General features: G+C 34.4%; 3 protein-coding genes and 1 pseudogene across 3 annotated transcripts; 3 read left to right on the forward strand and 1 right to left on the reverse strand.

Annotated features, from left to right (window-relative positions):
* The first annotated feature begins 2,444 nt into the window (after positions 1–2,444).
* On the forward strand, positions 2,445–3,078 carry LOC120153724 (zinc finger protein ZAT11-like). Its single transcript, XM_039165626.1, has one exon. It carries the CDS (start codon positions 2,500–2,502, stop codon positions 3,016–3,018), a length of 519 nt encoding a protein of 172 aa, XP_039021557.1. The 5' UTR covers positions 2,445–2,499; the 3' UTR covers positions 3,019–3,078.
* A 3,945-nt stretch (positions 3,079–7,023) lies between these two features.
* Positions 7,024–41,370, forward strand: LOC120153740 (annotated as a pseudogene).
* Positions 41,371–45,897: 4,527 nt separating this feature from the next.
* LOC120153840 (ras-related protein RABE1c-like) lies at positions 45,898–48,870 on the reverse strand. The gene is made up of 9 exons (XM_039165711.1): positions 48,779–48,870; positions 48,535–48,672; positions 47,684–47,756; positions 47,136–47,236; positions 46,965–47,030; positions 46,594–46,691; positions 46,278–46,340; positions 46,092–46,184; positions 45,898–45,988 (listed from the first exon to the last, which is right to left on the reverse strand). The coding sequence occupies exons 2-9, from the start codon at positions 48,599–48,601 to the stop codon at positions 45,908–45,910; spliced, it is 642 nt and encodes a 213-aa protein (XP_039021642.1). The 5' UTR covers positions 48,602–48,672; positions 48,779–48,870; the 3' UTR covers positions 45,898–45,907.
* A 2,495-nt stretch (positions 48,871–51,365) lies between these two features.
* LOC120153741 (protein CHLORORESPIRATORY REDUCTION 6, chloroplastic-like) lies at positions 51,366–54,209 on the forward strand (the record flags this gene model as incomplete). The annotated part of the gene is made up of 4 exons (XM_039165641.1): positions 51,366–51,621; positions 51,836–51,967; positions 52,057–52,109; positions 54,024–54,209. Coding segments are annotated over 4 exons (627 nt in total), but the record flags the coding sequence as incomplete, so codon positions are not given.
* Positions 54,210–72,089: the final 17,880 nt, after the last annotated feature.

A 72,089-nucleotide genomic window follows, 5' to 3' on the forward strand; every position in this document is an offset into this window, starting at 1 on the left:
TTCCACATAATAAATGTTAGCTGATTAGGGAGTTTCTAAGAAAGGGAATTGTTTCATTTGACTTCTAATACCTTTTTCTTTTTGCATTACAACTGAATTTTGTATTCTTTAGCTTCTAGTTGTTAAATTAATTTAGTTTTGTTTATTTTAAAAATTATCAATTTAAGTCATTTAATATTCTTGAATTCTTTAAACAAAATATTTTTTCAGTGGGAAAATTCTGTTACTTTATTGTATACTAATATTTTAAGCTCAATTTTTGTGTACATAAATCAAAAAAAATTGATCTTATAAGTTTAATTGCATATAATGACACTTGTAAATAGAAGTCTCAAGATTTCTATAAAAATGTGAGATTTTTTTAAATATTTCTATTTTTACAATATATTATGCATACTAACAATATGTCATAATAAGAGTTAGGTAAAAATAAAAATATTGGATTTGAAGTAGTTGTGATTATTGTAAAAATAATTAATTAAGTTGATTTAAAAAATGCATCAAATACTCAATAAAATGTTTGGTTGATCAAGTATATGATGTTTTTTTAAAGGTGCACGTTTAATCACATATATTTTAATTTTATATAATTTTAAAAAAAAATTATATTTCAATAACTTACATTATTAAAACAATAAAAATAACTCCTATTACTATTTAATTCAAAGTAATACAAAAAGTATATATTTAATTTTTTTTTTAAAAATATGCACGAATTAAACGATCACAATTATTAAATAATTTGTTGTAATCTCTTGAGGTTGTGGGTTCAAACCCAACATATACATGACTATGAGTGTTCATTGTTAAATGATAAAAAAATGGAGCTTAATTCAAAGTAATTAATTAACAACCAAGACATGGAAATTTAAAACCAACAAAACATTTGCTCGTTCCTTCACTTGTTTCCATAATTTTATTTAACGGTTTTCCTTGAAAAAAGGTTTGATTTCATTTTGTTTCACATCTTCAGGTTCAATGTGGAAAACGCAACGAGAAATACGCAAACAAATACATGGAAGTCAAAGCAAAGCAACCCATTAGATAAGCATTGCCTTGTATGCACACTTCAATGCTTAAGAAACTTCATTTCATGTATTAAAAAAATCATTGCATGTGTATTCTAAGAATTGTTAGAATTTTAACTCGAGATTTTAAGTAAATAATACGACTAATGATGAATTGATATGATTTATAGTATAATTTTAATTCAATCTTACGAATCTCCAAAACTAGAAATGACCATCCAACTCAGTTGGTAGAACGCAAGGTTTTTAAACTTAAGGTCGTGAGATCGAGTCCCATGGAGAGTATTTTATAATTTAGAAGTCTCTCACGGAAGCTGCTCTCAACCTGACGTTGGGACAACCTACTATCCTACCTCCCCTTACCCCATTACATATAGAAATAAGGATCAACTAATTTTTTTTACGAATCTCCAAAACTACATGCATGAATTGCATTTGATTTTGTAAAATGGAAGAAAACGAAAAAAGAAGGAAGGGTAGGTACAAATGCAAGTACGTAAAGTAAATTAGTGGTGTACGGAACAGTCAGACAAAGAGATTTCTTTTGGACACGTCGGAACTCGTACGTTTAACCTAAATAATAGTAATGCCCAGGAATTCAAGCTAACGTCGTCGCTAATACAAGCACAAACAGTAAATCGTTTGACACGACAGCTGTTAGGTACAGAGGAGAAGATTCACGTGAAGGTCTTACAATTTCATTGGTGGAGATCTTATTATAAGCCGTGACGAAAGAATAGGCAACAACTTGATGTACTTGACAAGTTGTATTGCATATTGTTTACTATGATGCATATTAATTATGTTGACTCTGTTATAATCTTATCTTTAGATGAAATTTCCACCTAAGTACTGAATAAGATAAACATTTCAATATTACTTTATTAATTAACGAGATATGGTGTGAAATTTTGAATAAGGGAAACATTACTTTCCAACATCAAGTCAGCAAACATGTTTTTAACTCTCTTGGCTTATGTTCACATGGAAACGAACGCAGTATGAGTAGAATATTGGACCAACTATTAACCGCCACGTGGGAGACGTCATTCGGTGTGACCAGTCACCATGTTTTTGCCGAGAAAGTTAGAATCATCTAGACGATTGAATATCCAAGAGTCCTTCCAACTCGCTTCAACTCACGACTCTTGCTTGGCTCAGCTACTCGGTCATGCTGACATGTACACGAGTCGAGCTGATTTCACACTCAAACCCTCCAGACGCCAGTCCTTTTTTGTTATTCCTGAAATCCCCGGTTACTTCATTGCCTTATAGGACAAGTAAGTAAGGGCACAAACGTCATTCCGAAAGGTCAAACATAAAAGGTCAAAACTTCCCATCTCCCCTCAAAACCAACCTATAAATATAAACCAAACCTCACGCTAACCTAAAGTCCCATTTCACTTTCTTTTATCTGACAAAAAAACCAAATACCAGAACAAACTTATATTTTCACACCATACCCAAAAGAATGAAGCGAAGTTTTCCCAATAGAGAACTGGAGAACAATATAGCTTTGGCAAATTGTTTGATGCTCCTTTCACATGGAGGAACCGAGTTCGAGCACGCCGAGATCGATAATATCCCGACTCGGGTTTTCGAGTGCAAAACATGTAACCGGCAGTTTCAGTCGTTCCAAGCTCTAGGAGGTCATCGAGCGAGCCATAAAAGGCCCAAGTTGGCGGAAGCAGACGGCGAGGCTTCGGATAATCAAACGTCACCGGCTAAACCTAAGACGCATGAGTGCTCAATTTGTGGGCTCGATTTTGCCATTGGACAAGCGTTGGGAGGACATATGAGGAGGCATAGGGCTGTTTTGAGTGAAAATCGGCATGGTTCTTTGAATTCGTCTAATGAAGAAGTGATGGCACCGATTGTGAAGAAATCTAATAGCAGAAGAGTTTTGTGTTTAGATTTAAACTTGACTCCATTGGAGAATGATTTGGAATTGCTTGGCAAGGCACCTCCAACAATAAATTTTTTCTTATAAACTGTATTATTAATTATTATTTTATATTTGTTCATTAATTTACATATAAAAATACAGTAATATACATCATTATACTTGGCTTTCATCTTTTTGTGTGTATGATTTCTTGCACCGATACGATTTAAATAGGATGATGCTGCGTAGTAACTTTACGGTAAACTTTAAACTTATCAATTCTTCAAGATTCAAATTTACGTTATTTTTTTCGAGTTTTGCTTATCAATGAGCTAAAATTAATTATTATGGTATATAGAAATAACAAATGAGAAAGATTATAAAAGGTAAATCATTAATATTAAGATTTAATCAGATTTTTTTTATGGCTGAGATATTATATATATATATATATATATAAAATAAAAATACAACTAATTCCCATATATTTATTGTATCTCTATTAATAATTTTATGCGTTGTGGTTGTATATAAATATTATATATTTATGTAACCTTTTATCTGCCTGTAAGTATATTTAATGTTATATTAGTATAAATATTATATTTTATGATTTTTATCTTACATTTTATTTTAAAAAAACTCTATTTGAATCTTATAATAATATTATGTTTTAACTAATAATCACCGGGTAAACTACTAACAAGGGGTCGAGGGCTGATGTATTGCTTTTTCTTTTTTCTCTCTAACGAAAAGAAAATTTGGTATTTATGTGAAGATTTTAGTATGTTATTATAGATTACTTGCGATATTAACTAATGTAAGATCATATTTTATAAGTGTTATTATTAATTTAATTCTTAAATCATATCAAAACGGTGAAATTTATTTCATTCTTTTACTTTTTAATTCTTATGCATGAATCAACCGATCTCAATGGTAAATGAGTTGTTGTTATTTATTAAGATCCTATATTCGAACACCATGAACGTCAATGTTATGAACGTTCAATGTTAAGTGGTTGAGAGTGTAACGCCCCAAATCCCGGGTTAGAAGTATTGGGCTAACCCGAGATGGGCCTTGGTTTAATTCCTTAGCTTGTAGGAAGCCTTGACCCAAATTAAAGAGGATTTGGGCTTGAGGTAAGCCCAATAGTGATTAAAAAGGGTGTTTTTAATCTGCAGTCAGAATTGGAGGGACCAAAGAAGCAATTTTACCCTTGTTCAAAAATAAGGCTGAAATCCTTAATTGCTTGGTGATATCACGTCTGATACACTATCTTTTTCTCAACTCTCTATTATATCTTCTTCCTCTTCAAATCTTCATCTTCATAGCTCATTCCTCCTCTCCAAGAACCAAGTAAAGGTAGAAACTTGATAGTCTTAAAGGTACGAATTAGCGAGGCACTAATTCAGCGAGACATTAAGTCCAAGTCAACGAGGCCATCATAGGCCTCAGTCAAGAGGTCTAGAGATTGTCAGGGTTCGTTGAGACACCTGGTAACACAATCTTGGAAGATTGGGTAGAGTTTGAGTCGTGGAGGCAAGTCCAATTCGAGGAGGAGGACATTGAACTTAGTTTCTGGGGTGTTCCTAGTGAGCCTACTAGAGGGTTCACCTTTACCCCATGTTCTAGGTGCGGAAAAAGGCATCCAAGGACATATTGGCTGAGGTATAGAGGTTGTTATAGTAGCGATTCCATGGGTCATTCGCCAGAGACTATCCAAGAGCTCAAGGCGCAACATCAGTGGCAACTCAACGATCGACACCATCAGTGCAGAGAGGCCGAGGGCCAGTTAGAGGAGGTGGTGTTGCGTCTGGGCAGCAGAGTTATGAGATGGTTAGATCATAGACTGGACCCAAGCCGAGAGTGGTATCCCGATAGTATACAGTACAATCTATTGATAATTGTGATATGTTAAATATCATATCAGATACCTTTACGGTATTTTCTTTATCAGTTACTACATTGATAGACCCCGGTTCCACCCATTCTTACATCTACTCCAATTTAGTTCAAGAAATAAAAATCCTGATAGAGAACCTAGAGATAGATGTTTGAGTTTCTAACCCATTAGGCTTAGACATCTTAGTGGATAAAATTTTCAGATGATGGCCAGTGAGGATTCAGGATTAGAACTTTCCAAGAGACTTGATGGAGTTATCCTTTAGGGAGTTCGACTTAATCTCAGGGATGGATTGGTTAACCGGGTATGATGCCACTTTGAGGTACAAAGTCAGGAGTTTAAGCTCAGAGTCGTCGATGGAATCAAGTTGGTGATGACCAGTGAGAGATCTCGTCAGATAGGGATTGTATCAGTTATGCAAACCCAAAAGATGATTGTCAGTTGGTGTGAGGCCTTATTGGCTAACATAGTCGACCCCCAAATTTCAATACCCATACTTGAGGATGTCTGAACAGTGCAAGATTTCCTCGATATGTACCTAGAGGAGTTGTCGAGTGCCATGTCAGGTTCAGCCCCAGTGTCTATTACACCTTATTGCATGGCACCGACTAAACTCAAGGAGTTAAAATCTCATATTCAAGAGTTAATAGAGAAGGGTTTCATTTGACCGAGCATCTCTCATTGGAGAGCTTTGGTCCTATTTGTTAGGAAGAAAGATAGGTTGATGAGGTTGTGCATCGACTACCGGTAGTTAAATAAGTTGACCATCAAGAACCGTTACCCATTCCCCGGGATAGACAACCTCTTCGACCAGCTCAGAGGGGCATGTGTCTTTTCAAAAATTGATCTGTGATCAGACTACTATCACTTGAAAGTCAAGGACGATGATGTGGCAAAAAAGACTTTATGAACGAGGTACGATTATTATGAGTTCTTAGTAATGCCGTTTGGACTCACCAACGCCAATCCTAGTGTACTCCCGATTGGAGGATGAGCACAATCAACATCTTTGTATTGTTCTCTAGACCCTCAGATATAGATAGTTGTATGCCAAATTTGGGAAGTGTAAATTTTGGCTATTGGATGTGACATTCTTGGGTCATGTCATTTCAGCTGACGACATCAAATTCGACCCTCAGAAATTCAAGCTATAGTTGAGTGGGAGCCCACTAAGAATATTTCAGAGGTACGTAGTTTTCTCGGGTTAGTCGGGTACTATCTTCGATTTGTTATGAGTTTCTTGATGATAGCAGCCCCGTTAACCAAATTACTTCAGAAGGGAGTTTCTTTTTTTTGGGATGAAAGGCGACAGGAGAGCTTCGAGCAGTTAAAGGTCATCTTGACCCAAGCCTTAGTGTTGACCCAACCAGAGTCGGGTAAGGACTTCATAGTTTTCAGTGATGCTTCTTTGAATAAACTTGGATGCGTCTTGATGTAAAAGATTAAAGTTGTAGCTTACGCATCCCATCAGCTTAAGCCTCATGAGAGAATTACCCTACCCATGAATTTGAACTAGTAATAATAATGATCGCTTTGAAGATTTGATGACACTATCCTTTTGGTGAAAATTGTTATATCTTCACCGATCACAAAAGCCTTAAGTATATTCTCATTGAGAAGGAGTTGAACCTTAGACATCGTAGATGGGTTGAGTTGCTTAAGAAATATTATTGCGTGATAGATTATCATCCGAGAAAGGCGAATATGGTAGCAGACGCCTTGAGCAGAAAATCAATGAATGAGTTGCTAGCCCTCATAGCATGTTTGAGTTTATCCAATGGTGATGGTTTGCTAGTCGAGTTACAAGTCGAGCCAGAGTTGGTAGGTAAAGTTAAAATGCTACAAAGTTTAGATGACCGATTGAGAATTAGGATCAAGCAGGTTCACCATGGTGAGGCCTTAGGTTTTGATCTTCGAGATGGAGATATGTTATACTTTAGGGGTCAATTGTGTGTACCCGCAGACGCTCAGTTGCGCAATAAGATTATCCATGAATCATATTGCATTCCACTCTTCATTTACCCGTGCAGTAACAAGATGCACTAGGAGTTTCACAGATATTCTATTGGTCGGGCATAAAAAAGGAAGTATCAGAGTTTATCGCTAGATGTTTAGTGTGTCAGCAGGTTAAGGTGAGACACTAGGTTCCCTTAGATTTGCTTCAGCCCATTCAGATGCCTCAGTGGAAATGAGACAAGGTGACCATGGACTTTGTGATCGAGTTACCAATGACCAGACAGAGACATGACGCAGTTTGGGTCAAAGTAAATCGCTTAACCAAATCAGCTCACTTCCTTCCAGTTTGGATGTACTATACCTTAGAGTGGTTAACTCAGTTGTATATTCGTGAGATAGTGAGGTTGCACGGTATACCGACTTTTATCATTTTAGACAATGATCCTTGTTTCACTTCTCGTTCCTGGAAAGCTCTTCATGAGTCCATAGGTACCCGACTACACTTCAGCACATATTTTCATCCTAAAACAGATGGTCAGTCAGAACGAGTTATCCAGATCCTCAAGGACATGATCAGGTGTATTATCATCAATCTAGAGGGTAGTTGGGAGGACCAATTGTCATTAGTGGAGTTTTCCTACAACAACAATTTTCAGTTGAACATTCAGATGGCTCTGTACGAGGCCCTATATGGGCGTAAGTGTAGGACTCCACTTTGTTGGATTGAGCTCAATGAGGGTAAGATTGTAGGCTCAGACTTAATCAGAGAGATCGAGGAGGATGTTCGATTAATTTATAACCAACTCAATGAAGCTTAAGACAGATAGAGGTCTTACGCAGATTTGAAGTGTAAAGATATCGAGTTCGAATTTGGGGACAAGATATTCCTTAAGGTTTCCCTTTGGAAGAATATGTTTCGCTTTGGGCGCAAGTTCAAGTTGACTCCTCGTTTCATAAGACCTTATAAGGTGCTTGAGATAATTGGACCAGTGGCTTACAGACTTGTTTTACCACCAGAGTTAGAGCGCATTCACAATGTGTTCCATGTATCTATTATCAGAAGATATTGCTCATATCATTCGAACATCATACCTTTAGAACGGAATGAGTTCAACTCATATATGACTTATATAAAGGAACCAGTCAAAACCCTAAATAGCAAAATAAAGGAGTTAAGGAACAAGAGTGGAAAACAGAGGAGGATATGAAGCTTCAATATCCTCACCTCTTCTACCCGATTAAATTTTGAGGATGAAATTTTATTTAGGAGGGGAGATTTGTAACTCCTCAAATCCAAGGTTAGAAGTATTGGGCTAACCTGATATGGGCCTTGGTTTAATTCCTTAGCTGGTAGGAAGCCTTGACCCAAATTAAAGATGATTTGGGTTTGAGGTAAGCCCAATAGTGAATAAAAATGGTGTTTTTAATTTGCATTCAGAATTGGAGGAACCAAAGAAACAATTTTACCCTTGTTCAAAAATAAGGTTGAAATCCTTAATTGTTTGATGATATCAGTCTGATACACCCTCATTTTCTCAACTCTCCTTTGTCTCTTTTTCCTCTTCAAATCTTCATCTTCATATCTCTTTATTTCTCTCCAAGAACCAAACAAAGGTAGAAACTTGGTAGTCTTGAAACCCTATTTCAACAAACTAAAAGTATGGATAATGATCTTTGTATCTAAATCTTTGTTTCAAGCTCTCAAAACACCCATTTCACCATAGTTGCAAAAAATGAGTTTAGAAGGGTTTTGGAACTAGATGGTTCCAACCTATTTTTTAGATATTTCTACCCTTAGGAAGTATTTTAAAACCCTCCTTAATCCATAGCAGCAGTTAGTAACCCTTGCATTTGGTTTTGTTTATTAAAAGAGGCTAGTGAAGGCTCCAAAGCTAAGGGGAAGGAAAATCTTACTTTGGGTTGAGCCTTTGACGTTTCCAGCAGTATAACATCAAGTGTAACTCACTATTGACTCAACTATACCATATGTAAGTCATTTAGATGAAATGTAGAGGTTGCATAAGCATGAAGCATTCCCATGGTATATTTCATATTTTAGAGTTATAAACATATTTAAAGCCATATTTATGCTCATTTGTATATTCATAAAATATTAATAATGTTTGGGGACCTCACTAAGATCTTTGGGATAGTTGAATAGGAGTCTTCGCACCTATTTTATGCTCTCTTGTTGAGTTTCGATACTAGAGGGATAGTATCGAAACTTGTTCTTCTTTTCATGCAAACTCGTGAGTTTTTGGGCAAGAATATTGATACTCTTTCAAGAGTATCGACATTTTAGGTCATAGTTTCGAAACTCTTAGAAAGTATCGAAACTAGGCGATTCAGAATGTTTAAAAGTATCGATATTTGTAGAAAGTATTGAAACTTTTGCAGGAGTATTTATACTTTTGGGCTAGTATCGATACTTTCAGTCTATTTTGGACAAAAGACTAGTTTTTTTTAAGGGAATTAGACTCGATGTACCCCAACACTTTAGTATATCCTCAAATAAGACTTCAAGCGAGAACAATAATTAATACCAGAACAATAAAAACAAAAATAGTTAGGTTTACATAAAACTAACCTTGTTTGACGATCGGGAAACAATTAGGTCACTCGGGTTCCTTTCACAAGAAATACGACAATCAATAGATCCAAGTCAGTGCCACAACACTAGAAGTCGACTGAGCGCTAGATGCCCCAAGACTCAAAAGAGTAAGTCGGTGGGTGTACTTCTAATGCAGGAATTTCGGATCTCGCCCAAGAGTACCCGATGGTGCTTCAGTAGTGCTAGAGTGGTGCGTGAGCTCTGAGATGCGGAATCACTCAGCCGCACCATGATGTTAGCCACATATTAGCAGTCCAGTAGTTGTATACTCAGACCTGTGCCACTTGTCATTTTATTTAGTGAATGCATATAGTATAGTACAGTTTTTAGTGAGGCACTGAGCTCGTAAGCTCATCGTTCGGAATGTGTTTTCATGCACAGGTTTTTAGGGAAAAGATCGTGGGGAGCAATTGTCGTCAGATATTCCATTGTAGCCGATTCAGATTTCCAGAGACCTTTCAGAGTACGTCTTGAGTCATCTTTAAAGGGCATATACTATTATAGACCTTGTTATGTATTAAGTCGTAACTCTTTTGAAATTCAATATTTTGTATTATTTTGCGGATGTATTTTGGGAGCTCGCCATTATTTGTAAACCCGGTTTATTATTATGTTTTTTACGTTATGAATGTCTAGATTTCATAGATTTACAAGCAATTTTAAAAGAAAATTTTGGGTCACTATTTCGGTAGTATCGTGTAACATTGTAATCCATGGATCTTTGGGTCTAACTGGATTAGGGTGTTACAGAGAGCATGAATGAACCTAGGCAGGGGCGATTGCCCCTCCTAAATTTTTTAATTTTCTACGCATTTTAAATATTTTATTTATATTTTCTATTAAAAATATATTTTTACCTCTTAAAATTTTATAAGTTTGTATTCCCTTATAAATTCATCCCCTCTAATATAAAATCATACGTCCGATCTTGATTGAAAGTTATCTTTAAATATATACTATAATGTACTTGTCTCATATTAATAAAAAAAGTTCTTACACTTCTTATAATAACACTTGTAATTATATCACTGTTTATGAAAAAAAAATATTTTTTACTGTACATTTATCCATTTTACAAATGCTTGATCTTACTGGGAATAGCACATGTTTTCTTGCTAGCTTGTTGTTCATTTTTTTTTTTAAAAAAATTGCTAGTTACATGTTATTACATATACAACCAAATCCAAAGGAAATAGTTAACTAAATAAATTAGGAGGAGAAATTAAGTTAACCGTGCTTCTACATATAGCATCCCACCATTGTAGAGAACAGATGCTTTTAATTATGTTATAATTTTTAGATAATTATTTGGTGTAATAGCAATTTTTTATATATTTACAATAGTCTTTAATCTACCGTTATAGTTTTAAATTAATATTTAATTATATAAAAACCATTTATGAAAATAAGAAACTCGTGTCGATTAACTGTCCTTAAAAAATGCTATACACAATTTTTCTTCTCAAGTCAAATTCATGGACGAATGAAAAAAAAATGCTATTCATGAATGATTGGTCACTACGAATAATGCATCACGTTAAATGTTAAATGAAAATGATATAAAGGGTATTCCAAATTCCTTTTAATTTAATTTTTGTGCTTATTACAAATTAATTATGCTTTGATAAAAGGAATTTGGATTCCAAGACTCTCATTTGTAAACAACAAACATAATTTAAATTGGGCCTTTATCAAGGACCTTCACATTTATTTGTCCAACTGACCCATATAAAATATTCAGTTGTGTCCCTTTAGGTCAGCTTTAAAAGTGAATAATACAAGGGATACATTTATCTTGCAAATTGTTTCCGATTAAATTATCAACCTTGAATTTTTGGGTTCAAATCTTTTTAATATATATATATATATATTAATCATTATAACATTAAAATTTGTGTATCCAATAAATCAATTTCTCATCCTTATCGACTCTATTAAATTTCAGTTAATTTCGAATTAATGTTTTTTGAATTTTGAGTTTTTAGGGGAGATATTTTTTTGGGTCCAACTCAATTGAATGACTCCAAACATTTTACTTAAACATGAATCTGTCAATATTAATGGAGTTTTAACTATACAGCATTATTTCCACGTCAACTTGTGAAGGGGCCAACAAGATGATTTAAATCATCATAAAGACAGCATTTATATCCCAAGTTCATATAATCTTTAGCCTTTTTGGTTCCATGAGACAATTCATTTTCTTTAGTAAATGATTACAGCGCATTCAAATCCTTCTCACATGTCATGCGATAATGGTGTCCGGAGTACACCAAAGTTGATACATCATAATCCAACGTTTAGTAGGATTTTGATCCTCTACCATCCATAGAGTACTGATTTTATGCCACCATAAAAATGATATTAAATCATTGGTTGATATTATTATCGATATAACATATTAGGAAATGTAAAATTTTAAAATTTTATTATTTAAGGTTTATTATTCATCATGTTTAAATATTATGTGTGGTTTTTATATTTAAATCTATTTATGAATAAACTAAGTTTTAATTTATTTATTTTATATTAGTTTTAATTTATTTTTTTATATTTCTTCAATCGAATTGATGTAACAGGCCACCAACAATTAAAAGAGAAACAATCCAAACCTTTAAGTTCCAAATTGGCAAGTTTTGTGACAGGAATTTATGGAAGTATGAACAACAATTTAACTAAGGGTGTGTTTGGTTCACGGAATGTAAGATTACCGGTAGGAATAAAAGATTACCAGGGAATAGGATTACTGGAATGTTGTATTTTGTGTTTGGTTGATTTAGCAGGAATGTAAAATTACCATGTTTGGTTAAAGGAATACAAGATTATTGGAATGCATATTTTACCAAATTATCCTTATTATATATTTGTTTTTTAACAAGTTGGAAAATATTTATATATTTTCTTTAAAAAAATTAAATTCATAAAATTTATATAATTTTTTTACAAAATTGAAAATATAAAAAGGTTTAATGAAAGGGTAAAATTTTATTTTAACCCTGAACTTCATATAAAATTTTAATTATAGACTTTTTTTTGTAAACATAAAATAGTTTAAGGATCAATTTGTAATTTAACTTTTGTAGAATTTTTATTATTCAATGATAGAATAAGGATATTTTTGAAAGAAATTTTTTTAAGGGCATTTTAGTCCAAAACGCCGGTAATCCAATAATACCTAAGGAAAGGGAGGTAATGACATACCCGGTAATATACCCAAAAAAATCCACTATTGGTAATGTAAGATTACCGGGGATGACATTCCCGACCAACCAAACAGGGGAATGTGGATTACATTCTCATGGGAATCTCACATTCCCCCAACCAAGCACACCCTAAGGGGGTGTTTGGTTCAAGTATGGGAATCCCACATTCCCATGTTTGGTTGGCCGGGAATCTCATTCTCGAAATGTTTTATTACCAATAGTAGATTTTTTGAGGTATATTACCGGGAATGTCATTACCTCTCTTCTATTAGGTATTATAACATTACCGACGTTTTAGACTAAAATGCCCTTAAATTTTTATTTTTTTTTCAAAAATATCATTCTTCTGTCATTGAATAATAAAAATTCTACGAAGGTTAAATTACAAATTTATCCTTAAATTATTTTAGATTTACAAAAAAAATCTATAATTAAAATTTTATATGAAGTTCAGGGGTTAATTTTTTTTTACCCTTTCATTAAACCTTTTTTATATTTTTAATTTTGTAAAAAAAATTATATAAATATTATGAATTTAATTTTTAAAGAAAATATATAAATATTTTACAATTTGTAATATTATACAAATATATAATAAGGACAATTTGGTCAAATATACATTCCAATAATCTTTTATTCCTTTAACCAAACACGGTAATCTTACATTCCTGCTAAACGAACCAAACACAAAATACAACATTCTCAGTAATCCTATTCTCTGGTAATCTTTTATTCCCACTGGTAATCTTACATTTCGTGAACCAAACGCACCCTAAAAGTTAACATATCACCGTTAATATGATACTTATCTATAATGAATTTAAAGCGGTGGACGGAAATAATCGTTCTTTTTAAAATTTTCAAATAATTATATATTTTAAATGTTTTTTAAATTTTTATAAATTTATATAAATAACATAAAATCTTATATCGTTTATTGTTTATCTACCCAAAGTTTACTAAGTACGGTCTTCTCATGGACTTTTTTTAAAATAAATTAAATCAAAGCTTCAAACAAAAAGATGACATGGCAAAATGAAATATGTCCACGTGTACATGTGAGCCATCTTTCCCTACTCTTAACCGCAGATAATTTCCCGTTCCAAAGACAGGCACACGTGAAGTGCAGCGAAGCTCTCCGTCGCATTACAAAAACAACCTATCTGGCTTTCTCATAAAAACTTCAATGAGTTTCCATACAAAGCCGGATCAGGTGCGGAAGCCTAATTTAACGGTTACGATAGGCCCTCTTTCACAAGTGGGGTCCAGATTCGAAGCCTTCGCCATTACTGTGAGGATAAAAAATGTCCAAAATTTAAGATACTGCGGCTTATAGCTCCTTTTCTCTCCACTATATAAGGTTTGAAAGCTCTCCCTTGTTTTCCGAGTGCATGTAGTGCTACTGCTTTCACTTCAAATGAATTAGAGTGAATTAGGTTCCATTTTTTTTGCAGCTTTGGGGAATTCAGACTTTGTAATAGACCTGATGTATTATATGAGTAGTACAATGATGCCGGTGTTGCTGATGTATGTTATTATCTAAGATTAAATGTTATGAGCCTTATATATGAAGATAAAGGTGAACTATGTGAGGTTCCATTATGTTGGAATTTAGGAATTTAAATGTCTAAATAAAAGAAATTGCAAAGACAAGATGTCTCAGATTTTCAAATATGGTGATTTATGCTAGGTTCTATGATGCCAGAAGTTTGAGAAATTTAAATGTCACAATGAAACTAAATGACAAAACATGATGATCATGTACCTTAGATGTGTGTGTATAGTGATTTCATGTTAGGCTTCATTATGTTGAAACTCGAGGATTTACATTCTCAAAGAAAGCAATGCTGATGTAAAGAGCCTCAGATATGTAGATATGGTGATTTATATTAGGTTAAATATCTTATTAGCAGTTTCTGTACATATATTGACATGCCAATTGAAACCACTTACATTTAGCAGCTGCTGGTTTTTCTGCATGTTTCCCTTCTGATATGCATTGAACAATGGTGTGAGAGTCAAATGACCGTTTAAGGAGGAGTAATATCTTCTGAAACAGGCAGGACAGATTTCCTTTTGAGTATCTTTTATGTAGAAGATCTTTGTCGTTACTCTAGACTTAAACGTAATCAGATATATATTCATGAGATCTATTAATTCCTTTGCTATGTCAACTGTACTTTTTAAGTCGATTGTTCTTCAAATTTTTGAGGTGGAATACATTAACTAACAATACGTTACAAATGTCGTGAAATTGTAAAAACAACACATTATATAACAAAGATTTCATTTTTGTTTTTCCTTGACCAACCATAAAAATAATCTTTTTTTCTTTTATCGTTTTAACGATCATCATCTGAAAATTGTGTAATCAAAATAATATATAATAAATACAAGGACATTGACATGTGTTTCAAAACTTCAAATGGTTCTCATTTTAATTCTATGATCTGGTGCATATATCGATGATATCCAGAAATAAAGCCATTATTGTAGGGCTAGTAATGAGTTTCTAACTTGCAAGGTATTTTATTTGTTATATTCAGTATTCCATACTACAGAATTTTTGTTTGTGTTATTCTATCCTACTCATTTGAATGCCATACTTTTGATCTAAATACTCTGATGAAAAACTTGATCCCACCAGAAACCATGTGAATCTAACATTGTCTATATATCAATAACGTTCCCAATACAATTAATGCCTCTGCTTTGATTCTCTGTTTTGGTGATTTTGGTAGCCTTTCCAGCAAAAAAGTTTTTGGACACCACGAGATGGTGCATGTCTAACTAATGGAGAGATGCATCATGATACTTCTTCGAAACCTGAGTCAAAGCATGCTCATAACTGGTTTATAGATGCTATTGCACCAGAATTGTTCGGCAACAAGAAGCAAGCTATAGAACCAGTTGAAAGCCGACCTCTTTCAGGAATTGCAGACATCAATGTTTCTCCATTTTATCAAAAAATCAATGTTTCTCCATGGCACAACGCTTCCAGTTTTCAGTCAGTTTCTGGCCAATTCGCTGACCGCCTATTTGAATCTGAGCCCATGAGAACTGTCAACATGGTTGATAGGAACAGTTATTCTGTTGACAGCAGAAATATGAATATGGGGAGAAAGGATTTTGAGGATCAATATATTAATAGTTCATCAGTGAGTTTATCTGTCTCACACAGTTGAAGATGCCCCATGTCTCAGTTTTGGTGGAATAAGGAAAGTTAAAGTTAACCAAGTTAAGGATTCGAACAATGCCATGCCAACATCAGCGGGACACCCATACAGTATAGGAGTTAATAGCATAGCTTCAATGCCTACTGTTTACAGTACAAGTGGTAACAACAGTATATTGCTGGACCCAACTTATGGTAGTGGGGATGAAAATACCATCTCGATGGGCCCTACATTTACAAAGGCAGATGCCAATTTTATTTCGATGGGGCACACCATTAACAAGAGAGATGCTGATTTCATATCAGTGGGGCATAATTACGACAAGGGAAATGAGAGTATCTTGTCAATGGGCCAGCCTTTTGACAAGGAGGATGCCAATTTTTTTTTTTCAATGGGACAGTCATATGAGAAAGGAGATGCCAATTTAACTTCATTGGACCCTTCCTGTACCAATTTAATTTCAAGGGGCGCCCTCTTTTGATAAGGAAGATGATCCAGTGCAACCACCCTATCATAATGCAGAGTGTAACATCACAACAATGGCTCCTACACAATGTAAAGGAGAGTCCGGAATTCTATCTATGCATCAGAACTATAACAAGGGTGGTAGCAATACCATATCTTTTGGGGGCTTCTTTGATGAATCTGAGACAAATCCCTCCGGCAGTATTATTAGTGGCTATGACTTACTGATGAATAATCAGAATTCAGTGCAAGCTTCAGAATTGCCTAGCCAGCAACAGTTAGTTCAGTCGAATCCAGAAATAAATGTAAATAGTGCCCCTAAAGGTATTCCTAGAACTGATACCAACTCAAAGCATAAAGAACCAAAGACATCTAAAATGGTTTATCCCAACAATTCCCCGTTATGGTCGGAGAAGAAGAAGAACGGCAAGGAGAGGAGGATTTGGGAATAGACGAGTGAGGGGAGAAATTGGGAATGGATGCGCAAGGGTTAGGGATTGGAAAATGTAAATTGGGAATTGAAGCACGTGAAGGGCATATGATTAACTTACCGGATGAGTTGGAGCATGCTGAATGGATCCAGGAAGAGTTGGAGCAGTCCGAGTCAAAAGGCCAATACCTGCAGAAGAAAGGAAGGGATAAGTAGAGTTGTTAGAATCTGTTATAAAGGACAATCACCTGGCATTATTAGAATCACTGTACAACCATTGTAACTAAATAAGACCTGACTTGAGGCATTTTCTTCCTCATGCAATGAATGAATGACTATTTTCTTCTCTAAATTCTCTCATTCTCTTCTCGTATCTTTCTCTGTTTCTCTCATTCCATAACAAATTGGTATCAGGAGCCTTAATTCCTGGCAAATTGCAGACTGTATATGAAAAAGAAGAACCACACCATGGTAGAATCTACTGATCTCTCTGCCATCAAAAAGCAGATTGATGACTTAAAGAAAATAGTGCAGCAAGCAAATGAGGAAACCAACCCTCCCAAGTGGTGGGAGGCACAAGATAAACGTATCAGTTCATTGGAGTCTGGGATGACAACGACTCAAAGCTACATGGAGCAAATATTGGGGATGTTGACAGGGAGGACGGAGGAGCAAGTCCAAAACAACCCTGGAATTGAGCAGATGTTACATATGGCAATAGAAGATACAAAGGATAGGTATCAAGTGTTCGATAAATTGCCAAAACCAAAGGTAGATGTACCAGTGCAGCAGAGCTACTTGTGGTACAGTTCAAGCAGTGGTGATTCTGATTCCCAGGTCACCAGATTCTACAAAGACAAAGAGCAACCTGTAGCAGGAAATTACTATCTAATTAACCTTGGAATTTATACGGTGGATAAGAAATTTGAACTATCCATGTTGGTTGATCGTGCCACAGGAGGATCAAGTATTAAAGATGGAGAAATAGAACTCATGCTTCACAGGCGAATGATTGCTGATAATTCCAAAGGAGTAGGCGAAGTCCTTGACAAAAGTGTCTCTGCGAGAACCACAAATGAGGTACTTGATTTTCAATATGATGAAACAATGAGTGTAGGTTATTTCAATGCCATTGAGACTATAAAGAACCATGTAGAAGATGATGACCCTTACAAGTTTAGATTGTTGTTATGGAGATTCCATTTACTTTTCTTGCTAAATGTATTTTGGAAATTTCGTGGGAAGAAGCCCGCCAACTTGGCCATGACATATTAATCCTTGGGCATACTATGGTTATGAACACTTTACAGGGTGAATGGGTCCCTGTTGTTGTTGATGACTGGATTCCATGTGAATCACATGGCGAACCAGCATTTACGACCAGTAAGAAGGCTAATGAATTATGGGTTTCTATATTGGAGAAGGTATATGCAAAATTGCATGGTTCTTATGAGGCACTGGAAGGTGGGCTTGTTCAGGATGCACTTGTTGATCTTACTGGAGGTGTTGGTGAGGAGATCGACATAAGAAGTTCCCAGGCCCAGTTGGATCTTTCCAGTGGTAGATTATGGTCTCAGTTGTTGCGATTTAAACAAGAAGGATTTCTTTTTGGTGATGGAAGTCCATCAAGCTCTGATGTGAAGGTTTTTTCCAGTAGCATTGTACAAGGACATGGGTACTCGTTACTGCAGATAAAAGAGGTAGATGGACACAAGCTTATTCAAATTCGAAACCCTTGGGCTAATGAAGTTGAATGGAATGGTCTGTGGTCTGATTCATCTTCGAAATGGACGGATAGGATGAGGTACAAGTTGAAGCATGCTCCTCAGTCAAAAGATGGTATATTCTGGATGTCATGGCAAGACTTCCAAATTCACTTCAGGTCAATATATGTATGTCGGGTCTATCCTCCTGAGATGCAATATTCTGTCCATGGACAATGGCGTGGTTACAGTGCCGATGACTGTCAAGATTATAATTCGTGGCACCAAAATTCCCAGTTCCGATTGAGGGAAACTGGTCCAGATGCTTCTTATTCGATTCATGTGTTCATCACCTTAACTCAGGGTGTTAGCATTCTGGAATTTTTGAATGAAAAGATAAGTAAGCTACTCTCTGGTGATGACACTAAGGCAGTACAGAAAATTATTATCTCTATCGGGAATATGTGTGTGAAAGAAACTTCTGCTTTTAATATGAAAATTGCGTTTGATTTGATTTTTAGCCTTTGTTGTTCAAAGGTTGAGGATATTTTAATTGCAGCTGGAGAAGCTCTATCATTTCTCTGGGGTGGTGTTCCTGTAACTTCTGATGTGATTCTCAAGACCAACTTTATTTCACTTTCCATGCCTTCAAATTTTCTTTTGGGTGACACATCAATGAAGAAAAAATTGGTTGATGCACTTGTTACCACTTTGACTGGTTTTGGAAAGAGGGAAAGAGCGATCAAGTTGGTTGAATACTCGGAGGTATTTCAAGAGGTCACTATTGGTGAAAGCCTTAGTGGGAGGAAACTTAGCACTTACAAGGAGCTTTGTAATCTTGCAAATGAGATGGGACATCAAGATTTAATTTATAAATTTTTGGATCTGGATAATTATCAAGCCTCACTAAATTCCAAGAGAGGTGCTGTTTTGGATTTTCTAAGATAGCCAAGCAAGCTGGTGATGCTCTTCAACAACTTTTAAGAGTATTGATTCCAAGGCTTCGGCGTTATCGTGAGGAATTGTGCCTTGCCCTTGCAGATATTATCCAAGGTCAAAAATTTGATCAGGTTGGGAAGTATTTGAAGAAAATAAGGGTGGTTGCTTTTCGTGCTATGGATGACATCAAAGAAACTGTGCGAAATGGTGGTGACAAACTATGTCGTGCTGTAGCCTCACTAACAATAAGGCTCTGTGATGTGTCCCTTACTGAAGCATCAGATGTAAGCCAATCGATGGATATTGTTCTTTCCATTTTGCTTGCAGTAGGCATATTGAGTAAATTTGACAGTATCAAGAAGGCACTATGGGAGTTGTTAGCTTCAATTATAAGAAGGAAAAACCATGGGCAGTCTATGGTTCACTTCATTCTCAAACCCAAGGAAAACATGAATCAAAGGTTAAAGGCATGGGGTGTGAAGGCACAAGGCAAAATGGAAATTTATAGAAATTTGAAGGTCGTGGGGCGAGTTTACTTGAAATTTCAGTCTTACCATCAAACCTCACTTGCTCTTCGAAAGGGATTAAAGCTGGCAGCAAGGTTCTATGGTTCTGTAAGGATCGAAAACGTAGGGAGCAGGAGCACAATCAGATACCGTGGATGAAATTAGAACTGGAAAACATTACGGTGGTAAATTATATTATACTTCCAGCACAATTCTCAGATTTTGATCCTTGGGGACAAGGATCATCTCGTGGGGCGGGTATTGTTATGGTCGGAGAAGAAGAAGAACGGAAAGGAGAGGAGGGTTTGGGAATGGACGAGCGAGGGGAGAAATTGGGAATGGATGCGCAAGGGTTAGGGATTGGAAAATGTAAATTGGGAATTGAAGCACGTGAAGGGCATATGATTAACTTACCAGATGAGTTGGAGTAGGCTGAATGGATCCAGGAAGAGTTGGAGGAGTCCGAGTCAAAAGGCCAATACCTGCAGAAGAAAGGAAGGGATAAGTAGAGTTGTTAGAATCTGTTATAAAGGAAAACCACCTGGCATTATTAGAATTACCGTACAACCATTGTAACTAAATAAGACCTGTTGAACTATGTTTTGATTTAACAATTTAAGGCAAAATGTTTTTGGACTTGAATTGAATTTGCAAAATGTTTTTGGATTTGAATTGAATTTATTCAAAGTTTTCAAAAGGTTTCAAAAATAATTCAAAGTCCATTAAATTCGGATTTGAGCAAAAATGCTAAAGGGTGTCAAAGTGCATCCATGCATCCCTGCAGTGCATCCAAGCATCCCTGCAGTGCATCCATGCATCCCTGCAGTGCATCCATGCATCCAAACATCGAATGCAATTAGTGCATCGATGCATCCTTGCCATGCATCGATGCATCCTTGCCATGCATCGATGCATCCTGCCATGCATCCATGCATCAGGGCTGCAATGGCTAGTAACAGCTAGTTTATTTGAATTTAATGAAGGGGTATCGATGCACCTTGATCATGCATCGATGCATCATGTTATGGGCAGCCTTTTTGAGTAGAAAAATCATCCTCAAACAACTCCAAAATATCCCCAACGGCTATATACAACATCAAACACATTCCAAGCTATAAATACAAGCTGAGGACACTTGAAGAAGTAAGAGAACAACTATCCAAGCAATCAAACACAAGAGAAGAGTTTTCATTCTTATTTCATCTTTCTCTTGTAAATATTTTGTTCTTGTGAGCTCAATCTTGTAAACACCTACCTTAGAGAGGTTTTCTTGTTTACATCTTTTATCCTTTTGTAAAGGGGAAAGGTTCTAGCTTATCCCGTGTAAAAGCTAGGGAAAGGTTCTAGTTTAGCCCGGAAAAACTAGGGAGTTGTAAGGTTATCTATTTTTCCTCAAAAGAAAGAACAAATTAGTGAATTTGTTGGAAAATCCTTGGTGAGGAGCTAAGGTAGTGGATGTAGACTTTGGTTGAGAAAGTCAAACCACTCTAAATCGCTGTGCAATTTTCTATCTTTCAATCTCCTTACTCCCTAAACACAAAACCGTTCCGACCCCTCTTTGTAAACCTTTCCGGTTGTCGATTCAAGCTTCTGAAAATCCTAACAATTGGCATCAGAGCCTAACTCATTAAGAAGGTTTAACCACCTTGAGACGATCCTAGAAGAAGCTCTACCAATTCCCGACGCAACCGACAAAGAAATGACTTTTTCCTCCGGTGCTTATTATCTTGAAGAATATCCTATTATGGATTCACAACCAGTCAACAAGCCACCCTTCTTCAATGGAGCAAATTATGCACATTGGAAGAATAAGATGATGTACTTCATTCAATCATACAATCTAGGAGCTTGGTACGCAATCATGGACGGTTACTCCTTTCCACTCGGCAAGTACAACGATTGGAGTAGAGAATAGCATAAAAATTTTCAGCTTAATTCTAAGGCTATACATATTCTATTTTGTGCTTTAGGCCCAAATGAATATGGAAGAGTCTCATCTTGTTCCAGTGCCAAAATGATTTGGGATAAGCTCCAAGTCACTCATGAAGGAACCGACAAAGTGAGGGAATCAAAGAAAAGTCTTCTCAGCCATAGCTACGAGAAATTCAAGATGAAACCCGATGAAGACATCAAAGCTATGATGGATAGATTCTCTATGATTGTAAACGGTCTCAATGGATATGGAGAAGTAATCCCAAATGAGAAGCTTGTGAGGAAGATGATTTACTCTCTTCCAAAGGAGTGGCAATCAAAGAAGACGGCCATTATCGAAGCAAGAAACCTAAAGTCTCTCACTCTCGACGAGCTAATTAGTTCCCTTCTCACTCATGAGATGATGGTGAAGGAAGATGAAGAAAGGGAAGAGAAGAAAAACAAGAAGAAGAATAAGAAGAATGAGGACGTAGACATCAATGAAAGCTATCAAGATTCAAGTGATGAGATGGGTGAAGACGATGATAAACAAAAAGAAGAGATGGTCAAGCTCTTGAACGAACTCAAGAGATTCATGATTTCCAAGGAAGTGAAACATGAATCAACCAAGAAGAAGAGTCCCCCGGTATGTTTCTATTGTCAAAGAAAGGGGCATGTTATGTATGAATGTCCTCTTCTAAAGAAAAAGGGGAAGAAGGCATTTGTTGCATCTTGGAGTGATGAAGATGATTCCAATGATGAAGATGAAGTAGTCAACCTATGCCTCATGACCACTCAAGAAGAATTTGAGGTATCTTCTAACTCAAATGAATTTAATTCATTTACTTTTGATGAGTTACAAGATGCTTATAATAGGTTGTATTTGGGATTTAAGACCATGAATTCCAAATATACGAAATTAATTTCAAAACTCAAAATTGAAAATAAATCGATTTTGAAAGCTAGAGTTGATTTTGAAAATCAAAATAAATTTTTGAAAAATGATTTAGAACTTTCAAAAATCAAAATAAATGATTTAGAAAAGAAAAATTTTGAGTTAGAAGTTAAGCTTGAAAGCTTAACAAAAGAAAAAGAATTAATTTCTAAAAACAATCTATTATGTTTAAAAATGGCAAAATGCTCACATTGCCCTTATCATGGTCATATGGAACATACTTGTCCTTTGAAGAAAGGAAAACATTATTTAAATTAGGCAAGTATGGGTTCCAAAAGGAACAAGGGGCATTGTAACTAACGTTCAAGGATCCAAAGCAATTTGGATACCAAAATCTACTTAAATGTCTCTTGTAGTTGTGTGGAAGCAATTTTGATGAAAATGATGATATTCAAGATGCTCTAGCCACACATGAAAAAGGAATGGATAACCTCTAAGCTTAATACTTTTAATTTTGGTTATTTGGTTGCTCATTTGATTTTAAGCATGCATGAGTTTTGGTTTTAAATGATTATGCATCATTGTTTTAATCTCATGTATGTTGAAAAGATGATTATGATGAACATTTTAAAGTTATATTAATTTTTGAGAATTTTTAGTTCATCATAATGAATTTTGGTCAAAATTGGTTTTAAATGCAAATGATATCTCTCTAACAATTGATATCAAATTTCAAAATACTTTGATTTTATAAATTTTAATTTTTGGCCTAAATTTGAATGTTTATGCATGTGGTATAAATGAAAATGATATCTCTCTAGCAATTGATATCAAATTTTTCAAAATGCATAACATTTTTGGAAAACTTTATGCAAATGCACTTAATTTTAACAATTGGTATTAATATCAAATTTCAACAATTGGTATTGCATAAAGTATTTTAGACTTGAATATATTGAATTTCATGTGCCTCTAACATGTTTGTTATTCTTTGTAGAAATTCAATATTTTATTTAAGTGTCATGAACTTAAAAGCTAAATTTGTTTGGAATGCATTTATTGAGGGGGAGCTTTGATTTTTCAAATGATTTTTAAATGTCAAATTTACTACTTACTCTCCAAAGTTATTTTGAACTTCAAAGATTGAATTATTTTTTATATAACAAAAAGGGGGAGAAGTTTGGTTTGAAAAATTCAATTTTTTAATGAAAAAGGGGGAGCATAACATTTTCATATATTTTCCAATAATTGGTAACAATTGATATCTTTTTCATTAAACAATTTATTAAGGGGGAGTTTTGCCAAAAACAAATTTTCAAATGTTTTGTTATATCAAAAAGGGGGAGATTGTTGAACTATGTTTTGATATAACAATTTAAGGCAAAATGTTTTTGGACTTGAATTGAATTTGCAAAATGTTTTTGGATTTGAATTGAATTTATTCAAAGTTTTCAAAAGGTTTCAAAAATAATTCAAAGTCCATTAAATTCGGATTTGAACAAAAATACTAAAGGGTGTCAAAGTGCATCCATGCATCCCTGCAGTGCATCCATGCATCCCTGCAGTGCATCCATGCATCTGCACTAATGCATCGATGCATCAGGCAATGCATCCATGCATCCAAACATCGAATGCAATTAGTGCATCGATGCATCCTTGCCATGCATCGATGCATCCTTGCCATGCATCGATGCATCCTGCCATGCATCCATGCATCAAGGCTGCAACGGCTAGTTTATTTGAATCTAATGAAGGGGTATCGATGCACCTTGAACATGCATCGATGCATCATGTTATGGGAAGCCTTTTTGAGTAGAAAAATCATCCCCAAACAACTCCAAAACATCCCCAACGGCTATATACAACATCAAACACATTCCAAGCTATAAATACAAGCTGAGGACACTTGAAGAAGTAAGAGAACAACTATCCAAGCAATCAAACACAAGAGAAGAGTTTTTCATTCTTATTTCATCTTTCTCTTGTAAATATTTTGTTCTTGTGAGCTCAATCTTGTAAACACCTACCTTAGAGAGATTTGCTTGTTTATATCTTTTATCCTTTTGTAAAGGGGAAATGTTCTAGCTTATCCCGTGTAAAAGCTAGGGAAAGGTTCTAGTTTAGCCCGGAAAAACTAGGGAGTTGTAAGGTTATCTCTTTGTCTTCAAAAGAAAGAACTAATTAGTGAATTTGTTGGAAAATCCTTGGTGAGGAGCTAAGGTAGTGGATGTAGACTTTGGTTGAGAAAGTCGAACCACTCTAAATCGCTGTGCAATTTTCTATCTTTCAATCTCCTTACTCCCTAAACACAAAACCGTTCCGACCCCTCTTTGCAAACCTTTCCGATTGTCGATTCGAGCTTCTGAAAATCCTAACAAGACATGACTTGAGGCATTTTATTCCTCATGCAATAAATGAATGACTATTTTCTTCTCTAAATTCTCTCATTCTCTTCTCGTATCTTTCTTTGTTTCTCTCATTCCATAACATTCCCCTTCCAATGTCAAAAGTTTTTTGTCAACCGGTATGCTTGACGGGGTTGCTGTGAAGTATGTTTCCTGGTCACGGGAGGTTAGTTTTTCCTGTGTTTAACTTTTCACCAAGAATTTCACTCATGTAAGATAAATTTTTTCTTTGCAGAAAAACCTCAAAGCGTATATACAAGGGACTGGTTATATGTGTGGCTGCAAAGACTGCAAGTTTGAAAAAGTAAGCAACCCAAACAGTAATCTGCTTTTCAGTTTTTAAGTAGGCAACCAAAAATGTTCAGTGTTGCAAAGCTTCTCTATCCCTTCCCCTTTTTCCAGTGTCGGAATTGTCTTTCGGTTGGGCCCGAAATTTAGTTTCGATTTGGATTAAACGAATTGGAGTCGCCACCGATCACTTTAAAAATATTTAGGTGGATCGGACACCATCTTACCTGATCTGTGTTTTACCAGAAACGTGTCGGGTTATGAAGTCAGTTTCAGTCAAGCAAAGATTAACACCCTTGTACCGCTCTCTCGGTACCAATTAATTTATCGGTTGTCTTAATTGCAAAAATTAAAAAATTTAAATAAAAATTTAAAAAATTCAATTCAAAATAATTACCTTTGATCGTTTGAAATTACCTAAAAGAATAAAAAAGGTTAGATTATGAAATATGGCGAAGTGTGGCTTGTCTCATAAAGCAATATCAAAATAAGAAATTCAAATACCCGTGTATTGCACTTTAAAATGAAAAAGACAAAAGTAGATCAAATATAAAAGTATAGGAGTGATAAGTTACTGTCTTTAAAGAACTATAAGAAAAGTCCACAATCCACAGTAATGGAAATTGAAATTCATTCTCAATCTAAGTTGGAGAAGAGAACACCAATTAGTGCAAACCACCCAAATATCCGTGATGAGGAAGGAAACAACAGCAAGAGACAAGTACGATCTATATAAACCCACTAAATCATAGAACCAATATGCCCATAAAATCTATAACTGTGAGTCCCATTAATCTATAGTAAGCGTACACATGCATGCCCTGAATAATAGCAACAACATAACACATAACCACGAGCAACAAAGGTCTAGAAACTTAAGCTGTAACGGTATGCGAATGAGTTGGGAAAAGTTTAGTTATGCAAGCAGTATTAAATTCATACTCTGAAAGACCAATGGCTGCTCTCAATGCTTTTTCACCTTGTTCAGCTCTATAATCACTGTAACCCTCAAGAATAGACAGTGCATGAGATCTCTTAGCCATTGCAGAAGTAATAACATCTGGAATAGGTTCAGTAGTATCACAAATTCCAAGGCTAATCACTTGTGCGTTCGGGTACTTTAGCAAGTGTGCAACCCTTCTTCTAGCAACTTCTGGAAACAGGTAACCAGCTTGAAGCTTGGCTATGTTCGTATTGCGAGAAACCTTTGTCTTGTAAGCAGTTTGTTGTTCTTGATGAGTGGCTATACATTTAACTATATGGAGGTTTTTCAGTGGAATCGAAACATTATGGGTTCTTGAATTGAAACTGGTTGGAGCCAAGAAAACAGAGAAAGACGAAGAAATCATTGAAGTTAATAGATTGTTCATCCGAGACTTCTTTCAGATTTCCCACCCCCTTTTTCCATCGTACAGGTCCCCTTTTAAATTAAAAAAAATGCTAAAAGTCCTTTGAAAGTGGAGAACAGTGAGCTTGAGGGAGGAGTGGTCCACAACTCCCATGGAAAACAAAACCCACGTGATTTGTGGTGAAAGTGGTGGAGATAGTGGTGGGGATAATGTATGGGGCCTATAAAAAATAAAAATAAAATAAAAATATTAATATTAATAATAAATAAATAAATAAATGTTTTAAAACCATATAATATATAATTTTTAAAAAAATATTTTTAAAAACTATATATTATACGTATTTTAAAAATGTTTTTTTAAAAACTATATAATATAGATATATAGATATATATGTATAAAATAAAATAAAAAATATGGACAAAAATGAGTGTCTACAGCTGTCCATCTTTGTCTTTTTTTGTGGAATGAAAAATAGGATAAAGATAAAAAGACACAAATTTTCGTTCGGTCGAGTTGAAGAATAACTCCCTGTCGAGTTACAGATGGCTCCTCCATTGCGAAGTCGAGTCCATTTTGAAATGATATGGAATTGAAGCCCTAGTTTGGAATTTGAATCGGAATGTGGCTTCTCGTTGCCCTTCGGTCTTCTTCTGTAACACCCCAACCCGTACCCGACTCGAATACGAGTCCGAGGTGTCACTTTGACTTTTCAAACTTTGACTCTTAAAGAAAAACCCGAGAATTTAAAACTTTGTTTAAAACAAAATACGTTAATTTACATAAAAAAGACCACAAAATACAAACTCAATCAGAGTGCTCATAATTAACGACTTATTACATGCCAACACTCTATACACAACAAAATACCTACTTTGTCGATTACTTCTGATCTGATCTTCTAGTAATAATATTGTCCTTGCTACTTCTATTCTTGCTCTTCTCGTTTCTTGGTACCTACGTGTAAATCACTTACACGCTAAGTCATAGACTTAGTGAGGCAATAAATAAACATGTAACAGTAGATTCATGAATATGCATTCTTACCATTTGATCATGATATTTCAATATGCATGTATATATTTCATATGACATATATAACCAAGTCATGCACACATGAAACTTACCTTTTTGCATCACTTTCACTTTAATTTATATTTCAATTGCCCATGTATATTGTTGTTGAGAACAAAGGTATGTGAGTACATCGAGGTTGTGCATTAATGCTGTCACCACAGCTCGTATAAATTCCCTCATGGGCACCGAACATTTGTTCAGTATTCGTCCCGAAGGACTACTATATATGTCCCGTAGGACCACTACGTCCCGAAGGACTACAATACCCTCGACTCTTGGCATGCCAACTATACCTATAGCTCTCGTATCATATACTATGGGCATTTACGATGAATACATTTCTCATCACTTGTTCTTTCTTTTCTGTCACATACCACATGTATGTGTAACCATGTATTTCACATCATATCACATAGCTTATCTCATTTCACATTGGTCATGTCTCGTAGCATATATCACATATGCATATAATTATGTATATCATATCATATATCTTATGTTTTATGCTCTTATGTCTATGCATATCATATAACATATATAATAACCTATACCCATTTCATGTATTCATGCACATATAAGAATCACAAATCAAATAACATTTTAGGAGTCACTTCTTACCATAGTAACTCCATCACTAGCTCATCACAAGCCAATGTTCGTTCAATAATATAAGTACAATTAAAATTGCACTCACCTTAGCCTTGTTTGCTTTGATTCGATCCTAATCTTTTGATTATTCCAGAACTTGTTTAGACTCAATATCTACATAAATATAACATTTCAAAACAACTATCAGAAGCCTAAACCTTAAACTTGATGTTAACAACTTAAACCAAATTAAAGAACCAAATTCCATTTTTCATTTAGGGGTAATCGATACCCCCTGAACATACTGGAATTTTTCGTTCAAGAGGGGGTATCGATACCCATTCATAGGGTATCGGTTCCCTCTGCCCAGAAATTGTATTTTAAGCCCGAAAATCATCAATTCTTCATTCAATTCTTCTATTTTAAACCCCTATCATAGCATTAAATCAAACTATCATTACTTAAACCAACTTATATCCATTAAAATCATTTTTAACCTCAAAATCCTATCATTCATATATAATTCAAGAATCATACTCAAATTTCAGTATGTTCTAAATACAATTCTAATACTTCATATTCCTTAATTATCATGATGACAAGTCAAATTTAACTTCAAATTCAACTTATCAACACTTTTCTTTAATTTCATATAAAAACCCATTTTCTTTAATCTCTTATAACTTCTTCATCTTTTGATTATAAGACAATTTAAGCTTTCCTTAAGCTTAGTTATCTTCTAATGATCAAAACCTAACCTTTAATTCAACAAATAACCAACAAATCAGAAAACCCTTACCTTTGCTTAGTTACCTTTGCTATGGCTATCTCGTATGAAGGAAGAAGAAGAATTCTCTGGATATTTCTTCTTTCTTCTTATCCTTTTACCCACGTATATATCCCCAACATATCACATTTTAATTCATTTAATGGTTAAATGACCATTTTGCCCTTTAGTTTATTTAATAATTACTAACAATCCTTCCAGATAAATCATTTAATTATCCAATTATTCTACTTTAATCACCAAATTCTGAAGTTTTACAATTTAATCACTAACCCGTATTTTGGGATATTACAAATCTTTCCCCCTTAAGAAAATCCGTCCTCGAATTTTCATTGTACAAAGAGATGGGGATATTGAATCTTCATGTCCTCTTCACGTTCCTACGTCGCTTCTTCCACCTTGTGATTTCTCCATAACACTTTGACTAATGGAATAGTCTTGTTCCTTAATTGTTTAACTTCATGGGCTAAAATTCGGACCGGTTCTTCGTTATATGTCAAATCCGATTGCACTTCTATTTCTTCTGGTGATATAATATGGGAAGGATCAGATCGATACTTACGAAGCATTGAAACATGGAAAACATTGTGAATTTTCTCCATATCAGGTGGCAAAGCTAATTGATATGCCACTGGTCCCACTCTCTTAACGATTTCATATGGTCCAATAAATCGAGGACTCAATTTTCCTTTACGTCCAAATCTCAATACTTTCTTCCACGGAGACACTTTCAAGAACACTTTATCTCCGATTTAAAACTCAATTTCTTTCCTTTTTAAATCAGCATATGATTTCTGTCTATCAAGACCTATAACTTCTCGATCCTTAAGTTCATACCAGTTCAAGGGTGTACGACATCTTCTCCCATATAGAGCTTCATAGGGATCAATTTTGATGCTTGACTAATAACTATTGTTGTACGTAAATTCAGCAAGTGTCAAATACCTTTCCCATGATCTTTTGAATTCAATTACACAAGCTCTTAACATATCCTCCAGAATTTGGATAGTTCGTTCGGATTGTCCATCGGTCTGAGGATGAAACGCTGTGCTAAAGTTCAGTCGTGTGCCCAATGTTCCATGTAAAGACTTCCAAAATCGTGACGTGAATCTAGGACCCCGATCAGAAACTATGAAAACAGGTACACCATGTAACCGTATAATCTCTCTAATATACAACTCAACATATTTATCCATAGAGAAATCAACTCGTATCGGAATAAAATGAGCTGACTTAGTCAACCTGTCTACAATCACCCATATTGAATCTCTTTTGTTCAGAGTTAAAGGCAACCCCATCATAAAATCCATCGTTATATTCTCCCATTTCCATTGAGGAATTGAAATTGATTGTAACAGTCCTGACAGAACCTGATGCTCAGCCTTAACTTGCTGACAAGTTAAACACTTAGATACGAATTCTGTAATGTCTTTCTTCATTCTCAGCCACCAATATCGACTCTTGAGGTCTATATACATTTTGTTTCCTCATGGATGCATCGTTAATGGACTACAATGAGCTTCCATTAATAAATCATTCTTTAATTCATTAACATCTGGAATCACTAGCCTCCCTTGATAATATAGGTTCCCATCCGTTTTCATCTCATAATCTGTACACTCTTCATTCTTTATTTCCTACAACTTCTTTGAACACTTTTCATCTTTAGCTTGCAATTCTTTAATTCGATCTAACCATGATGGTTTGATAGTCAATTCCGCACAAATTGCACCATCTCTGCCTAATGATAGTTTAGCATCCATAGCTCGTAAGGCTGCAAACGTCTTTCGGCTTAAGGCATCCGCTACTACATTTGCCTTTTTGGGATGGAAATCAATTACAACATCATAATCCTTGAGAAATTCCACTCATCTTCTCTGTCCTAAATTTAACTCTTTCTGAGTCATCAAGTACTTTAAACTTTTGTGATCAGTATACAAGTAGCATTTTTCACCATACAAGTTATGACACCAGATCTTTAAAGCAAATACTACTGCAGCCATCTCCAGATCGTGTGTCGGATAATTCTTCTTATGCGGTTTTAATTGTCTCGAAGCATAGGCCACCACCTTGCTTTCTTGCATTAATACACATCTCAAGCCATTATGAGACGCATCACTATAAACTACAAAGTCCTTGCCAGACTCAGGTTGGACTAACATTGGAGCTTATGTCAAAATCTTCTTTAACTTTTCAAAACTCTCTTGGCATTCTTGAGTCCAAGTAAATTTTACTTCCTTTCTCAACAGTTTAGTTAGGGTAATGCTATTATTGAAAAGTTTTTAAAGAACCTTCGATAATAACTAGCTAACCCCAGAAAACTTCAAACTTCTGACACATTCTTTGGAACATCCCACTCCAGAATAGCTTTAATCTTTTGAGGATCTACTCGAACTCCTTCTGCAGAAATTACATGTCCAAGAAATGCCACTTCATTCAACCAGAATTCACATTTAGAGAATTTAGCATAAAGCTTCTTGTCTCGTAAATTCTGCAAGACAATCCTCAAATGAGAACTATATTATTCCTCTGACTTTGAATATATTAAAATATCATCAATGAAAACCACCATGAACTGATCCAAATAGGGTTGGAATATTCTATTCATAAGATCCATGAAAGCAGCTGGTGCATTCGTAACTCCAAACGGCATTACGATAAACTCATAGTGACCATATATTATTCTAAACGCCGTCTTTGGAACATCTTTCTCTTGAATCTTTAATTGATGATAACCCAAACGTAGATCAATTTTTGAGAACACTGAAACTCCTTTTAATTGATCAAATAAGTCATCGATTCGAGGAAGTGGATATTTATTCTTGATAGTCACTTTATTGAGCTGCATGTAGTCGATATAGAGTCGCATTGATCCATCTTTCTTCTTAACAAAAAAAACTGGAGCTCCCCAAGGTGTTACACTTGGTCTAATAAAACCTTTGTCCAGTAATTCCTGTTATTGAATATTTAATTCTTGCAACTCTTTTGGAGCCATTCTGTATGGTGCCATTGCAATGGGTGCTATTCCCGATATTATCTCAATCTGAAATTCTACCTCTCTTTCCGGAGGTAAACTTGGCAATTCTGCAGGAAATACATCAGAGAACTCTCTCACGATAGGAATTTCTTCAATCTCTCTGTCTTTGGCTCTTACATCCAACACACTAGCAATGAACCCTTGACATCCTTGTAACATTAATTTCTTTATCGTCATCACTGAGAATACATTTTCCAATGGATTCCACCCTTCACTAAACACCACAATTTCTACCTCTTCCGAACTTCTCAACGTTACTCTTTTCAGTCTACAGTCAATATTAGCATAATAACGATATAACCAATCCATTACCAGTATCACTTCAAATTCTTCAAAAGGTAATTCCATCAAATTAGCAGGGAATTCAATTCCCTGAATTCGTATGGGACACCCTCGACTCACCATATTTACCCGAGCACTATGCCCTAACGGATTCGTCACTATCACCTCTTTATTAGTAGCTTCTATTTGAATGTTCAATTCTCTCACTAACTTACTAGTAATGTATGAATATGTAGACCCCGTATCAATCAATACCATAACATGTTTATCAAATAGTAGAAAGGTACCTGTTATAATCTCCAAATCATCCCGATCTTCATTGGTCCTGAGATTATACACTCGAGCAGTGGAACGTATCTCTTGTTGAGCAGAGGACTCTGACTGACTTCTTCCTCTGCCTCTACCTCTTTCCCTTTGGCCTGTAGAAATATACCTCTCTGGCTGTATAGATTCATCGACTACCCTAAGATAATCATGAACAAAATGTCCGGTCTCCCTACATCTAAAGCAAGCTCCAGAAATCATTTTGCATATCTCGGGATGATTCTTTCCACAATGTGGGCATTGTCTGTCTTGAATTTGATTAAATCTTCCATCTCCAGATCTTACTGATTGAGTTTGTAGACTTCTCATCGGATTTGATCCTCTAGCGGAGGATACCACTGATTCTGATCTAACTTGGGATCGAGAACCAACATCTCTTCCCCTTTTTTATGGTGCATAACTCAAAGAAGCACCCGTTCTTTTGACTGTCTGCTCTCTTGAATTTTCAAACCTCTCATTTTGAGCTCTTTCCAAAGCTTTGGCACGGTTGACTGCCTCTTGAAATGATGATAAATTTAATACAATTAGCATTTCCTTCAACCGAGGACGTAATCCATCTATGAACCACTCACAAGCATCACTCTCAGTAAGAACAAGCTCGGCAGCAAAGCGACTCAATTTATTAAATTCACACTCGTACTCATAAACAGTGTGATTCCATTGCTTCAGATTCATGAACTCTTGCTTTATCTGACGAGCAAATTGATCTCCGATGTACTTATGTTTGAATTCTTCTAAAAACAATGACCAATTTACTTGATCACTAGTCATCCTCAATGTAACATTGGTCCACCATATCCTTGCTTGTCATCTCAACAAGGAAATTACTCCATCCAGCTTCTTAGCATTGGAACAATGAAGTCCCATAATCATGACTTTCACGTCATTAAGCCAAAGGTCCGCAGTAACAGGACCTTCATCGGCTTCCCCTCTAAAATCTGGAGCTCTTAATCCTTTCAACTCTTTCGCAACATTCATTTTCGGAGTTGAAGTAACAGGAGGTTAGAAACGCGTCAATACCACGTCTAAAGTTCTAAAGAATACATCTTGATCATTCACAAGCACTCCAGAGGGTGTATGTTCTTCACTCTGCCTGGCCAGGACAGGTGAATTACTGCTTTCAGTGGGTATATCATCTCCCGCTTCATTTCTAGAACTACCTTGTCCGGACATCTATAAAAATACAATCATATAGTTCTATTAGTATAACAATATACTTACTATTCCATCAGATTAGAAGTTTTCACTATTTTGTTGGCATGTATACCTTATAAAACACTATTGACTCCGATTTATGCTGAGAATCGACTAAACCTTAGCTCTGATGGCATTAACTGTAACACTCTAACCCATACCCGACTCGAATATGAGTCCGAGGTGTCACTTTGACTTTTCAAACTTTGACTCTTAAAGAAAAACCCCGGGAATTTAAAACTTTGTTTAAAACAAAATACGTTAATTTACATAAAAAAGACCACAAAATACAAACACGATCTGAGTGCTCATAATTAATTACTTATTACATGCCAACACTCTATACATAATAAAATACCTACTTTATCGATTACTTCTGATCTGATCTTCTAGTAATAATACTATCATTGCTACTTCTATTCTTGCTCTTCTCGTTTCTTGGTACCTACGTGTAAATCACTTACACGCTAAGTCTTAGACTTAGTGAGGCAATAAATAAACATGTAACAGTAGATTCATGAATATGCATTCTTACCATTTGATCATGATATTTCTTTCATATGACATATATAACCAAGTCATGCACACATGAAACTTAATTGTTTGCATCACTTTCACTTTAATTTATATTTCAATTGCCCATGTATATTGTTGTTGAGAACAAATGTATGTGAGTACATTGAGGTTGTGCACTAATGCTGTCACCACAGCTCGTATAAATTCCCTCATGGGCATCGAACATTTGTTCAGTATTCGTCCCGAATGACTGCTATATATGTCCCGTAGGACCACTATGTCCCGAAGGACTACTACGTCCCGAAGGACTACTACGTCCCGAATGACTACAATACCCTCGACTCTTGGCATGCCAACTATACCTATAGCTCTCGTATCATATACTATGGGCATTTACGATGAATACATTTCTCATCACTTGTTCTTTCTTTTCTTTTACATACCACATATATGTGTAATCATGTATTTCATATCATATCATATCACATAGCTTATCTCATTTCACATTGGTCATGTCTCATAGCATATATCACATATGCATATAATCATGTATATCATATCATATATCTTATGTTTTATGCTCTTATGCTATGCATCATATATAATATAACCTATACCCATTTCATGTATATGCACATATAAGAATCATCAAATAACATTTTAGGAGTCACTTCTATACCCATTTCATGTATTCATGCACATATAAGAATCACAAATCAAATAACATTTTAGGAGTCACTTCTTACCATAGTAACTCCATCACTAGCTCATCGCAAGCCAATGTTCGTTCAATAATATAAGTACAATTAAAATTGCACTCACCTTAGCCTTGTTTACTTTGATTCGATCATAATCTTTTGATTATTCCAGAACTTGTTTAGACTTAATATCTACATAAATATAACATTTCAAAACAACTATCAGAAGCCTAAACCTTAAACTTGATGTTAACAACTTAAACCAAATTAAAGAACCAAAATCCATTTTACCCCCCAGGGGGAATCAATACCCCCTGAATATACTGAAATTTTTCGTTCAAGAGGGGGTATCGATACCTCTTCATAGGGTATCGGTCCCCTCTGCCCAGAAATTGTATTTTAAGCCCGAAAATCATCAATTCTTTATTCAATTCTTTTATTTTAAACCCCTCTCATATCATTATATCAAACTATCATTACATAAACCAACTTATATCCATTAAAATCATCTTTAACCTCAAAATCCTATCATTCATATATAATTCAAGAATCATACTCAAATTTCAATATGTTTTAAATACAATTCTAATACTTCATATTCCTTAATTATCATGTTGACAAGTCAAATTTAACTTCAAATTCAACTTATCAACTCTTTTCCTTAATTTCATATAAAAACCCATTTTCTTTAATCTCTTATAACTTATTCATCTTTTGATTATAAGACAACTTAAGCTTTCCTTAAGCTTAGTTATTTTCTAATGATCAAAACCTAACCTTTAATTCAACAAATAACCAACAAATCAGAAAACCCTTACCTTTGCTTAGTTACCTTTGCTATAGCTATCTCGTATTAAGGAAGAAGAAGAATTCTCTGGATATTTCTTCTTTCTTCTTATCCTTTTACCCACATATATATCCCCAACATAGCACATTTTAATTCATTTAATGGTTAAATGACCATTTTGCCCTTTAGTTCATTTAATAATTACTAACAATTCCGTTTCCCACGTCGCTTCTTCCACCTTGTGATTTCTCCATAACACTTTGACTAATGGAATAGTCTTGTTCCTTAATTGTTTAACTTCATGGGCTAAAATTCGGACCGGTTCTTCCTTATATGTCAAATCTGATTGCACTTCTATTTCTTCTGGTGATATAATATGGGAGGGATCAGATCGATACTTATGAAGCTTTGAAACATGGAAAACACCAAATTGCCTGACAAAGTCTTCGGCCTGACAAAAACAGTGGAGCAAACACCGAATTGCGAAGTATCTGAGCAATGTCATGGTTTGAATGCAATCTATTCATAAAGCTAGGGCTTTTGAGTTTCCTCTGTAACCAATTGCCTTAGTGGAATATCTCAGCTTTATGGATTTAAAATCTTAAGATTGTCAAGAAGAACCTGTTATAGTCTAGGTGTTTGTTGAAAGTAAAAATTTCTTCTTTAGAGTTCAATTTTCAAGCAACTGACCTAAACTAGATTCACTTACTCGACTATTCCATCTGTGAAGATCATTATCATCACTGAACGTCTTAAATAAAAAGTATAATAATGCCATATGCAAAAGGATGCCCCATGTTGTCCTCACCTTATGAAAGGAAAAGTTTATATTGGTTAATTGCAAAAAGGATGCCCCATGTTGTCCTCACCTTATGAAAGGAAAAGTTTATATTGGTTAATTGCAAGAGCAGGGTACGATGTTTGAGTGTATATTCTGGGTAAAGTCAAATTACTTGTTTTAAATCATGTTACTTCGTCAAAGATATGTAACTTTGAACCATTTACAGAGTTTCTTAATTCAGATGATATTCAAAGAATTGCAAGTTTGCAAATGTGATTCATTGCTTAACATCTTTAAAGTAACATAAATTTATTTAAAAGTCCTTACAAAACTTGAGAAAAAAAATGAAAAAACAAATTCAAACAGAATGCCTCAAATGATGAAATGATCTTCCTCACTTGGATGCCCCAAGTTGTTGAAGTCGATCCAGTTCTGGTTACACATCTTATGCACGATTCTCTTGAATGCGTAAGAGTTCTCAATTGTATGCCCTGAGACACTGCCGTGATATTCACAATAAGCATTCTCGTCATACTACCTGGAGTATGGGGGCTTCATGGGTTTCACCGGGTATGGTGACTCTACGTGGGTGTCACAAGTTGTTTGTAAAGTTCCTTGTAAGTCTTGGGAATATAATTAAAATGTTCCCATTTTTTATGAGACATGTAAATGTAATAAAAAAGAGAAAAATAATGTGAAATATGCAGGAATGCATGATGCATTCAATGTCCGAGGCATTGATTCAAAAATGTGTCTGTTATTCTGAATAACCCTTATTGATGACAAAAGTGTTACGTTTGAAGAGACAGAAAACTTTTTGATGGTATAGATCCCGCACAGCTTCTGACAAGTTGATTTATCTTCCGCCTTTTTCCCCCGGTTGAATATCCTATCGAACCATTCTGGTTCCTTTGGCTAAACTTGTGCAGGTGACGAGCTGCTTGCCCCAAAAAAGGTCTCGAAGGACTGCATCTCCGGCTTTCACTCTATGTCGAGCTTGTTCCAAACAAAAGTTCCATCGGAGCCCTCCATCCGAAGTTTATCGACTTGTTTCTAGAATTTATCAATAATGGTCTCCAGCTTAGCTTAGGGTTTCGCCATCTTGTTCTCGCAGTTTTCGAAAGGACTCTCCGGGTCAGTAACATTTTCCTCGTCTTGCCCCTATAACCTTTGCCTTTGAGTATTATTTGACCACGGTTGGGCTTCTGAGCTTTTTATCTATTTGTATTATAACCCTTTGTCCATTAATGCAGATTATTCATGTTTAACAAACATATTTTTTGTGGATCAACACCTCTTTTAAATGATGCAAATGATGAAAACAAAATAAAGGAAAACAAAGAATAAAAAGGGTTAGTGAGGTAAATCAAAACAATAATAAAAATGAAAAATCCTACCCCACATGTTTTAATTCCTACCCGGACATGATCTCTATCCCGCATGCTAATTTCAAACAAATCCTAATCGCATATTTGTCTAGTTCACATGCTTTGAACAGAAAATAAAACAGGAAACAAAGCAGCCTAGGGTTTGGAATGAGGTCTTGGGGTGGGCTCTAATTCCCTGTACTCTCCCAGTTTATGTTCTAAAAAAGTACTTGAGTTCTCCTTGCTGGTGCCCCCCTTGGGCTTGCCAGACCCTTAGTCCTAAGCCCATTACAAGCTTGTGTGGACTAAGTTAAACTCGAGAGGAAACATTCCCTTATGCCCGCACGGTGAATAAATTCACACGAAGACATAAGGTATATGAATCTCGAAGGTTACTTGCTAGGCCCGCACGGTGAATAAATTCACACGAAGATGTCGCTTTCACCCCACTTAAAAGGGTTCAGAGCTCGGGTATAGAGCTAGAGATGAAACTTTTTCTTTAAAAAAATCTGAAATCATTGAAAAAATTGTCAGTACAACTATTTATTTGATAAATAATCAAAGGTAAATAATTAGAATCGAATAAATAAATTAAAATTTAAATTTATAACTTTCGCTCAAAAAGACAACCGAAAATTAATTTCGGCCTGACTCACTTACCTGTCCCCAGCGGAGTCGCCAAGCTGTCGGAACCGTCTTTCGGTTGGGCCCGGAGTTGGGCTTCGACTTGAATTAAATGAATTGGAGTCGCCACCGACTATTTTAAAACGAATTTAGGTGGGTCGGACATCATCTTACCTAATCTACGTTGTACCAGAAACGTGTTGGGCTCGGGAGTCGGTTACGGTCAATGAAGGATTAACACCATTGAACCGCCCTTTCGGTACCAATTAATTTATCGGTTGTCTTTTATTGCAAAAATTAAGAAATTAAAATTAAAATTTAGACATTCGATTCGAATACTTACCTTTGATTGGATTGAAATTACCACTAAAAATGTCGAAAAATGTTAGATGGTAGAATAATAATTAAATATTAAATAAATAAATATATATATATATATATATATAAATAACAAAACAATAGAATAATAAAATAAGAAATCAAATCAAATAAAAAAAAAAGAAAATAAAAAGACGAAATTGAATATGTAAAAAAAGGTTTTAAAAAAAATAATAAAAAATGATGTTAATTAGTGACTAAAATAAAACCTGCATAAAACCTTGGGCCAGATTCGAAAATATATAACTTGGGGACTAAAATATAAGCATAATAAATTAAAATTCGAAATTAAAAGAAATTAAAAATGAAATTCAGTGACCAAAGTAAAAATTTGACAAAATATTATGGCCAAGGACCGAGTTTACCCCTCAATAAATTACACCGAAGTTCTTCCCCAAAACGGCGTCGTTTTGGGGAGGGTATAAATAACCCAAAAGACGGGCCATTAAGGCCTCAAGCCTTCATTTGCTTATTTTCCTTCCTCTCTCTAAAAATATGAGAGACAAAGTTCTCTCATCCCTCTCTAAGCTCTCTTGCCTGAAGGGCGATAGGCCACCGTCTGTCATCGCCTCACCAAATATGCTTCCCGTCACCCCGAAGCCAAATCTGTCCTCAAAACAGCGAAAAAACCCCTAGATCTGAGTAGATCTAGCCTTGAAAGTCTCGGTTCTTACCCTTTCGATGAAAAACTCTTTGCCTTCCCGGTGTTCTTGTTTTCGTGCTTTGCTTGGCTTGTATATTGTGGTGTACTGTATTTTTGTGATTTTGTTTATGGTTGTGGTTTCGGTTGTTGATGTGGGTTTGAGGTTTGCTGGATTAGTACTGTGTATCTCTCGGGTTCTCTGTGTGGTTTGTGACTGATTCGACTGTGTTCTATATCGATTTTGGGTACTGATTGTTGATGGTTGTGTGCTGATGGTTGGCTTACTGTTGTTACTCGGTATCCCTCCATTGTCACCGTGGTTTCGTTTGGTATTTATAGGCCTTCATCGACCGTTGGCTATCTCCGATTACCATGGTAGCGTGCTTGCTGTTGGCGGGGATTTCGGGATAGGTCAGTCCCGATTTCACCGGCCAGAATCTTGCGCCGTTGTGCGTGGTCCCTTGACTGCCGTTTGTGGCTTTAGGCTTCTGGAACCCTCTATTTCTCCTATGCGGCGCCGGTTCCAAACGTGAAAACCCTAACTGTATGGGCTGGTTCAGGCCTGTTCTGGTTGGACTTGGACTGTTGTTGGACCACTTTGAACCGGACCAAAACATTAGACCTGGAAAAGAAAAATAAAATGAATTAAAATAAATAAAATGAATAAAAAAATAATATACTAAATATAATTTATATAATATATATTTCAAAATATTTTTTTAAACTATATATTATATTTAAAAAGTTTTCAAAACTATATGTTATATAGTTTTCAAAATGTTTTAAAAAATATTATAAGTTTTCAAAAACTATTTTTAAAACTATATATTATATAATTTTTCAAAAATGTTTTTAAAACTATGTACTATATAATTTTTCAAAAAATATTTTTTAAACTATATATTATATAATTTTTCAAAAATGTTTTTTAAAACTATATATTATATTTAAAAACGTTTTAAAAACTATATACTATATAAGTTTTCAAAATGTTTTAAAAACTATACAGTATATAAATGTTTTCAAAATGTTTTCAAAACTACATATTATATTTTAAAAATATTTTCAAAAAATTATATAATATATAAATTTTCGAAAATTATTTTTTGAAAATTATATATTATATTTTGTCAAAAAAATTTCACAAACTATATTACTATATATATATAATAATAAGATGATATATATATATAAACAAAATAACTTCAGGCGAAAATGAGTGTCTACACCCAGATAAAGAGATCATTAAACCCAAGTACCGTTGCTTTATAATTCAAAATTTATATGCAGGTTTTGAATGCATATGAGTTTGAGAGCCTTGCTAATTGCAAGACCAAACACCCCAATAATCATATTTACTTTGAGAATGGAAAGACCATATATGCAGTTGTTCAAGAGCTCAAAAACACTCCGCAGGAGATGCTGTTTGAGATGATTCAAAATGTGACAGTGTCTCAGATTAATCAGAAGAACTTTCGAATCTGGAAAGGTAATGTAGTTCGTGCAACCTGTGTACCTGAAAGGTTCATTTTGAGACTTTTCTCACTTGGTTTCCTTCTTTTGTTTTCTTAGCTTCATATCAAGCTGTGACCCGTGAACTTCAGCGTAAATGTTTTTTGGATTTAATTTAGTTGAACAGATGGATGCCAACAGAAATCATGGGTTTCCAAAATTTTCTAAATGAGACCTTCGTACTTTGAGATCATGGGTTACTTGGAAGTTGGAACAGTTGAGCTTGTTCTATGTAAGTTGGCCCTTCTAGTCTCAAGAAGGATGAAATCATGTTCTAAGCATGCGAGTAACATTATGGATCATATGGATGTTTATATCCCTCAAAGAAAGTGAGGTTAGTAGATCTCTCATGTCATAACCAAAGTACGAGGGAAGGGGTGTCATGGAGCCGGTTTCTTTGGTACTGTTAATTTATACATGCATTGTCGAAGCTTCTGCATGAAATAATTTCGCTATCTTCAGTAACACTGCTTTCTTTGAATGAATGACTAAAATAATCGGCGGTCTAAATTCAAACCATCTTAAATCGTCAAATTTTGCATTCTAGATTGATAAAATTCTGGGCGAATAATTCTATCGGGGAAAAATAAAATACTGAAAGCATCAATACTTTGAATATTTCTTAAGCTGGTTGTTTCGTAATAAATATGTAGTGATTTGCTTATTTGCATATTGAATTTTCTTGTAAGGTGTTTCTAAGAGTCAATCAAAAGAGAAAAAAGTTGTCAATATTACGATTTCATTAACCGAGATACGTTCTGTGTCCTTCTTGACAAACCATTGAATTCTTAGATTTTACATTTGCATCAATTAGTCTGCACTAGATTTTATGATTTTGTTACACAATATTCGTGTAATTGGTTAAAGATTGTATCAACACTTTAAATTTTAGGGTAATCACCAATGATCATTTAACTATTGTCACTATCGATGTCTTGATTTCATCAATTAGACCATCTAACTATTTAAATGTTTCAATCAAGTCACCTGTCATTAACATTAAACGAAGATGGTGACGTGACAATTAAAATATTTTGGTATAATTACACAATTGGTTCATGTTATATATTCTTTCAATTTGATCTTAATTTTAATAGATTAAGATAAATTTAACCCTTCAAGTCACCTCTGATTAAAAGAAAATAAATTAACCAGAAGGTGGGCAAGGGGAATCAAACTTAAGACCCTTTACTAAAATAGCAAGTGTTAAACAATTAAGCAAAGGCAACCATTTGCTATGCATTAAACAACAAATAATATATATCTTATATCTTAGTATGTAAATGTTTTACTCAAAATTAATAATATTTTATATATCTTAAATTTTAAAAATATCTTTTATTTTTGTCTTAAATATATTTTATTTTTTTCGTAACTTATTAAATATATATATTTTATCTTTATCTTCATTTAAAAATATATTTCAATTTTATCTTAATTTTTAAAACTATGTTTTTTAAAATATCTTAACTTAAAATATAATTAAATATTTTATTATTATTTTAATATAAAATATATATTTTTATCTTCAATTAAAAATATATTTTATTGTTATTTTAAATTAAAAAAAATATTTTTTATTTTATTTAACTTTTAAAAATATATTTATTTTTAAATATCTTAACTTCAAATCATATTTTAACTCAAAGAATAAAATATATTTTAAGTTAAAATATTTTAAAAACACTCTTTTAAGTTAAGATAAGAATAAAATATATTTTTAAGTTAAAATAAAAATAAAATATACGTTTGAGTGAGGATAAAATTAAAAAATATATTTTTATATTAAAATAATAATAAAATATATCTAACAAGATAAGATAAAATTAAAAGATATTTTTAAAATTTAAGATATATAAAATATTATTAATTTTGAGTAAAATATTTACATACTAAGATATAAGATATATATTATTTGTTGTCTTAAGTATATCAAATGGTTACTTTGTCTCAATGATTTAGCACCTGCTACTTCACCTACGGGGTCCTTGGTTTGGTTCCCCTTGGCTCATTGTGTGTTGATTTATTTTCTTTCAACCAAAGGATAACAAATGTCAACCTTTGATTGGAGGAAAATAAATCAATTAAGTTAAAAATAAATTTAATCTTTCAATTGAATGATGAAACGTGTCACCAATGACTCATGGCACCTCAAGATTCGAAGGTTAAATTTATTTTAATTTATTAAAAATAAGGACCAAGTTGAAAGAATATATAACTAACAATGATCAATTGTGACCAAAATGTTTTAACTGCCACGTCACATATTCTGTTAAATGTTAACAACATGCGGTTTGATTGAAACATTTAAATAGTTGAGTGTCTGATTCATTAAATTGAAACGTCGGTGGTCTAAATGAAATCTGGTCACCAGTATAATTTACTCTAAATTTTAATACTTTAAAAAAAATTAATTTTCTATTTTAATTTGATTCATTTTTCATATTAATTTTTGAGTTTCGAATCTTTTGATTTTATTTTGGAAAAAGTATGTGTGCGCGTCTATATATATATTTCAATTTTCAGTTAGCGTGCGTAAACATATATAAAATGCTTATAAAACATATGAACATATTTATGATTTTAATATACGTATAGAAAAAATATAAAAGTAATACATAAAATATCAGAGAGCAGAACAATACTTTCCAAATCAAAGGAAGAGTAGAGTCGAAATCGTAATTCGAATGTATTAATGTGAAATTCAAGAAACAACTCGAATTTTGTTTTTTTCTATTCAACCATACTTTAATAATTTGATATATTAAAATTAATTAATAATTTAAAAAAAAATAAAATTATATTTAATTCAATCTTTCGAATATAGAAATTCTTCTTAAGGTCAGAAATTCTATTTTTACTCCTTACATTATTGAAAAATTGAGTCATATACTAAAAATAATTTTACAAAGTGTTTCAGACTTAATCGAGTCGAAAACAATTTTTAAACCCAATAATATCGATACTGCAAGAACAATACTGATACTATTCATGTGGTCGATAGAATACCGATACAAATAACTTAAAAATACAAAGAAGTACTGATACTCATTGAGCTTTGCAAATTCCAATAAACTATTATGGGACTTCTATGTCAGTATCGATACCAGTATTGATACTCGTAATGGGAGTACCAATACTCCCCTTATGCTTTAGAGTCAGTCAAAATTGAGTATACCATTTTGGTACCAATATTAATTCAAGTATCGATACTACTTTAATCAATATAGATATTCCCTTTCCTCAACTACTATATTTTTGTATTTAATGCAAGTAACACCGATACTCCAAGCACAAATACCAATACTCAAGACGTTTGGGCAACATTTATTATAGAGAATTTCACCCCAACATATTTATTAACTCCCACAACTACCTAAACGACTAAAATTGAATGAATGAGTATAAAAACAATATTTCAACTCATATGTGAAGACAAAAGATCACAAAAAAACCCTAAGCAATGATATAGAACCAATTTCAAGTCAACATTCTTCAATATTCCTTTTGCTTTCAGATAACACTTTTATACTCAATTTATTTTTATTTCTCAAGTGTTCTTATTTGTTCTAGAATTGTGCAAACACATTCTTAGTGAGGGTTTTCTAAGTTTGCAATTTGTAATTTTATCTTTGAGAGAGTGTCTCAAGAATTTAGGATATAATTCTTGTGGGAGTTGTAAAGTTACACCTTATCCTCAAATGTTGCTACAAATTAGTGAATTTGTGAAAACCTTTAGTGTGGATAACTAAGGTAGTGAATATAAACTTTGGTTTTAAAAGTCTAACCACTATAAAATTCTTGTGTTCATCTTTTCAATTTTTCTTATTTTCCACCAAAATTTTCAATGCTTATATGGAAGAATAGGGTATGCATATCTTGAGGCTTAAATCTTTCAATGTTTTGGAGCTTAGACTGCATGGTATTATGACAGAAGCCTACTTACCTATTCAAGCTGATATTTTGATTTATTTTCAACTTCGTTTCTCTGAGTTACAATATATATATATATATATATATATATATATATATATATATATATATATATATATATATATATATGAAATTGCAATTATAACTAGAAATCTTCCTACTGATCTCAATCATTTAGGTTAAGAAAAGGAAACATCAACCCTACTTGATAATTAAACAATAACATGAGTTCTGAAAGGCCTGCAAAGTCTAAACAAGACATAGGTTGTAAGGACCCAAACATGAACCGGTGACCTTCAACCCAAGGGCATGAAATTATCTATTACATGAGTGGATTAAGAGCTCCTAGGCGTAACTTGATTATGGCTGCCCTTATTATTCAGAACGTTGGGGTTTGAATCCCAACAATCTTTCCCACTATTATAAGTTATAACCTCCTTTGTACAGAAACATGGATTGAAGTTATCTATCTACACAAGACAAGTACATAACAAGGGTCATTTGAGTTCAAGAAGTTAAAGACATATGCTTATAAAATTCCACATGTTAAATGAAAAAAGAAAGAAAGAGAAAAGCCTTTAACGAGCTAAGCCAGTTAGCCGGAATAAAATAAGAGATAAATACATGAAACCCGCATGATGTCGTTCCAATTAGTTTTACATTAGAGCGATTGTGAAGCTGAAACTTCCATTTCGAATCTGCATACCTTTTGAAATACCATTACTATCCGCAGCAATTCGACTTTTGAGCAGCTTGTGCACTGGTTGCTCCAGAGTCGTCCTTATTGATTTTGAGTGCAGCTGGCTGTAACCATAAAAAACAAGGCATCCATCAGTTTGAACATGAAGCAATCAAAGGAATATTCAGGGTGAACAAAGAGAAGTAAAAAAATCAGAAGAGAGAATACCTCAGCCTTATTATCAGATTCTGTAAGCCTTTGCTTAATGTCGGTGGCAATTGAAAAGAAAACCTCCTCCACATTCAAATTTGTCTTTGCACTCTGCCGAATTATATTGTTCCGAACGTATCCAAAGAAATGGTCAATAGCATTATAAAAAGGAAAGATCCAGTCAGCAATAAACAAGCAACTTACAGTTTCAAAGAACTTGATACCATACTCATCAGCAAGAGCTTGACCCTTGGAGGTTGGCACAGCCTGGGAAAAAGGAGATTTAAGTCCAATTATTACCTGAAAAATGTGTGTGGTTCAAGTGCATGTGCACGAGGAGTAAGGGTTTGTCAAACTTATTAAAAGACCCAGTGTGCAAATAAACTACAAGAAGCAAAGCCAGTGATACAAGTCATGCGACACAGAAGGGGTTGCCTTGGGATCTAATTAACCGACAATCTAACCACCGATAGAAACAAGATAAACAATTTCTATAAATACTCAAAAGGTAAAATCTTACCCTTTTGCTCTCATCCATGTCAGCTTTGTTTCCGACTAGTACCTTGTTGACATTGTCTGAAGCATGTTGTTCAATATTGCGAATCCAATTCCTGATATCTGTACATGTATAGAAGCTGGCTCAATAAGACCCGCAATAGATGTAGGACCCACTGTAAGAAACTCCATTCCAAAAGAAAGAGATCTTAAGCCATCCCAACAAAAGCAGTGATGAGGAGGATCAACAATAGACTAATATCACTGCCTAACCCAATGAAGGAGACGAGCATTAAAACGATGAAAATTCATCTAACAACAATGGTTTATCAATCCATATAAATTGACAATTTCACCTATATGCCAAAAACAGAATTAATAAAGCCGGAAAATTACTGTTGAAAGATGACTCATCAGTAACATCATAAACTAGCAAAATTCCCATAGCTCCACGGTAGTAAGCTGCAGAAGTGATTCATCACAAAAGTCAGACATCAAACTTTGATAGTTCTGTCGTACTAGTTTGAAAAGAAAACAAAAATCCAACCAGCACGTGCTTAAACACACCTGTTGTAATAGTTCGAAATCGCTCTTGACCAGCTGTATCCCAGATTTGCAATTTGACTCTCTTACCATCAAGCTCGATGGTTCTTATTTTAAAATCAATGCTGTCAAGGAAAATAGATAATCAATAAGAGAAAACATTCATAAAGTAATCAAACTTTTTAAATCTCAGAGAATCAGCTGAATAGATACAAGCGAAGGAGTGAACGGGTTAGAGACTCTTGCCATAAACAGTTCATTTAGCACCCTCCTGAAAAGCGTGTACAAATTTCAAGCTGAATACCAATTACCAAGGGATTGTCTAGGACAGATTAATTAAAAGTCAGATTACAGTACTAGTAAACTCCATTCCATCCCTAAAACATGTTACTTCCATTGGAAGTATCCAAATGTTGCAAATCATAGTCAGTTCTCCTCTGTTAGTCACAATACTAAGTCCCTATAGTGCTACACCGCAATTGCTCCTCTCAGCATTCACACTTCTGAAATGCCAAAACTGCAAATAACTTTGAAAAAGTAAATAATATACAGGAATTTCCAGGGATACAAACCCAATGGTCGTTATGAAGCTAGTAGTAAAGGAACCATCAGAGAAACGTAAAAGCAGACAACTCTTCCCCACTCCTGCATAAATTCAAATGAGAAAATCACAGTCGGTGATATTTAAAGTTACATAAAACTCAAGCCCAAGCATAAGATCACATAATCATTCTCTTTAACTTGTAACCCAAGCAGTACGAATTACACAGCCTGCCTCTTCAACAAATATTTGTCAAATGTAACAAAAAAAAATTATTTCCTACTCCGCAACAGATTCGGATAATGTTTCAAAGATTCCCACCATCAAGTTTTCCGTGTCACAGCACAAGAATGATACATATGCATGTCACGACGTCAAGATTCCACATCGAAGACTACAATTAAGAAAATCAACAAAAGGGTTTCCCCGACTTATTTCTTGGGGTGTATGATACTTGCTAAAAATCTACTAAAAAATATCCACTATAAGTAATACAAACACATGCACACCCTAGCTAATCCAGTAAGCATATGGCACTTCCTATATTACAATGAAATAGAGCTCCTTCCATCATGATCCCAATCTGAAAAATTGTAGAAATTAATAATGGCCAAAACCAATTTGAATAAAACCCATTTCCCTAAAACCAATGAAAAGCTCAAAAATACAAATGCAATATACAATAAATCCATAAGCAAAGTCATAACATCTCAAACGAAAAACCATATTGTTTATAGTCTCTTTCACAATGGAATCTAAGCACAATTAAATCAAAACCGTAAAAAAATGACAAGAGATCAGTGTTTTCTCAATACACATGATTTATTTTTCAAGTAATTATTGTGTTATCCAACAAATTAAAAGAAAATAAAAAGAAGTTACCACTATCGCCAATCAAAAGAAGCTTAATGAGATAATCGTAATCAGCCCGAGCTCGTGGTGCTGCCATGGATCCTCCCAAATACCACACACAAAAATCCCAATTTTAAAAAGGAAAATCCGATCTTTTCTCTTACTTATCTGCATTTATAAAAGAAAAAAATAACATTCATTTCCAAAATAAAATCAAAGGATATTATAGTAAAAATAAGAATGAAGTTGAGAAAAAGGAGATGAGACAGAGAACCTTAGACGCAGAAGGTAGCAAGCAAATGTGAGAGAAAATCCAACTAATTTGGGAATTTCATTCTTTTTTTTTTTTTGTACTTGGAATTTTCGGTTTCTTTCAATGTGATTGGCTGGAAGAACTGTTTATATAAACTCAAGCACATGGTATTATTCCTTAAGCTATTTCTTTCAACATTTTTTTGGGTAAACTAAGCTAATGGTCACTCATGTTTTAGGTAGTGTTTGTTTTCACCGTTGATGTTTAAAAAGTCACACATCGGTCACTAACGTTATCTTTTATTACAAAATGATTACTCAACGTTAACAACCGTTAATAGACGTGACGGAAAACACAACTGGACTGTTATATGCTGACATGGATCGTTGACCGCCACGCTGGACCATTTTGATCGGCTCTTCTTCTTTTTCAACCCAACCCCATCTTCTTCCTTAATCCAACCCCATCTTCTTCTTCAACACCATTTTGCCCACACACCATGCAAGACAAACTCCCTTTCACCCCATAAACAACCATTTCCCTCCCTTGCTTCACCACCACCACCATGATTTCACCTTCCTTTCTCAACATAGAAACTTTTTCTCTGCTTGATTAGGTAAACGAAAAGGAAACCTTCTCTTTTTTCTATGTTTTCACTCTACTCGTTTAGATCTGTTATTAATTGTTAGATTCTCTTTTCCATTCAGCGCATCCTCACTTCAATTCATTCAACATTTGTTTTGTTTCATTTACTCTTTTAGGCTTCATGAATCTCAATCATCAGCGCAATGGCTTCCTTTGAAATGAACGATCGAATGAGTAAGATGCATTTTATTTACCTTTTTGCGCCTTTTTCGCTTCCTTCCATTCAGTTAACGCATCTACGAATCTTTTATATTCATGACGCTCTTGAAATGCAGTTTAATGAGCAATTCCTAAAAAAAATAGTGAAATACAAATCTTTAGACTTGCTTATTCGATTCACTCTATATTACCTTCTAAGATTGGAATGTCTTTAAATGCTCGTTTTATTTTACATCGTGTCAATTTTCCAATGGTTTGAAGTGCTTATTTATTTCGAACTTTAAATGTATTTGATGAATTAAAGTGTGAGCTCCAGTTTTACTTTGAAACTAAAGATGTTTGCTGATAAAATTATATATTCAACTGCATGGAAAGAGGCTAAGTGGCAATTTGTGTGCTCATTTTCATGCAGTTAACTTCCATACAATATTAATTCTAGAATTATGAAAAACAGAAATTGAGCTAGCATTAACTGGATTTGGCATATTTTTTCATTTCTCGGAATTATCTTCTTTTTCTACAAGGGATTGCTTGCCATGGGAAATGTAAGCTAACTTCTATTACCTTGTGTCCACTTTGCATAACTTATATTTTCATATGTTTTTGACTAACATTGCCTTCTTTTTTCTGTTAACCTGATTCTTTTCTTATCAGGAGTAACCTAATCAAGCAGGGAAATCATGGTGGTGGTGGTGAAGCAAGGGAGGGAAAGGGTTGTTTTTGGGGATGAAAGGTAGTGTCTCTTGCATGGTATGTGGGCAAAATGGTGTTAAGGAAGAAGATGGGGTTAGGTTGAAGAAGAAGAAGAGTCGGTCAAAATGGTCCAGCTGTGGCGGTCAACGATCCATGTCAGCATATAACGATTCAGTTGTATTTTCTGTCACGTCTATTAACGACTGTTAACGTCGAGTGATCATTTTGTAATAAACGATAACATTAGTGATCGATTTGTGACTTTTTAAACATCAGTGGTGAAAACGAACACTACCCCAAACATGAATGACTATTGGCGTAGTTTACCTTTTTTTTGGGATAAGTTAAGCTAAAAATTTTGAAAACTAAAAATAAGATAAAATGTTTTAAAATAAACCAGTTTAAAATATTAGTATGTGTACTTGTTTGTTTGGATAAATATTTTTAAATTGAATTTACCATTATTAACTTCATAAATAAAAAAGGGTAAAGTATAGTAATGGTCAATGAACTTTTCTAAAGCTTTCATGTAGGTCTTCCAACTTTTAAAACTTACAATACAGTCCCTCAACATTTAGTCCGTTTGCAATATGGTCCCCCAACAGTTACGTTAGGACCATATTGCAAACGAAATAAATGCTGAGGGACCATATTGTAAACGGACTAAATGATGGGGGACTGTATTGCAAGTTTTAATAGTTGGGGACCTAAATGAAAGCTTTAGAAAAGTTTAGTGACCATTACTATACTTTACCCATAAAAATATATCTTATTATCTTTTTGAAAGTTAAAATTTATAGATTTTGACTATGTTATTTTAAATATTAAAATTTATTAAATATTTATTTTAAAACTACTTGATTAAAATTCCTAAAATATTTTTAATATTTTTAATAATATTAAATTTTAAATGATAATAAATAAATAAAAATTAATTTAAAAAAAAGTCAATAAGGAATAATTTAAGTAGAGTACCATTTTTTAAGCAGGAAACGCGATAGGGTTGAGCTGCATCCTTCAAAAACCTCACACAACGGATATGACATGAGCTTCGAAAACATATGGCCTCTAGCAGAGGACGCTTCAGATAACAAAACTGGAACCTAAATAACATAATCCAACTATAAAAACTGCATTCGGACCACAACAGTCCTTGGCTACTGCCCTTAATCCTTTACTTACCCTTTCTCCTTTCCTCAAGGATAACATTCCCTCTTCAACCCCATGGATTTCATGCAAACCCATCTCAGCGTCAATCCCAGCTCTCCCTGTTTCCCACTTCACTCCACAGAGAGGACTGCTTGCACCATCTGTTTCCTTCAATCCTTCAGGAAATTTTGACCTCTCCTTTTATGGTGATGCGGATGGTAAGAAACTGAATTCAATTACTAAACTTTGTTCCACGCTAAGGTTATGTGGTTTCTTTTGTTTTTTGTTCCCACTTTTAGCTCACTCTCGAGTTCATCTTAGCTGTAAAAAGTTACCCAGATTTCTGGAAATTGGAGGGTTGAATTGTGGCTAGGAATATAAAAGTAGATGAGGGTTTAGTTTCTTCATGCATCCGAAACTGTTTCTTGACAGATTCCACTCAAGTAGAGCCTCCAATGCCTCCAAGTGAAGGTCGAATTGAAGTGATTATTGATAATGATGTTATAAGCCGGCTTGATTTGTCCCCATTTCAGAATGCTACAGGAATCACTTCACCTTTATCTGGTATGGATCGTAGAAAAAAGACGCCAATTTTACTTTTATTTCGATCATGTTGTTGTTTGATTAATGAATTATGGAACTGATGTTCCCAGCTGAACCAAAAGAGTATCTGGAAAAGACAATAGGGTTTACAATTAATTATAGGGTAAAGTATAGTAATGTCACTGAACTTTTCTAAATCTTTTATTTAGGTCTCCCAACTTTTAAAACTTGCAATACAGTCTCCCAACATTTAGTCCATTTGCAATATGGTCCCTTAACATTTGGTCCGTTTGCAATATGGTCCCCGACGTAACTGTTGGGAGACCATATTGCAAACGGACTAAATGTTGGGGGATTGTATTGCAAGTTTTAAAAGTTAGGGGACCTAAATAAAAGATTTCAAAAAGTTCAGTGACCATTACTATACTTTACACTAAAAAAAATTTATAAAATGAAAATGATGAATCAATGATAGTAAAACAAAAGGTAAACTATGCATTTAGTACATATCCTATTAGTTTTGGTTTATTTTAGCACCTCAACTTTTAAATTTTTTCAAAACAATACATAATGTTTAGTTTTTATTTCATTTTAGTATCCTGTCGTTAAAAACTTAATGCATTTAGTACCTAAACTATCAGTTTTTGTTTGTTTTAGTACCTAAACTTTTAACCTTCTCAAAACTTAATGTTAAATTTTGAACATGTACTAAAATGAAACAAAAATCAAAGTTTTTAACGGTGAATACTAAAATGAAACAAAAATTAAATTTTAGGTATGATATTGAAAAAAAATAAAAGTTTAGATACTAAAACGGACCAAAACTAATAATTTAAATACTAAACACGTAATTTACCCAAAAATTAAAAGAGAGTATACAGTACAAAATCAAGAAACATAAGTTCCGTTTAAAACGTTCCTTGTTCGTCATGATTTTATCCCAACAGATGAGCCAAAGGAAAACTTTCACCTTCTGCATCCCTTTGTATTTGTGAATAGCAGCCCAGACCGGATCCTTTTCCTCATCATTTGGAGCTATGGGAATTTTATAAGTAGTTTTAATAGAAAAAACTAAGTCTGAACTCCTTTTCCACCCCCAAAGTATCATCACAATTGTCCTTTCTCGGGTCGTTAATAGCAGCCAATCGCAAAAGCACGTGCATTGGAAGACACTCTTCAAGATTTTCCCATTTCCAATTCCCATTAGAATCGGACATACTTGCAACAGTTGCATTCATTGTAGCAATATTGTTAATGTCGTGGACATAATTAACCAAGGGACCCAGCTCTGTGACCCAATTATCATACCAAAAAGTAATGTCGCGCCCATTACCAACAATGTGTAATGTTACTACACACGTCCTGCCACACGAGGCTAACACCTTTCCATAGTATCGAACAATTATGGTTACGAATATGCGTCGGAACCTCTTCATTGCATTTATATTTTGACCGCAACAAACGAACCCATAAAGCATCTTTTTGGGCTATGATGTTGAAGGCTATTTTCGTTATGAATGCCTCGTTTTGAATGTGCAATTTACGGAAACCAAGCCCGCCATTGACCACCGGTTGAAAGACATTCTCCCATTTAACAAGCAGGATACCCCCACGATCCGCAGATTTGCCCCAAATAAATTCTCTAATCAATTGTTACAATTCCATACAAATCTTCTTAGGAAGCATCACCGTTTGCATAGTATAAGTCGGGATAGCAGCTAGCACGGCTTTAGCAAGAGTTATTCGTCTGACAAGTGACAAAGTTTTCGCCTTCCACCCACTCAACTTGCTTTGGACCATTTGCACGAGATAATTATAATAAGCATTAGTGACACGGGGATGCAAAAGCGGCACCCCCAAATATTTACCAAGATCATCAACCCGGGTAAAACCAAAAACCCGACTAATGTGATTTTGAGCATCCATTGGAACATTTTTTTGAGAAGAAGATCGTAGTCTTAGCCACGCTAATTTTATGGCCCGAGACACTACAAAAGCGGCCAAGCACCCTTTGGATAACATTAAGTTGTTGAATCGACGACTCCATAAATAACACTAAATCATCCGCAAAAAACAGATGAGAGATACATGGGATATTCTTTGTAGTTCGAAACGATTTCCAGTTGCCATTGTTAACTTCAACTTGAATAGCTTGGGCAAGTGTTCAACGGTTTACCCCATCTGGTTTGTGGCGTGGGCTCGGAAGATGTTGATCATGTTTTTCGCAAGTGTTCAACGGTTTACCCCATCTGGTTTTCTTTGATAAAGGATAACAAGTTTGAGGAGTTCATGGTGATAAGGATTAAAGATTGGATTCGTTTAAATTATCGAACCCGTCTTACTTTGCGATGGATGACAAGGAGTTGGAGAGTTTGTTCGGGGCTCTTCTATGGAACATATGTTATAGAAATTCAATTGTTTTTGGGAACCCCTTGAATGATTTTGGTGGAATTGTGGAAAGGAGTAAATGGCTGCAAATGTTTACTTGCAAGGCCTTCGAGTTAAATAAAAGCAGTAATTCGAATCAACCTGGTAGAATTGAAGGTAATGTGCAGTGGTGGCCAACTCTTGATAATTGGATTAAGGTCAATATTGATGGTGCTAGATGTGATAGTAGTGGAATGGCATCTTGTGGGGTGTGATTCAGGATCACAATGGATTGTGGATGTTGTGATAGGGAAGCGGTGGCGGGTTAATGAACGTTGCTCTTGTTGAAGAATCAAACCTATAAAGCTCTAGACTCGATGAAGAACAATAAGCAATGAATAGGGAAGGTGGTAATAATAGCTAGGGTTCTTTAGGGTTTCTTTTAGGTGCTGGAAACAAGGTAAGAAACAAGATTAAAACAAGATAAACAAAAGATAAAGTAATTGAAAATAAAGTAAAATAACCAAGAAATCAAGAGATCTCCCTTATGAAAGTGAACGGTAAAGACGATTGATGGCGTGGATGGATATGTGGAAAATTGATGGATAATGTCCTATCGAGCCCTCCTAGTCGCAATTAAAAGGAAAACACGATAATATGGCTCTAACCAACCCTCCTAGTCGTAATGAAAAGGTAAATTGGAGTGTGAAGATTAATCTCCCTCACAAGAACTTGAAAGAACTCAAGGAGAAGAAGCTTCGAAGGCACAAGGCAATCAACACTTGCAAAAACGAACTCTAGTTGTATTATTAATCAAAGAAATCTGATTTACAAAGTTGAATGAAACCTCCTTTATATAGGGGCTGAGTTCTAAAGGTCCTAAATAACTAAAGAATAAAATAATAATAAACTAAACATGTCTTAACTCTAATTCCTAATAAAATAATAATAACTAAAAATATTGTTTTAACTCAACCTTAATTCCTAATAAAATAATAAATCTGATCATAAAAGATACTTCATCATCCTATATTAAATTATATTACAAATAATCAATATAAATATTGAAAATTCGTAATATTTACAAAATCACGTATTAATCTCGTATAGGATTTCCTGAATGCACCATCTTCAGTAAAATGGTCATATCTTGAGTTCTCGATATCGGATTGATGCGATTGAAAAACCGTTGGAAAGATAAGAGATAGACGGTTGTATCTCCAGAAGAAATGTTGACCGTATAACAATTGGATAACCTTCAAAAAGTTTTTGTAAATCTGATTCTATTAGACCCTTATGGATGAATGCTTGAACTGCGATTTGAAGCTTGTCTTTAAGAAGTTTGGTCCGACTTCGTGTGATAGGGCCAAGTGGTATAGTAAATTCATCATCCTTAGCTTTAGGGTGTGTGGTGCATGTATCATCTCCCCCTTCCTTAAAAGGATCCGTCCACGAATCTAAAATATCAAAAGGAGATAAGTCAGAAACATTAAAGGATGCACTCATGTTATACTCACCGGGAAGATCAATGCGGTAGGCATTGTCATTAATTCGTTCAAGGAATTGGAATGGGTCATCGCCTCATGGGTCTAGTTTTGATTTCCTTTGTGTCAGGAACCTCTCTTTTCTCATGTGAACCCATACCCAATCTCTTGGTTCAAAGGTGACATGTCGTCGGCCCTTGTTAACTCGATTTACAATTGCCTCGTAGGTTTTCTCCATCTTGAGTTTAGTTTTGGTGTGAATGTCTTTGACAAGGGCAACCTTCTTTTCACCATCTAAAATGGCAACCTGATCTAAAGGTAAGGGAATAAGATCCAAAGTAGTTTATGGGTTAAAACCATAAACTATTTTGAATAGAGAATAATCTGTTGTGGAGTGAATGGATCGGTTATAAGAAAACTCAACAAAAGGTAAACATTCTTCCCAATTACGAGTATTCTTACCAACCATAGTTCTTAGCAAAGATCCTAGAATCCAATTTATTACTTCGGTTTGTCCATCGGCTTGAGGATGACAAGAAGTGGAATAGAGAAGTTTTATGCCAATCTTACCCCATAATACCTTCCAAAAATGGCTTATGAACTTAGTGTCATGATCGAACACAATGGTGAGAGGAATGCCATGAATGCAGACTATTTCTCGAAAGAATAAATCAGCAGTGTGTGTGGCATCGTCCGTTTTATGGCAAGGAATGAAGTGTGTTATCTTTGAGAATCTATCTATAACCACAAAAATACTATCTAGTCCTTTCTTAGTGCGGGGTAAGCCAGGTATAAAATCTATCGATAAATCGATCCAAGGAGAAGAAGAAATCGGTAAAGGCGTGTACAAACCATTAGGATTTACCTTTGACTTTGCTTGTTTGCAAGTGATGCATGATACACAAATATTTTCCACTGTTTTACGCATGTGCGGCCAAAAGAAGTTTTCTATGACCATATCGAGTGTTTTGTGAACACCGAAGTGTCCCATGAGTCCTCCGACATGTGACTCGTGAACCAAGAACTATCGCAAAAAACCTTGTGGTATACATAACCTGTTCATACAAAAAAGAAAGCTATCTACAAGATAAAACTTGTTAAAAACACCTTTTACACATTGTTTATAAATCTCAGAAAAATCTGGATTGTTAGGATAAAGTTCTTTGATATGTGCAAAACCCAGAATAGTAGCATGCATTTGAGTGATAAGTGTGTATCGTCGAGATAATGCATCAGCTACGATGTTATCTTTCCCTTGTTTATATTTGTTGATATAAGTAAAAGATTCAATGAACTCAACTCATCGAGCATGTTGTTTTTTTAACTTACCTTGTCTATTTAACCATTTGAGTGATTCATGGTTTGTGTGAATGACAAACTATTTAGGGAGAAGATAGTGTTGCCACACTTCGAGTGCTAGGACGAGTGCAAGAAGTTCCTTGTCGTAGGTAGAGTAGTTCAATTATGCACCTTTTAACTTTTCACTAAAGTAAGCGATAGGTTATCTTTCTTGCATGAGGACGACACCAATGCCTATGCCTGAAGCATCACATTCTAGCTCAAATGTGTTAGAAAAATTGGGAAGACGAATAATAGGGGCAAAACATAACTTATCTTTAAGAAGTTCAAAAGCTTTTTGTTGTAGTGGTCCCCATTTGAATTCAATTGACTTTTTGATGATCTCGGTTAATGGTGCAGCAATAGTTGAGAAATCTTTGACAAAGCGATGGTAAAAACTTGCCAAACCATGAAAAGATCTTACCTCAGTGATGGAAGTAGGCGTAGGCCATTCTTGAATTTCCTTGACCTTCTCTTTATCTACATGGATACCCTGTACACTAACTATAAAGCCTAAAAACATAAGCTTATCACTGCAAAACACACACTTATCCATGTTAGCATATAAATGTTCTCGTCGAAGAATTTCGAGAACCATTTGAACATGAATGACATGAGAGTCAAGAGAAGATGAGTATATAAGAATGTCATCAAAGTAAACGACAACAAATTTACCTATAAACTCTTTAAGAACGTGACTCATTAATCTCAAGAAGGTGCTTGGAGCATTTGTGAGTCCAAAGGGCATAACAAGCCATTCATACAAGCCGAACTTTGTCTTGAATGTTGTTTTCCATTCGTCACCTTCTTTCATTCGAATTTGATGGTAACCACTCTTCAAGTCAATTTTGGTGAAGATACTTGCACCATGTAGTTCATCTAACATATCATCTAGGCATGGAATAGGATGTCTATACTTAATTGTTATCCGATTGATAGGTCGACAATCTACACACATTCAGAATATGCCATCTTTATTTGGAACTAGGATGAAGGGAATCGCACAAGGATTAAGACTCTCACGGATGTGTCCTTTTTGTAACAATGAATCTATTTATCGTTCCAATTCTTTCGTTTCCTCAGGATTGCATCGGTAAGCGGGGCGGTTTGGTATGGTTGATCCAGGGATGAAGTCGATTTGATGTTCGATTCCTCTTGTAGGTGGTAAACCATCCGATGGGTTGCTTAAGACATCTTGAAACTCCTGCAATAGAGAAGAAAATACACTAGGCAAATATGTGATGTTAGTGATAGTTGATAAAACAGAGTTCTTAAAACGGACTAGAATGTACGTCCTATTTTGAAAAAGGGTTTGTAATGGCATAAATATTTTGAGACACTCTTTTATTTTCACATTGAGGGTCACTCACCACTTGTGGGTCATTTGTTTGGCTTTTATCGGTTGTGGCCTCTTTTGCCTTTTGTTTCAAATTCCTTGTCTCATTGAGAATTCATTGTTAATCTATGAGAATCTCTTTGGGGGGGGGGGTAGAGGGTTAAGTCGGAACGGTTTACCTTTTATTGGAATTGTATAAGTGTTCTTTCGACCATAATATGTGACGTCGTTATCGTATTGCCAAAGACGTCCTAGGAGAATGTGGGATGCTTGCATCGGAATTACATCACACCATATGTCATCACAATACTTTCCCATCTTGATATTAACGAGACATTGTTTAACAACCTTCATCTCGGCACTCACATTAAGCCATTGTAAGCAATAAGGTTTCAGATGTCTTTGGCAAGGAAGTTTTAGTGATTCAACAACGTTGGAGCTAATGACGTTGACATAACTACCATTGTCAATAATGGTGGAGAATGGTTGTTCCTTGATTAGGCAGCGTGTGTGGAAGATGTTGGAACATTGTATATCAGACTCGTCGGATGCTTGGATGTTCAAGGTATGACGGATCACCAAGATTGTGCCATTGTTCTCATCACTTCCATAGTCATCACTATCTTCTTTGGTTTTAGCATGTGTTGGAATGTCGGGGATGTCGTCAACCCGGATACGAGTCCGAGATGTCACATTGACATTTCAAAACCTTTATTCTTGCAAAATAACAGAACATTTGGACTTATATTAAGAAAATACGATCATATACGATTAAATTGTGTTTTATTATAAAAATTTAAGTCAAAAACGTTTTTATGGTTAGTGTATGAACAGTACCGTGAACAGTGCCGTGAACAGTACCGAATGTTAAAAGTTTCCAGAATTGGACAATGGTACCGATACCCTGCTACAGTGTACCGATACCCTTGCTTCAGTAACTTTCGACAAAAAATATAAAACTCACAAAATACGTAAACTTTCAATACTATAAGTTACCATTTACATATATACGTTTAAAACATTACAAAACTTGTCAGAGCATATACCATTTAAAACATTAATTACATGCCAACTACTTTCACTATCCAAAATATATATGATTCAAAATTCTTTCCTGATCTGATCTTCGGTAAGAAGAAACTGGTCTGTCTTGCTCCACATTGCTCTTTATTCTTCTCGAAACCTATGTGTGAAACAATCACACGCTAAGTCAACGACTTAGTGAGGCATATAAACATATAATGAAAATCATAAAACATTTCATATAACAAAATATATACATACACATATACCGTCATTATCATGATCTCTATCATAATCATTAACCCATTTATCATATGATATTGTACTTATCATTTATGTATATCATGTATCATTTCATATAATCAATTCACACATATACATATATAATTAACATGCTTATCGGTACTTATATTACTATCACTAATTTTTGTTTATCATATAAGCATATACTGAATATTTCTATACATATCATGAAGCACATACATCATTTCACAACATAGAACACATAGTATCACATCAATTGATTTATTTACTCTCTTAAAATCCCATGTATTAGCCCATGTATACTTTTGAGAACTTAAGGTATGTGAGTACATTGAGGTTGTGCACCACTATGTTGTCACCATAGCTCGATAAATGTCCCGAAGGACCTATCCAGAGGTCATAAAAAACCTCAGAAACTGTCCATAGGTCCCGAAGAACCTAGGTAAACTGTCCATATGTTCCTTAAAACATAGGTATATTATCCATATGTCCCGAAAGACATAGATAATTCTGTTCATATGTTCCGTAGAACATAGGTAAACCATCTACTCTTGGCATGCCAACTATACCCCTAGCTCTCATATCACATAACATGGGCATTATCATTTATGACAGTTCACATCACTTGTATCATATAAACATGTAATCTCATATAACTTGTATATCATTCTTGTCATATAACCTATATCACATAGCTTCATATCATGTGACATATATCACATGTGCATGTAATCACGTAGTTTACTTTCATGTCACTTTTCATATGATTTCATATTCATATGTCACATAGCTTGTATCACTTTGCATGGTTTCACGTAAACATATATATTATATCTCATTCCCATATTTTTCTCATATAACTTATCTTACATATTCATATAATCACTTATGTCTATGTCTCCTAACTTAAATATTGTTCTCATATAATTTCATAACCTTTCTCGTGTACTCACTTATACTATATAGTATAAATTATAATGAGTCAACTTATATTCACATGTTCATTTCATTCCTTATGCCTTTATCACATAACTTATTCCATATTCTTTTACCATCATATAAATCATTTGTATTGTTTCATATAACTTATCACACTAACATATATTTATACAAATCATATAACATACATAATAACATGTTAACACATATACTCATTCATACATATAAATCATGTATCATCTATCGAATCATGTAAATACATATAACTTATACATGTATTGTAAATCAAATATCATTTTAGGAGTCACTTCTTACCATAGTAACTCTGTCATTGGATCATCACAAGCCAATATTTATTCGATAATATAAGTACAAATTAAATTTGCACTCACCGTAGCCTTGCTTTGATTCGATCCTAATTCTTTGATTGTTTCGGAACTTGTTTAGGCTTAATATCTACATAAACATAATTTCCGAGATGATTATCAAAAGCCTAAACCTTATAACTTAATGTTAATAACTTAAGCTAGTTTAATGAACCAAAATTCCATTTTTCCTTTAGGTGGTATCGATACCCTCCCTAAGGTATCGGTACCCTAATTATATTCTGGAATTTTCGTTCAAGAGGGTATTGGTACCTATTGAATGGGTACCGATACTTTTTGCCCAGAAATCATATTTTTAAGCCCGAAAATCATCAACTCTTCACTCAATTCTTCAATTTTAAGCCTCTATCTTGTCATTAAACCAAACTACCATTACATAAACCAACTTATATCCATATAAACCATCTTTATCTTCCATATCCCATCATGATTCTTAAAACCAAGAATCTTACTAAATTTTCCATGTAATCCAAACTTTGATTTAACACTTATAACTTCTTATTCACACCTATGACAAGTCAAATTTAGTTTCAAAATCAACTTATCAACTCTTTTCCAGAAATTCACTTAAAAAATCCATTCTCTTTAATCTTTCATAACTCCTTTATCTTTTGATTTTAAGATAACTTAAGCTTTCCTTAAGCTTAGTTATCATCAAATGATCAAAACCCAAACTTTAAATCAACAAATAATCAACAAATCAGAAAACTTATCTTTGCTTTGCTCCCTCTCACGTATGAAAAAGAAGAAGAATGAAGAGATTTCTGGAGAAATCTCTCAACCTTATCCCCATATATATATATATCATTTCCAAGCCAAATGACCATTTTGCCCTTTAATTTATTTGATAATTACTAATAACTTTCAGGAAATATTTTCAATTAAATCATTGAACTATTCTACTTTTATCATCAAATTCTGAAATTTTACAATTTGATCACTAACTCGGTATTGAGGATGTTACAGTTAGGGTCCTCATGATTGGACAATTACGGCTGATATGGCATATTCCTAAGCATTTAAAACACTTGATAGCTCTTGCTCGGGTGTCGTCTTTAGGGGCTGGAAGTGTCTCATTCTTTGCTGGTCATTTTTCCTTGTCGGGTTTGTCATCTCTCGACTTTTTTTGAGAAGATGGAGTAGAAGATGAGGAAGGATTTGAAGGATTACCTTGGTAAGAGAATGAAGTACCATGGTAATGTTCTCTTAATCGGAATCTCCTTTGGATTTGTGTTTCGATTGTCATTGCTTTCTTTAGTGTATCTTCAAGGTTTTCGTATCCATGGAGATCAAGAAGATCGGTGATGTTTGAGTTTAAGCCGACGAAAAATCTTGACATTGCGTCCTCTTCCTCTTCGGTTATGTTAGCCCTATTGAGTAAGGATTGCATCTCCTTGTAGTAATCTTCAATTGAACTTCTACCTTGTCGAAGTCGGTGTAGTCATTGTTTAACTTCTCATGTATAATGTGTCGGTAGGAATCGGTTCCTCATGACGTGTTTGAGTTCGGTCCAAGAAGTGATTGGTTGAATTTGGAAGTTGTCGATCTTTTTTCTTGTTTACATCCACCAAGTGTGAGCATATCCTTCAAATTCCAAGGTGATGAGGGGAACTTGTTCAGTTTGGGGGCAGTCATGGTATGCGAACATGAGATCAAATTTTCCTTCCCAATCGATGTACTTGTCCGGATCGTAGTCTCCTTTAAAAGACGGGATCGTGAAATTTGGTTTAGCAAAGAGTTCGGGTTCTTGAAAACGTGGTTGTGCTCACCTGGGGGCCAAAAGTTCAACATTGTTTGGCCTTTGATTCTGGTTTGGTAGATCCAGTTGTAGTTCTTGTCGTTCTCTCAAGGCATTGTTAAGTTGATCAAATTGAGTTGTGAGTCGTTCAAGTGCGGCTAAGATAGTCGTAAATGTCTCATTGTTATTGTCACCTATCCTGCAATTATAATACTCAAAAGAATATTTTAAAGTAAAATAAAAATAAAAGAAAGTAAATTCAACAAAGCAAGAAACCTCACAAGTCACTCCAAGAAAGTAACACAACGATAGGCAAGCAAGCCGATCTTGTACTCTTTAAAACTCACTTTACCAAGTAGTCTTTCACAGTTCGTATCGGAGTTTGATTACTAGCAAAGGCGATAAGAAAAACCCAAAAATTCTAAGAGGCCAAACAAGGGTTAGACTCCAAGAGAACGAGAATGCAAAGAATGAAGAAGTATGCAAACTCTTTAGTTCTACTAACACAATAAATATAATGTGTTAGATAATGCAAAAGAATAATAAAAAGGAAAAACAAAATAACCTAAAGCACTAAGAGTAAAAGAAACCACCTGTAAAATTTCAGAACCAAATACCTTCAGTAGTATCCAATAGACTCTGTTGAACGGTGAGTCCTCAAACAATCTGTTTTTTCTTGATCGCTTTGTTCGAAGGTGTTCTTGATCTCCAAAAATTATTATTTTTTGTGTGAATGATCTTCAATATATGAAGTTTCAATCTGGAAATTTTCACCATGAAATTCCTCCTATAGAATTTTCAAGAAATTCGGCAAGATTCTAGACCGAAACTGCCGATAAAACTTGAATGATGTATTTGAAGGCTCTAATGAACTCTGATTGGGGTGAATTTTGGACTAGAGATTAATCTTAGGATGAATATAATATTAGAATAAATCAGCCCTAAATACCTTCGTTTTCAAGTTTTTTGAAATTTTGTTTTTTTGCCTTTTTTTGCTTTTTGTTTTTGAAATAAATAGCAAACTAACAAGAAGGATTTGAATCTAAATTAAAATTAAATAAAAAGAACCTGAAACGATGAATCTTTGGTGAACCAACTCTGTTGGGGGTACCTTGACGGTTTTGTGTGCAAGAACAAGCAAGATTGCTTGCTTCTTTCCAAGAGTCGGCCCAAATTTGATACAAATTGATAGGGAAGTGGTGGCGGGTTACTGAACGTTCCTCTTGTTGAAGAATCAAACCTAGAAAGCTCTAGACTCGATGAAGAACCATAAGCAATGAATAGGGAAGGTGGAGGCAATAACTAGGGTTTATTTTAGGTGCTGGAAACAAGGTAAGAAACAAGATTAAACAAGATAAACAAAAGATAAATGAATTGAAAATAAAGTAAAATAACCAAGAAATCAAGAGATCTCCCTTATGAAAGTGAACGGTAAAGATGATTGATGGCGTGGATGGATATGTGGAAAATCGATGGATAATATCCTATCGAGCCCTCCTAGTCGCAATGAAAATGCAAATTAGAGTGTGAAGATTATCTCCCTCACAAGAACTTGAAAGAACTCAAGGAGAAGAAGCTTCGAAGGCACAAGACAATCAGCACTTGCAAAAACGAACTCTCGTTGTATTATTAATCAAAGAAATCTGATTTACAAAGTTGAATGAAACCTCCTTTATATAGGGACTGAGTTCTAAAGGTCCTAAATAACTAAAAAATAAAATAATAATAAACTAAACATGTATTAACTCTAATTCCTAATAAAATAATAATAACTAAAAATATTGTTTTAACTCAACCTTAATTCATAATAAAATAATAAATCTGATCCTAAAATATAATTCATCATCCTATATTAAATTATATTACAAATAAATAATATAAATATTGAAAATTCGTAATATTTACAAAATCACGTATTAATCCCGTATAGGATTTCCTGCATACACCGTCTTCAGTAAAATTGTCATATCTTGAGTTCCCGATATCGGATTGATACGATTCAAAAACCGTTGGAAAGATAAGAGATAAAAGGTTGTATCTCCAGAAGACATGTCGACCGGATAACAACTGGATCCCCTTCAAAAAGTTGTTGCAAATATGATGCTATTAGACCCTTACGGATGAATGCTTGAACTGAGATTTGAAGCTTGTCTTTAAGAAGTTTGGTCCGGCCTCGTGTGATAGGGCCAAGTAGTATAGTAAATTCATCGTCCTTAGCTTTAGGGCGTGTGGTGCATGTATCATGTTGGGGTTTCAAAAATAACTTGGTATATGTTCGGTTCTTGAGGTCGAACTTTGGGGAATTTTTATTGGTCCATGGTGCTTGGAATATGGGGCACCAAAGGGTTATTGCGGAATCAGACAGTGCCCAAGCAATTTGTTTGTTGCGAAAGATGAAGAATAAATAGGACTCCATGTCTATCTTGAATCACATTGTTGTTATGATTAATCGACCGTGAGAAGTTCGGTTTGTGCATACCGATCGCCAGGGGGAATTACGTGGCTGATTGCTTGTCCAAGCACACTGATAATTATAGTTTGGATATTTGATGGATACATTATCCACTGGAATTTATTCAGAATGTTATGTGGGATGACAATTGGCATAGATAGATGGTTCCTTTTCTACTCGTGTGTCTTGCTCTTGTTTGTGTTGGCTTTTATTATATTGTAATATTATTAACTTGTGTACTCTTTTCCTCCGAATTCCGACTAGGATTAGGGGGTTTTTAACGAGACACAAGTAATAATCCCTTTTTTTTACAAAAAAAAAGAAAAAGAAAAAGTAGCATAAGTTGAATTTAGCATTTAATGTCAACGAAGAATGATTAAGGATCGGGGTTTTATTAGGGAATTGTTTATAAACTCTGAGATTTGATAGAAATTCCATTTATTTTCTATAGTCTGGTAAATGGCCACTTACCTTCTTAAAGTTTGATGAAAAATATATTCACTCTCATTATTTAAGCATGAAAAATATTTTCACTCTCATTATTTAAGCATAAGAAGTATTTGCTTCAAATATAACAATCCGAGATTAAAAGAAAAAGAAAAATTCAAACATTTAATTAATAATAGAAAAGAATGATATAGAAATAAATACACATTTCTGACAGATTACAAACGAATTAAGGCATGCAGCTACGCAGTTTCCTTAAAACAAATTTTGTAGCCTTTTAATATTTGTCCTTTTAATTTCAAAATTGAATTTTAAAAAGATATGTTCTATTTGAGGAAAATATTTTAAATTTGAATTAAAATATCTGTAAGCCCACGGAGGGCATGACCAGTTCATATATTTAATTACTCATATTGTACATGTCTGTTTCGTTTATATCATGATCAATCGGATATTTAAAGTATATATATATATATGAATACGTATGTATGTTTAAGATAATAAGCTTGTTAACTTTTCTGGGGTTTTTTTCTGGTTGTAGGAAACAATGAAGTTCAGATGCCTATGTGTATATATATTTATATATATGTGCTTTTCACAAGTGAATTTAGCTCAAAATTCAATTAACCATTAAAAAGAATTGCAGAAAGATTACTTTTGTTTTGTGGGGGACTTCATTGATGAATCAGGAATGGCTATCTTTAATTGCAAAAAGGAATATAAAAGGATGATGGGTAAAATCATACAAAAGCCAAAGTCAAATACATTTCTTGCAAGGTCAAGAACTTATATTGAAATAAAAAAGAAACCCTAATTTATTTGGTTCCTCTTGTTTATTTCTTAAGCAGGACTGTGAATGGAGATGCCTTCTCTATGGAATCATAAATCTTGAGCAATGAAAACCAAATAAGAGATGGGGCCTTTGTTATTCCTTGCCAATCCCATGAATTTATGCATAAAAAATTTGCAAAATAAATAATCATTGTTTGGTGTTAGATTACGGGTAGTGTTAGATTACGGGAATGGTAACTCCTATTGTGACTGCAAATCAATGGGTGAAGGTATGTCCAGGGATTAACCGACGAAAAACGAGCGAGGATAGTCGTCTAATTAAAAATTTAAAATTATCATATATTTTAATTTTTTATTTATTTTTATTTTTATCCCTTAGAATTTTATAAATATGTCTTTTTTAAAATTTTAAAGATTTGTCTCCTAACATAAAATTTTATATTTGTTCCGTATGTCATCTTTTCATCTTGAACTATATTGTATATTTTGAAAGTTTGATTGATATATTATTGATAGGACGAAATATAATACCTAGAAAGTTGAGTTTAATATGCAGACTAATCAAATTATACAAATTATTAATTACAAAACTATAAAAAAGTTATTTTAAGATGGGATACTTCTGGAATGACGAAGGGTATAATACATATTTATTTCTTTAATTGTTGATATGTATATGTATATTTTATGCAGGTATGGTTTTAAAAATGTATTGTAGATAAATTCATCAAGTGATCTTAATAATTAAGAGGATAGTTATTCTCCTTAAAGGTCATAGGTTCAAGTTTACATGATATTTGTTGTCGATTGTTGAAAATCTTAAACTGATATTATTTTGTAATATTAAAAAATAAAAAAAATTGCAGAATGCAGACTGATATAACTTCGGTACTCGAGGAGGCTGCTCTTTATATCAAACTTGTCAAAAAAACAAATAAAACTCCTTAATTGCTTAATCACGTCTGAATTTCCAAATTAAACCTTCTCTAAGTACTTTTACATGCAAAAGCATTGCCATTGTTTGATCCCATTATATATAATAATATTAAAGAAATTAATTTAAAATAATCGATTTTTTTATTAATCTAATGTAAGTTTAAGATAATATATGTTTAAAGATAACTCTCAACCATTAACATTGAACATTTTTCGACGATATGCAACTCCATTTTACTTTCTGGACTCAATTGTGCAAGTCCATTTTTCGATGATATGCAAGCCGAAAACCTTCCCTTGCCTCGATCGTTGGTATGCCAGTGAGAGCAGTCGAAAAGCATGCCTTGAAAGCTCGTCGTCATTGATGAAAGGCTGCGTCATGGAAACAAAAATGGACCACTCGATATTGGTGAATTCTTCTTCTATGGCATAGTTGGTGGGAGCCATGTAACCAGAAATTAGAGAACTAAGTTCTCGAATCACTTTTTTGAGTTGGCATGTGAATGAGATGAACCCAAAGTATATTCTGATTTTTTATCAATGGCAAATGGGACTTTTAGTTGTTGATCTACAATTCATCTGCTATTTCATTAAGGAACGAACGCACGATTTTATGTTACGGGTGAATTTAAACTTATAGGGGATGGACTATAATTCCAGGGGCGAATTAGAATTCTAGAAATACAAAATAAATTTTCAATAGTAAATACATAAAAAAAATTAAAAATATATGATAATTTTAAATTTTCAAAGAGTGACTGTCCCCACCCGACACGCTCGATCCATCCATGTTTTCATTCACTTGTTATTTGCTTTACATCATGGAGAGCTCGTCTCCATTTCCCTTGGATTATCCTCTTTTTATGAGTTTCTCTTTTATAAGCTGCTTTGGCATTCCACAGCTTGAAAATTTTGTTGAAAGTTCATATCTTTGTCAAAAAGCTCCATGGAAAACTTCGAACTCCCAAAATGCAGCAACATGGAAGAAGGTGAAGAAAAGATTTGGGAGAAATAGGTTGAATAAGGTGAGGGCTGGAACCGTGACAATGGAAATTCATTGAAGTTTATGCTTGACCGAGGACAAGTAATCAAAGGATGGGATGAGAGTAACAAAACAAGAAGAGTCGAAAATCGACGTTAGAGACATGGAGAAACCGACGCCAGAAAAAAGTTTCGATGGTTGGATGAAACCGAAATAAAAAAGGGTCGCGAGGGGATTGGGGGTTGGGTTTTTAGATATTAAAGATATTTTAATTATTATTATTTTAAATTATATTTAAAATTAAATATTAATAATTTCGTCGTATTATAATAAAAATAAAATAATGCATATTATCGTAGAGTAACAAAAAAAATTAATATACAAAATCTAATAAATAAATTTAAAAATTGAAAATATAATGAATAAAATTGAAAAAAAAAAGATAGTTTAGTTACAAAATTTATAATTTACCCTTTCAAGCAGTAATGGAAATTGGAAGGCTTACCATTTATAAATAAATTAAAAATAATAAGAGGGTAAACTACAGAGTTGGTCACTTTTGTTTCATTTTTATAATTGTATGGTCACTTGATCCAAAAAAAATTAATATGTGGTCTGTAACACTATAATCCAATCTGACCCGAAAATACATGAATTACGCCATACGAAACCATCGAAATGGTCAACTGAAAATTCTTTTTAAAAATTTGTAATCATCAAAATAATTCATCATAAATTCCAGTGAAAATTAATTCGACGTTTACAAAATATAGGAGTCCTCCAACACACGTACATCACAACCACAGGGTTTAAAATCAAAATAGAGTTATGACTCGATTTTACAAGGTCCATATAAAATACATGCCCTCTACAAATACTCAAGACATACTCTGCAAATCTTTTGGTCTGGAATGTACGTATGCGATAGGCTCCTAAACAATCCCCTACTAACCTGCGCACGGGAACACATTCCATATATTGAGCTCACAAGCTTAGTGCCACGAGAATAACTATGCAATACTACATGCATTCAGTTCATGAACATGTTGGCGTGTAAAGTCATAAAAAAGCAAAGGTACATAACAAACATGAGATAGGTCAAATGGTGAGGTCGAAGGAATTTATGTGCATCTCGGACAGCACACTAGTCTATCTAGAAGTGATAGCTTCCGGGTAAGAATCGGAATTTACGTGCATCAAAACTTATAGCCCTTAGTTTACCTCGGACTCTCGAGAGGTCGGGGTGAGGACTGGAATTTACATGCATCAGAAACTCACACCTCGAACTTAGTCGAGCATAAGGTACGATTCTGAAATTTACATGAATTAAAATTCGTATCGGTACGATCCGAAATTTATATGCATCAGATGCGTACCATCAGACATTATCCAGATTATTTACAAACAAGGACGATCGTCATAAAGATAGAGTAACTTGGGTGTCCTAGTTGTTTGTTGAGCGTCATACAAAGGCAAAACTTATGAGACATGCCTTACTTGATTTCTACGTGAGAATCGAGTTAACTTATTTGTTTTCACTTGTATTGAATACTTGAAGTTCATATGAACTCAAAACACCCAAGCCTGAACATCCAAACAGTGAATTTAATTGGACAAAAATCATTGTGTATCAATATTGGCCCATCAATATTGATACACACCCATTGGTTGTCGATACTCAGTGGGTATCGATACCAAAATCAGATTCGATGTTTTGAAAAATATTTGGGTATCGATACTCTTATGAGGAGTATTAATACTCTACCTTGGGTATCGATACCAAATTTAGCTTCGATGTTTCCAAAAATACTTTAGTATCAATATTGATCCTCTGAGTATCGATATTGGACCCCGAGTACCGATACCTCAATAGAAAGTATCGATACTTCTCTTACAAAATGGACTATTTAGGGCTTTCACGAAGAACATTATTTGTATTGTTCGTCCAGTACCGATACTGACGGACCAGAGTGCTCTGTTTTAAGCACGAAAACACACTCAAATCTCACCCATTCACTCCCCTAAGACTAGCAAATGTTTTTAAAGTCGTATTTGAGGTCTTAGAGGTCAAAAGTTATCAACTTTCATTACAAACAAAAAATATGAATCTTGTTGTGGAAATACTCTAGCATGCTCTCATGAATCAAAACATACCAAAATGCACACACAATGACCTACATCTAGTATGGTCAAGTTAGAAACGTGTTACCTTAAAAATAGGTGACTAAAAAAAGTTCTCAAATCACCCAAGGACCAACTTTTCCTTGCATCTAGCCTTTGAGCTCTCCCTTTGCTCTTGCACTAATTAAGACATAAGAAATGAGTTATAAACTCATTGAAATGCTTGGAACAAAGCTAAAAACGTCTCATTACCGCTCAAACTCCATAAAACTTGTTAGAACTCAAAGTTCCTTAAACCCTCACTAAAACCCCTTTTTGGGTAACTTAGTTAAATCTTTTAAAAGAGGGTTTAGATAAAAGCTTAAGACTTGAGGATTAAGAATCTTACCTTAGAATTCCCAAGGGACGCTTAGGGTTCTCCAAGCTTGAACATTTGCTTGATTTCTTAGGGAGGAAAAAGATAGCAAGAATGGAGGAAGGAGACAAAGACATGGTAAGGAAAAAGAGATATCATAGTAGATGCGAGATCACTCAGGTCCCTCCATATTTAGGTCCAGATTAAAAACCCTTTTTTTAATACATTTTGGGCTTATCTCAAGCCCAAATCAAAGGCCACTTAGGTCGAAAGATCTTTTGTTCTGTATTCAACATCCCATTGATCAGCACTGGCATAGCGAGCCAAAACAAATGGGAAGATGACTTGATGGGGACTGAACCAACTACTAGTTTATTCATGGCCAACTCAGTCAACAATGGCAACAAATAAACAACTTTAGTTTTCAACATCCGCAAGGCAACCTCATATCTGATACATTGTTGAAATGAAGCATGTCCCAAAGACCAGCCTCCATAACCATAACATCAGAGTAGCTCTTTTGGGTTTTGTAATTAGTGATCGAAACGATCAAATTCACAACGTAAGGCGCCCAAACGAAATTCATTTTCATAATAATTTCGTCAACTAAAATGTTGTAATCACTATGCCTCTTAAACAAATCGGCTCTAACCAATTCCATGTGTTGGGATTTGGACCCCAAAACCAGACTTAACGAAGAGAGAGAGAACAAGCGAGCCTGAGAATCACCGACGACGATCACCCAGGATCTGTTTAACAAATTGGAAGCATCGAGTCTAGACAATTTCTGAAATTCGTAAGCTTTGAGCTTGTGGGAATCAGACCAGTCCCAGCGCTTATCGATTGAGATCGTTGGTGACGTTGATGTGAAGATGAGAAGAAGCGTTTTTGGGGTTGACTTGCCAAGAAATGTCATTGACCAAATTGATGCAGGAAGTGCGGTGATCGAAGACTACGACGGAAGAAACTGAGTTGACGAAATCGGGGAGCGAAGGGTAAATTAGAACTGTTTTTGGGGTTGACTTGCCAAGGAATGTCGTTGACCAAATTGATGTAGTAAGCTAGGGGAAGAAGAATTAGAAAAGGGTAAATCAGAATTTTTTCCCTAAATCACTTTGAATTTATAAAATGGTCTCTAATTAGTATTTTTTATAAAGTTAAGGGGTAAAGTAAATATTAAATC

Source organism: Hibiscus syriacus, unplaced genomic scaffold, assembly GCF_006381635.1.
Source record: "Hibiscus syriacus cultivar Baekdansim isolate YM2019G1 unplaced genomic scaffold, ASM638163v2 tig00111105_pilon, whole genome shotgun sequence".
NCBI lineage: Eukaryota > Viridiplantae > Streptophyta > Magnoliopsida > Malvales > Malvaceae > Hibiscus > Hibiscus syriacus.

What these genes read in the sequence shown, in the direction of transcription:
- LOC120153840 (XM_039165711.1), bottom strand. Translation starts at nt 48,601, where the DNA reads ATGGCAGCACCACGAGCTCGGGCTGATTACGATTATCTCATTAAGCTT. An exon ending in AGCTTCATAACGACCATTGG is followed by an intron (nt 47,237 to 47,683) that starts GTTTGTATCCCT and finishes TTTCCTTGACAG; the next exon opens with CATTGATTTTAAAATAAGAA. An exon ending in ATTTCGAACTATTACAACAG is followed by an intron (nt 47,031 to 47,135) that starts GTGTGTTTAAGC and finishes TCACTTCTGCAG; the next exon opens with CTTACTACCGTGGAGCTATG.
- LOC120153724 (XM_039165626.1), top strand. Translation starts at nt 2,500, where the DNA reads ATGAAGCGAAGTTTTCCCAATAGAGAACTGGAGAACAATATAGCTTTG.